Source organism: Triticum urartu, chromosome 2A, assembly GCF_056163025.1.
Source record: "Triticum urartu cultivar PI428250 chromosome 2A, HENAU_Tu73, whole genome shotgun sequence".
Lineage (NCBI taxonomy): Eukaryota > Viridiplantae > Streptophyta > Magnoliopsida > Poales > Poaceae > Triticum > Triticum urartu.
Window position 1 is genome coordinate 67,567,161 of NC_141874.1, and position 61,907 is coordinate 67,629,067.

At 48.0% G+C, this 61,907-nt stretch overlaps 1 protein-coding gene, 1 long non-coding RNA gene, 1 other non-coding gene and 2 pseudogenes across 4 annotated transcripts; 3 read left to right on the forward strand and 2 right to left on the reverse strand.

Moving 5' to 3' along the window:
* The first annotated feature begins 41,645 nt into the window (after nucleotides 1-41,645).
* LOC147983802 (uncharacterized) lies at nucleotides 41,646-42,942 on the forward strand. The gene has a single exon (XM_087539596.1). It carries the CDS (start codon nucleotides 41,853-41,855, stop codon nucleotides 42,675-42,677), a length of 825 nt encoding a protein of 274 aa, XP_087395722.1. The 5' UTR covers nucleotides 41,646-41,852; the 3' UTR covers nucleotides 42,678-42,942.
* A 3,625-nt stretch (nucleotides 42,943-46,567) lies between these two features.
* Nucleotides 46,568-46,727, forward strand: LOC147983803 (U1 spliceosomal RNA). Its single transcript, XR_015617841.1, has one exon. It is a non-coding gene; the product is annotated as a U1 spliceosomal RNA (small nuclear RNA).
* A 1,421-nt stretch (nucleotides 46,728-48,148) lies between these two features.
* Nucleotides 48,149-50,361, reverse strand: LOC147983804 (F-box/FBD/LRR-repeat protein At5g56420-like; annotated as a pseudogene).
* A 2,023-nt stretch (nucleotides 50,362-52,384) lies between these two features.
* On the reverse strand, nucleotides 52,385-60,635 carry LOC125525777 (uncharacterized). 2 transcript variants are annotated; one of them, XR_015615754.1, is made up of 6 exons: nucleotides 60,362-60,634; nucleotides 58,850-58,872; nucleotides 58,597-58,690; nucleotides 58,415-58,516; nucleotides 53,112-53,229; nucleotides 52,385-53,018 (listed from the first exon to the last, which is right to left on the reverse strand). It is a non-coding gene; the product is annotated as an uncharacterized LOC125525777 (long non-coding RNA). The 2 variants fall into 2 exon arrangements; XR_015615753.1 differs by having other exon boundaries at nucleotides 58,597-58,872; nucleotides 60,362-60,635.
* Nucleotides 53,641-54,482, forward strand: LOC147983805 (uncharacterized; annotated as a pseudogene).
* Nucleotides 60,636-61,907: the final 1,272 nt, after the last annotated feature.

A 61,907-nucleotide genomic window follows, 5' to 3' on the forward strand; every position in this document is an offset into this window, starting at 1 on the left:
GAAAGCACCAATGTTGGTGTCAAAACCGGCGGATCTCGGGTAGGGGGTCCCGAACTGTGCGTCTAGGCCGGATGGTAACAGGAGGCAAGGGACACGAAGTTTTACCCAGGTTCGGGCCCTCTTGATGGAGGTAAAACCCTACGTCCTGCTTGATTAATATTGAAGATATGGGTGTTACAAGAGTAGATCTACCACGAGATCAGAGAGGCTAAACCCTAGAAGCTAGCCTATGGTATGATTGTATGTTCTGATCGTTGTCCTACGGACTAAAACCCTTCGGTTTATATAGACACCGAAGAGGGTTAGGGTTACACAAGGTCGGTTACAAAGGAGGAGATATCCATATACGTATTGCCTAGCTTGCCTTCCACGCCAAGTAGAGTCACATCCGGACACGAGACGAAGTCTTCAATCTTGTATCTTCAGTCTAATAGTCTGGCCAATGGAGATAGCCCGGCTGTCCGGAGACCCCCTAATCCAGGACTCCCTCAATAGCCTCCACACAAAATCTAACAGTTACACACAATTTACCAAACTCGGTGGGACCGAATCATGAAACTCGGTCAGACCAATTTAGTTCATAATATGACCGTTAGGATTTTCGGTGGGACCAACATGTCAACTCGGTGAGACCGATTTCGTTAGGGTTAGGGCATAACGTAATCTCGGTGAGACCGATTACAAAAACTCGGTGGGACCGATTTTGGTAATAGACAAACAAAGAGTTGGTCAGGCAAACTCGGTGGGACCAATTCGCTCATCTCGGTTGTACCGAAACGGTACGAAAGGGAAACAGAGAGTTTGCATTGCAATCTCGGTGGGACCGATCACTCATCTTGGTTTGACCGAAACGTTACGAAGGGAAACAGAGAGATTACAATCCCATCTCGGTGAGACCGAGATCCCTATCGGTAAGACCGAAAAGACTAGGGTTTCTGGCAGTGGCTATGTCAACTGAACTCGGTGGCGCCGGATAGACAGATTCGGTGGGGCCGAGTTTGACTTTTGGTTTGGGACATATGTGGATGTGAGAAAGTAGTTGAGGGTTTTTGGAGCATATCACTAAGCACTTTGAGCAAGAAACTCATTAAGTAACACTTCACCCCCTCTTGATAGTATTGGCTTTTCCTATGGACTCAATATGATCTTGGATCACTTAAAATGAAAAAATGTAGAGTCCTGAGCTTTGAGCTTGAGCCAATCCTTTGTCCTTAGCATTTTGAGGGGTCCACATTTCTCATCCATGCCATGCCAATCATTGAGCTTTCCTGAAATGTTTATCTTGAAGTAGCATTAGCTCAATGAGCTATATGTTGTTAGGAATTATCAAAACCACCCAGGGATAGTTGCACTTTCAGTAAACCATCACTTGAAGCTGGCCCAAGTGTCAGAAAAATCATGGTAGCAACTAAGCACTAGTTATAATCTACCTATGGAAATTGATCTAGAAAAAATCTACCTATGGAAATCGAGTTACTGTTAAACATCGACAACAAGTGCGACACTAGAGAAAAGCAAATGTGTGCTTTAGAGCATCTCCAACAGCCGCCCAATGCGCGGCTCCCGAAAAACGGGTTTACAGCGCACAATTAGTTTTTCTTAGGGCGCTAGAAGACGTTTGCTCCAACAAGCGCTGCAAAATATGCTATGCGCACAAGTCCAACGGTCCCAACTCAAGCGGTCCCATCTGCAGCAGCCCAGAGTTTGCAGCGCGCGCGACCGGACGCACTAAATATGCTACGCGCGATGACTTTTTAATGCGGGCTGCATTAATTATAGCGCATGCGCTTTTTGTGCGGCTGCTGGAGACTCCAAATCGGATCCGCGCGTGCTAAAAGCAGTTTTTATACCGCGCATCACTTATATAGCGCTTCTGTTGGAGATTCTCTTAGGCCGCATCGGCTTAGGGTAGTGCGAGTTCTCGGGGTGACCGAAAACCATTGCGGATGGCGCTAAGACATGGCTGGGTAGGGAGACACATAAGAGAGGGGTAACATATGGTAAAATAAACAGGAGCTCATGATTATCATGCTTCAGTAGCTAGGTTTGGTCGAGGGTTCGCTGGATACTGTAGTAGCTTGAACTACTTTGGTTTTGTTAATGAAAATCGAAAGGGGGAGCCCTTCTTTTATAAAAAAATGAGAGCGCATGAAGGAAATCATCCATGACATTTTTATTTTGTGAGAAAAATCCTCCATAACATTTAGGGTGTGGCTAGGTCTCAATCGACTAAGATTTAATCAAGTCTTAGTCATGTGACATAACATGCAAGAGAGAAAGAAAAACTAAAAGAAAATTTTGCACGTATCTTAATATAAGATCTCATGGATTTAGTATCGACTGAGACTTAGCAAGACTATAACATTTAATCAATGCTTATGTTCTATGTGTATTGTTGCATGCATGGCAATCACACGAGCATACGAGCATTTGTATAGTGAATGTCCTTGGGCTTACGAGTCAAGTATCACATCTTAAAATCCTAAAAAAGTATCACAGCTCAAAATCCTAAAAAAGTATCACAACTTAAACGATCTCGTTGCTACCACGAGAAACACCATTTGCGGGAGTCGACGTCATGTTCACGGAGCTCGTCACCGTGGTCCACCGGTTTGCCACCGCCGCCGCTGCCATGAGATGCTGGAACGGGTTCGCCGACGGAGCAATGTCCATCTTGCCCTCAAGCATCTTCACCACCACATGCATCGGTGGCCTCGCCTCCGGCTGCTGCTGCACGCAGCAGAACGCCACTTCACATATCCTATGCGCCTTCTTCTCATCTTGCTCGGCACAGCCCTCCACGACTTCCATTAGCTCGCCGCCACCGGCAGAGCTACGTTAGGGCCAGAGGGGGCCGTTGCCCCCCATGTCACACCCAATATGCGACTCTATCCTAAAGGAACTCGAAGGTCCCACCAAGGATAAAACCGCATATTGACACACTTTTGCAGGGTGGACATCATTACATCGTACCATTACATTATAGTTGGGGATACATACAAAAGGCATACAAATGCCACATGAATACATCAAACTTCATACATCAAACTTCATACATTATCAGAATCGAAGTTTGACCCATTATCAGTGATGATGTTGTGCGGGACACCATATTTGAATGTTAACTCTCTGATGAAGCTGACAGTAGTACTTGCTTCGAGGTTTTTGATAGGCTTGGCTTCAATCCATTTGGTGAGCTTGTCGACTTCTACGAGCACATGGGTGAAGCCACTTCTGCCAGTCCTCAGAGGTCCAACCATATCTAATCCCCAAACAGCAAAGGGCCAGACGAGTGGAATGGTCTTTAGGGCTGATGCAGGCTTGTGAGACATGTTGGAGTAGAACTGAGAATCTTCACATCTGTCGACTATGTCTTTTGCCATTTCATTTACTCGTGGCCAATAAAATCCCGCTCGGTTTGCTTTGTCCACAATGGTCCGAGAGGACGCATGGTGACCACAGGTCCCCTAGTGGATGTCGTTGAGGATCACTCGACCTTCTTCCGGTGTTATGCACTTCTGAGCAACTCCGGTAACACTCTCTCTGTAAAGTTGTCCATCCATTACTGTGAAAGCTTTAGATCAACGGATAATCTGACGGGCCTCTTCTTCATCCTCTGGGAGCTCTTTCCTGAGAATATACGTGATGTACGGCACTGTCCAATCAAGCATGACGACCAAAACTTCCATGACCAAGTCAACCACGGCTGGGATTTCAACTTCAGTCGGATCAGTAGGGCTCTTAGCTTGTGGGGGCTCCTCCGTGAAGGGATCCCCTTGGACGGACGGCGTGTGAATATGCTCCAAGAACACATTACTGGGAATAGGCTCACGCTTGGAGCCTATCTTTATCAAATCATCAGCTGCTTGATTTTTCAGTCGGGGTATATGATTGATACGTCTCAAAACGTATCTATAATTTTTGATTGTTCCATGCTATTATATTATTTGTTTTGGATGTTTATGGGCCTTATTATGCACTTTTATATTATTTTTGGGACTAACCTATTAACCCAGAGCCCAGTGCCAGTTTCTGTTTTTCCCTTGTTTCAGTGTTTCACAGAAAAGGAATATCAAATGGAGTCCAAACGGAATGAAACCTTCGGGAGCGTGATTTTCGGAACGAACATGATCCAGGAGACTTGAAGTTGAAGTCAAGGAAGCTTCGAGGTGCCCATGAGGCAGGGAGGAGCGCCTGCCCCCTGGGCGCGTCCCCACCCTCGTGGGCCATCGTGGCTCCCCTGACTGACTTCTTTCGCCTATATATATCCATATACCCTAAAAACTTCAAAGAACAGAATAGATCAGGAGTTCCACCGCCAGAAGCCTCCGTAGCCACCGAAAACCAATCTAGACCCGTTCCGGCACCCTACCGAAGGGGGGAATCGCTCTCCGGTGGCCATCTTCATCATCCCGGTGCTCTCCATGACGAGGAGGGAGTAGTTCCCCCTTGGGGCTGAGGGTATGTACCAGTAGCTATGTGTTTGATCTCTCTCTGTCTCTTGTGTTCTTGAGGTGGCACGATCTTGATGTATCACGAGCTTTGTTATTATATTTGGATCTTATGATGTTTCTCCCCCTCTACTGTCTTGTGATGAATTGAGTTTTCCCTTTGAAGTTATCTTATCGGATTGAGTCTTTAAGGATTTGAGAACACTTGATGTATGTCTTGCACGTGCTTATCTGTGGTGACAATGGGATATCATGTGATCCACTTGATGTATGTTTTGGTGATCAACTTGTGAGTTTCGTGACCTCGTGAACTTATGCATAGGGGTTGGAACATGTTTTCGTCTTGACTCTCCGGTAGAATCTTTGGGGCACTCTTTGAAGTTCTTTGTGTTGGTTGAATAGATGAATTTGAGATTGCATGATGCATATCGTATAATCATACCCACAGATACTTGAAGTGACATTGGAGTATCTAGGTGACATTAGGGTTTTGGTTGATTTGTGTCTTAAGGTGTTATTCTAGTACGAACTCTATGATAGATTGAACGAAAAGAATAGCTTCGTGTTATTTTACTACGGACTCTTGAATAGATCGATCAGAAAGGATAACTTTGAGGTGGTTTCGTACCCTACCATAATCTCTTCGTTTGTTCTCCGCTATTAGTGACTTTGGTCTTTGTTGCATGTTGAGGGATAGTTATAGGATCCAATTATGTTATTATTGTTGAGAGAACTTGCACTAGTGAAAGTATGAACCCTAGGCCTTGTTTCCTAGCATTGCAATACCATTTGTGCTCACTTTTATCATTAGTTACCTTGCTCTTTTTATATTTTCAGATTAGAAAAACCTTTATCTACCATCCATATTGCACTTGTATCACCATCTCTTCGCCGAACTAGTGCACCTATACAATTTACCATTGTATTGGGTGTGTTGGGGACAGAAGAGGCTCTTTGTTATTTGGTTGCAGGGTTGTTTGAGAGAGACCATCTTCATCCTATGCCTCCCACAGATTGATAAACCTTAGGTCATCCACTTGAGGGAAATTTGCTACTGTCCTACAAACCTCTGCACTTGGAGGCCCAACAACGTCTACAAGAAGAAGGTTGTGTAGTAGACATCAAGCTCTTTTCTGGCGCCGTTGCCGGGGAGGTTAGCGCTTGAAGGTATATCTTTAGATCTTGCAATTGAATCTTTTTGTTTCTTGTTTTATCCTAGTTTAGTTTATTAAAAAATGGAATTGAGTTTGCCTCATACGCTTCATCTTTTTAATATCTTTCGTGAGTATGATGGAAAGGAAAGTTGTGCCAAAGTGTTAGAAGAAGAATGCATTAAAATGTTTGGCACTAAATCTTTGAATGATGAGCATGATTGCAATGTTATTAGTACGAACTCTTTGAATATCCATAGTACTAATGATGATTGCACTAGTCATGATGAAAATATCTCTTATAAGCATGTCGATTTTTGTGGAGTGCATAGAGTTTGCAAGTACACACCAAACAGGGAAGATAGATTTTGCAAGAGGCATAAGTACTTGGAAACTAAATGGTTGCAAGAAAGGCTAGATGTTTGTGCTGAAAATTTAAACTTTCTTAGCTGTACTTGTGAACTTTGCAATGAACATGATCATTTCAGTACCCATTGCAAATTGTTTCATGATTGTATCGTGTCCAAAAATTGTGATGACTTGATTTCCCTTGCACATCATAATGAACTTAGTTTGCTCCTAGGTTATGAAGAAATGAAACGTATATCTAAATTTATTCCAGAATTTGCCCTTGATAGAGTTCTTAATTTTGATCTAGAGGAAATTTATATGTATTGTGCGGTGAATTGCATTAAAAATCCTTATATTGCCAAGTATATAAAGAAAAGAAAACAAATAGAGTATGAAGAGAATACTAATGAAAGGGAAGAGGCTTCCCAATATCCTCCTATTATTTCTTATGATGAATCAGGTAATGAGGAGGAGCCTTGTCGGAGTAAATAGCCATGGGTAGCCTAGCCGGCTTCCCCTGGCCCTTCTGAAAAAATTACGAGCCCGCCCGGCTCTCAAGAATCCAAGACATGGGGCCTCCTTCCCCTTGCTGGCTGCCACCCAGGCCGGCTTTCGGAAGGCGGTCTGACTTTAGCCCTCATGAGAAGGCCGACTCCAAGAAGCCGGCCATGAGGAGGCCGACTCCAAGAAGCCGGCTCCCATAAAGCGGTCGAGACCGTACCCTCAAAGTTTGCACCCACCTAACGGCGGTGCGATGGGGCGTGGCAACAGTGCAGCCTGCCACCCCCGAATCCCAGAGCACGCCTGGCACAGTGTGCCGTATGGAGTAGGCATGACCCGTCCGGCGCAGCACTGTTGCCATGTTGACCTTGGTGTCACCCACGATGGGCCGCCAGCGTGGCCCACAGATGGTGGGCCCCTTTGAGCAGAGAGATGCCCGAAGGCGGCCACGCCTCCAACCAGTCGGCCCAAGACAGAGCCGGCTCCCCGCAGCCGGCTGGCCGCCTCCCTCGAAGGAGACGCCCCATTAAGGAGACAAGACGCGGTGAGGATACAGCGATCGCCAGACGAGCGGCGGCACTGTAGCCGCGCCTACCACGACGAAGCCTACGTCACCAAGATGAAGCCACAGTAACCAGCCGCCGACCAGGCCCTGGACAGTGGGACCTGCCTGTCGACCAAGGGGCCGGCAGCCGGCGGGACCCACCAGTCGGCGGGCCCCAGCAGCCGGCGCGGAAGCCGGCGAGTGCAGTCACCGATGGCTGGGCCCCGCACCCAGTCAGATTACCATTGTACCCCCGGGGGGTAGGCCTATATAAACCCCCCGGGTTACCCATGCAAATGGTTCGACCCCCCTGCTAGTTCTAGACACCACACAAGGAGAAGAAGCAGGCTAGCCGTGCCCTTCTTCCTCCTCCCACCAAACAGCTCAAGGAGCGTTGTGTAGCTACTTGATTCATCTAGTGAACATGCGGAGACCCCGCAGAGCAGCAGTAGGGGTGTTATCTCCACGGAGAGCCCAGAAGCTGGGTAAGATCCGACGGCGTGCATGTCTTCGCCTTATCCCGTTTCCAGGCACCGGCGATGTCTTACTGGCTCCCACAATGATAAGCCACCCGTTGGCATATGTCGCACCCACCACCCGATATTTGGCGCCCACCGTGGGGCCAGGTGCACCGTCGTTCGGAGACCTGTTCTGGACAGGAACCCTCTTTCTCCCCAGCGAGTGTAGCCAGCCCGGCACGCCCGATGGCGCTTGCCACGACGCGCTGCAAGGCGTCACCAGCATCTGCGCAGCGAGCAGCCTCGCCGATCTCCTCGACGGAACTCTCATCTCCGACGAGCTCGCCTCCGATGCGGGCACCGACCACCTCGCCAACCTTCTCGGCCAGCTCCATGTCTCCAGCGAGCCCGCTGCGGACCTGGAGTCGGTTGGCTCCACCGACCCGATGCCTGTCGACTCCGACACGGCCTCCCACGACACCTTCCCCACCAACATCACGATCTACAACGACCTGCTTCCTCGAGCCGACGGCTGCGATGCTGTCACCACCGAAGTGATGGTTGTCGGCCACGGCAGCCCGGCCGACGAGAGCGCCCACGACGCCTCGCACGCGGCGGCCCACGACTTGTCCGCTCCCCTCCCGGCTAATGCCGACGACGAAGCACTGGAGGCACGCCGCCTCGCCCTCCTCGCAGAGGGCCGGAGGCTGGCTTCCGTAAGACGCCTCACTGAGGCCTATCAGCGCGAAGCTGACCGCGCCGCCTTCGGCACGCCGGCCCCGGGCGGGCCAAGCCGGGCCGGCCTTGTCAAGCAACGCAGCGCCGTCATCGCCGACACGCTGGGAGTTGACCGCGCGGTCTATGCCACTCTGCTCGAGAACTTGCGTGCCGCCCAGGCGGCCGTAGACGAGTTGGACGGCTTGGAGGCCGAAGACCTCCCCCACATGACCCGGCGCATCCAGCAACTGATCGACGCAGCCACGCAGCGGCACGAAGCGGACGCCCGCACGGGAAGCCCTCCCCCGCGCCGAGATCACGGCGCGACGTCCCGGACGCCGACTACGAGCAACGCCCGCGTGTGGCGCGAGAAAGAGCCGACTGCCAGCCATAGCCGAACCCGAATCTCCATCGAGCGAGACGCGGACGGCCATCCCCGAGCCATGGAATGGCGGGGCAACCCGCCTCCGCCTCGACCCCGTGGAGAGAGATATCCCACCCCGCCGCCAGTGGCGCACCCGACTCTCAGCGGCCGAATGGGTCGCCGCGAAGGAGTCGGCGAGAACGACGCCCGCCATCGGATCGACCGCCTGGCGCGATGCCTGGCGTTGGAAGAAGAAGATGATGTCGGCCCGCCTTGTTTCGGCCCCCGCATCCACGACGAGCCCTTTCCCAAAGGGTTCTCGCTCCCAAGAGACACGCCCAAGTACAACGGCTCCGTGAAGCCAGAAGATTGGTTGATCGACTACTCCACGGCGGTCAGCATAGCCAACGGCAACCGGCGCGTTGCCGTGAAGTACGTGCCCCTCATGCTGCAAGGCACGGCGCGGACCTGGCTCAACAGCCTCAAGCCTCTCAGCATCAAAAGCTGGCTAGATTTCACCGAAGCTTTCATCCGCAACTTCACCAGCACCTACAAGCGGGCCCCCAAGCCCAGACAGCTCTCTTTGTGCGTACAAGGCCCCGCCGAGTCCACTCGCGACTACCTCACACGTTGGGCAGAGCTCCGCAACTCTTGCGAAGGGGTGCACGAGGTGCAAGCCATAGAATACTTCACAGCCGGATGCCGAGAAGGCACCCTCCTCAAGCACAAGCTCCTCTGCGACGAGCCGACTACCCTCGACGAGCTTCTAGACATAGCGGACAAGTATGCCACCGCCGACTCCTCGATGAAGACCGAGCTTTGGGTAGACGCGCCCGGGAAGGTACTTAACCCGGCGCCCAAGACGCCGGCTGGGGAGTCCGGCCGGCACCCACACTCGAACGACCACAAGCGCAAGGGCCCCGCGCCGCCTCCCGCCAGTCGGCAGGTGGCCACAGTCGAAGACGCGCCGCCTGAAGAACGACCGGTGCCCAAGAAGCCCAAGGGCGGCAGGCCGGCTTGGCAGCCGGCTTTCTCCTACGAGCAGACTCTCGACGCCCCCTGCAAGTTCCACAGCGGCGCGAAGCCGTCCAACCACACAACCCGAAAGTGCCATTGGCTCACCCGAATCTCCAAAGGCGAGGGGCTCGCGCCGCCTCTGCCTGCCGGCCCGCCGCCTCCGCCTCCGCCGCCTCCGGCAGCTCGGCCTGCAGTCGGAGCCGTGCATGACGAGTTCCCTGACGAGCAAGCAAGCTACATCGTCTTTACAAGCCAGCCCAAAGACCGGCGCAGCAAACGCCGAGAGCACCAGGAAGTTAGCGTGGTCACTGTCAACCCCGCCGGACACATGCATTGGTCAGAAAAGCCCATCAGCTGGAGCCGGGCCGACCATCCGGAGGTGATGCCGTCTCCTGGCTCTTATGCTTTGGTCCTGGAAGCCACCCTTGCAACGGACAGACACGCCGCCCGCTTCTCCCGTGTGTTGATAGACGGCGGGAGTAGCATCAACATTCTGTACCGTGACACCCTGGAGAAGCTAAACGTCAAGACGAAGCAGCTCACGCCTACTCGGACAGTGTTTCATGGCATCATACCCGGCTTATCCTGCGCCCCCATTGGCAAGATCAAGATCGATGTACTTTTTGGGGAGAAGGAGCATTTCCGCCGGGAAGCGATCTGGTTTGAAGTGGTGGACCTGGAGAGCCCTTACCATGCATTGCTCGGCCGACCTGCCTTGGCCAAATTCATGGCAGTTCCCCACTATGCATACCTCAAGATGAAGATACCAAGCACCAAAGGCGTCATCACCGTAGCCGGCGATTACAAGAAGTCCTCTGAGTGCGCGGCTGCCAGCAGCCGGCTGGCCGAGTCCCTTGTGATTGCCGAGGAAAAGAAGATGTTGGACCGAGTCGTGGCCATAGCCGGCAAGCAGTCGGCCGTGTCCCCCGACCCCAAGGACCAAGATACTCAAGGATCTTTCCAGCCGGCCAAGGAGACGAAGAAGATACCTCTTGACCCCGAGCACCCAGAGAGGTTTGCCGTCATCGGGGCAAACCTGAACAGCAAATAGGAAGGCGAGCTTGCCGATTTCCTCCGTGAGAATCTGGACATCTTTGCATGGTCCCCCAAGGACATGCCGGGTGTTCCGAGGAAATTCGCCGAGCACAAACTACACGTTCGAGAAGACGCAAAGCCAGTCAAACAACCCCTTCGCCGACTGTCGGAGGAGAAACGCAGAATTGTAGGGGAGGAGATAGCCCGGCTCTTGGCGGCCGGCTTCATCATGGAAGTTTTCTTTCCAGAGTGGCTCGCCAACCCGGTCCTCGTACTGAAGAAGAATAACAAGTGGCGCATGTGTATAGACTACACGAGCCTCAACAAGGCCTGCCCCAAAGATCCCTTTGCCCTGCCAAGGATAGACCAAGTGATAGACTCCACAGCCGGATGCGAGCTGTTGAGTTTCTTGGATGCTTACTCCGGATATCACCAGATAAAGCTGGATCCGGACGACCGCCTGAAGACCGCCTTCATCACGCCATTTGGAGCCTTCTGCTACCTGACTATGACATTCGGCTTGAGAAATGCCGGTGCCACTTTTCAGCGTTGCATGCAGAAGTGCCTCCTCAAGCAACTCAGCAGAAACGCTCACGTTTACGTGGACGACATCGTGGTGAAGACGGAGAAGCGCGGCACCTTGCTGGGAGACCTCAAGGAAACGTTTGAGAACTTACGCCGGTTCCAAATCAAGCTCAACCCCAAGAAATGCGTGTTCGGAGTGCCAGCCGGCCAGCTCCTAGGCTTCCTGGTCTCCGAACGCGGCATCGAATGCAACCCAGTGAAGATCAAGGCCATCGAGAGAATGGCGATCCCCACCAAGCTTCGAGACATTCAGAAGTTCACCGGGTGCTTGGCCTCCTTGAACCGCTTCATCAGCCGGCTCGGAGAGAAAGCTCTCCCCCTCTACCGCCTCATGAAGAAGAGCACTCACTTCGAGTGGAACGACCAGGCCGACCAAGCTTTTCACGAGCTAAAGAAGATGCTGGCCATGCCGCCCGTTCTGGTGGCACCGACTGAGAAAGAGCCCATGCTCCTCTATATCGCCGCAACCAGCCGGGTGGTCAGCACCGTCATCATAGTCCAATGCCCAGAAGAAGGCCGAGCCCAGCCGGTCCAGAGGCCGGTGTATTATTTGAGCGAGGTGCTGTCCGCCTCAAAGCAGAACTACCCGCACTACCAGAAGATGTGTTACGGCGTGTACTTCACCGCCAAGAAGCTGAAGCCCTACTTTCAAGAGCATCCCGTCACGGTCGTATGCACCACCCCGCTGGCCGAGATCATAGGCAGCCGGGACGCATCCGGCCGGGTGGCGAAATGGGCCATCGAGCTGGCCCCCTACACGATCTTCTACCAGCCCCGCACCGCCATCAAGTCCCAAGCACTGGCCGACTTCCTCGTCGACTGGGCCGAGACCCAGTACCTGCCGCCGGCTCCCGACTCCACCCATTGGCGCATGCACTTCGACGGGTCCAAGATGCGCACTGGCTTGGGAGCCGGCGTCGTCCTTACCTCTCCCAAAGGCGACAAGCTCAGATACACGCTACAGATCCACTTTGCCGCCTCCAACAACGTGGCCGAGTACGAGGCGCTCATACACGGGCTCCGGCTTGCCAAAGAACTTGGCATTCGCCGGATCCTATGTTATCGCGACTCGGACCTGGTGGTCCAGCAATCATCCGGCGACTGGGACGCCAAGGACGCAAATATGGCGAGCTACCGCTTCCTGGTCCAACAACTCAGCGGATACTTTGAAGGATGCGAGTTCCTCCACGTACCGCGAGCCGACAACGAGCCAGCCGATGCCCTGGCCCGAATAGGCTCCACTCGGCAAGCAATTCCAACCGGCGTCGCTCTACAATGCCTCCTCAAGCCGTCCATCAAGCCGTCTCCAGAGTCCGACTCCATCTTCGTGCCGCCTGACCCCGATGCGGCCGGGTCCGGCTCGAAGAACCAAGCAGGCGACCCCAAGACTCCCGCAGCCGGCCCGGGGACTTCGGCACCCGGCTCGGGGACTTCGGCAACCGGCTCGGGGACTGCCACACCCGGCTCGGGGACTGCGGTAGCCGGCCCGGGGACTGCACCAGCACAACAGCCGGTGGCCGACTCCAGCATTTCACCACCCAGCCCGCCCACCCTGGTGGCAATAGCCACATTGGCAGTAGAAGAAGTCGCGGCTCCATCATGGGCTCAGTCCATCCTCAACTTCCTAGTAAACCAAGACCTGCCGGCCGACGAAACAGAAGCAAGACAAGTCCAACGTCGAGCCGGAGCATACACAATCGTCAACAGAGAACTGGTCAAGCGCAGTGTCACTGGAATCCCCCAACGATGCGTCGAGCAAGATAAAGGCATTGCAATCCTCAGAGACATTCACCAAGGAGAATGCGGCCACCATGCGGCCTCAAGATCACTTGTCGCCAAAGCCTTCCGCCACGGTTTCTTCTGGCCGACTGCTTTGGATGACGCCAAAGAATTAGTCAAGCATTGCAAGGGATGCCAACTCTTCAGCTCCAAGCAACACATGCCGGCTTCGGCACTCAAGACCATTCCCCTCACTTGGCCCTTCGCCGTTTGGGGACTGGACATGGTGGGCCCATTCAAGACGGCGCGCGGCGGCATGACGCATTTGCTCGTCGCCGTGGACAAATTCACCAAGTGGATTGAGGCAAAGTTGATCAAGAAGCTGAATGGGCCGACTGCTGTGACGTTCATCATAGACATAACAACCCGGTACAGCGTGCCACACAGCATCATCACCGACAATGCCACGAATTTTGCCAAAGGAGCCTTGGCACGCTTCTGCGCAGCCCAAGGTATCCGACTGGACTTAGCATCCATCGCCCACCCGCAGTCAAACGGCCAGGTCGAGCGAGCCAACGGCCTCATCCTCTCCGGCATCAAGCCTCGACTGGTCGTACCTCTAGAGCGCTCAGCCGGCTGTTGGCTCGATGAGCTGCCGGCTGTCCTCTGGAGTCTGCGCACTACACCAAACAAGTCAACCGGCTTCACCCCTTTCTTCCTTGTATATGGTGCCGAGGCGGTCATCCCAACTGACATCGAGTTCGACTCGCCTCGAATAACCATGTACACGGAAGCGGAGGCCAAGGAAGCACGAGAAGACGGCGTCGACCTGCTGGAAGAAAGCCGGCTGTTAGCCCTCAGCCGGTCTGCCATCTACCAGCAGGGTTTGCGCCGCTACCATAGCTGGAAGGTCAGGCCAAGATCTTTCCAAGAGGGCGATCTTGTGGTCCGGCTGATCCAGCGAACAGCCGGCCAGCACAAGCTCTCAGCCCCTTGGGAAGGCCCCTTCGTCATCAGCCGAGCTCTAGGCAACGAATCCTACTACCTGATCGATGCACAGAAGCCGAAGGCACGCAAGAGAGACGACTCCGGCAAGGAGTCGGAACGACCATGGAACGCCAACCTCCTTCGAAGATTTTACAGTTGAAAGGCAGTATGTATCACGCTAACTTTTGTATTAAGTACAAGACAATAGGCCCCCCGAGGAGGGCTCGGGGACTGCCATCCCTTATTTATGAATGAAAAGTATCATGCTTATGACCTTGTCATTTCATTTACTTGTTCCGTCCGGCACCGGGTTCGACTAGTCGGCTCGGGGACTGGCCGACTGGAGTTATATTAGAAGTCCTACCCGCAGCCAGACAAGTAGTGTGCCGGCTCCCAAGCCTTTTTCTTGCCAAAAGTCGCAGTTCGAGGAACCGGCTGTCCGGCTGGCAAGAGTTAAAGGCAGGAACGGGCGCCCACACGAAAAACGGCTAGGGACCAACGGACTAATATAACAAAAGCCGGTTTTTCTCACACCGCCGACTGGCTACCAGAGTAGCCGGCCGGCCGGTTTCCATCCGCTTCACTTCAATCCAAGAAAGCTCAAGTACTTGCCTCCCCAAAGAGGGAAGGCGGCAAAGGAAAAAGCCTAAGGATAAAAAGCATACGCAAATGGAAACCAAACATGCACATAATAATATTTACATAAAAAGACCTCCGAGAGGCCAGCATTCAACATAGTTTGGATACACCCCCAGTGGGTGGAACTGCGAAAACTTAACAAAGATTGTTCAAAAGACAACAAGCAGGAAAGATAAAGACGGCAGGTCAAGCTGGCGGAGCGGCCAACGAGCCGGACTGGTTGGCGGAGACGGTCATGCCGGCTGAAGGAGCGGCCGGCTGGCGAACTTCGGCTTGGTCGCCGCCTCCCGCAGAGGGTGCGCTTCCACGCGCCTCGTTGCTAGAGGCACGGTCGGCCTGAGGTCGGCCGGTTGTTCCACCAGCCGGCTCGACGTCTTCGCCATCCTCCTCTTCGTCATCCTCGCCCTCGTCGCTGGAGGCAATCTCCTCCGCCGAGTCCTCGCCCACCGCCGGGTTCAGCCCAAACCACTCCTCTGGCTGAGCAACGCCGTCATCATCGATTTCGGGTGCGAAAATGCTGATGTCGGTGCACTCGGCGATCGTCGAAGCTCGCTGGGCGATAGCCGGCCTCACCTCCTCCAGCTCCGCGTCGGCCTCCATCCGCCAAGTGCGCAGCTGGTCCAGGCTCAGCCCTGGGTACCAAGCCCGAACGAACTCCAACGCCCGCCCGGCTCCGAGGCGGGCCGCCGACGCCTTCCAAGCCTCAAAGCGACCAACTGCGACCTCCAGCCAGTCGGCAGTTCGGCTTCGGGTGCGGGGGATCATCTCGCCGGGCCACAGGGCGGCCAACACTTGCGCCCCGGCACGTTGGAGACGGCGAAGCATCCGATGAGCCGGCTGCAACCGCACCTGGACAGCCAAGAGCTGCTCCTCAAGCGTCCGGTTCGCATCCGGCGCGATGTTGGCCCCCGCCTGACGACACGCCTCGCGATGGGCCTCAATGCTTTGGGCGGCGAAGGCGGAGTAGCCGGGGAAATAGTCTGCAAAAAACAACAAGCAGCAGCTCAAGTTAAGCCAATAACCCAGGCGACAAGGGGTAGGAAAGGGGCGAAGAAGGCGGCTTACCGTTGATCAAGTCCTTGATCCGGCCGAAGCCTTCATCCAGGGCTCGTCGGGTCTCAGCCCAGCTCGCCACCTCGGTCTAATACTCCGCCTTCAAGGCGGCTTCGCTATTCTGCGCCGCCTGCAGAGCCGCCTTGTGGCTCTTCTCTTGGTCGGCCAGCTTCTTGGCTACGCGATCCCGTTCCTGGACCAGGGCGGCGTACTCGGCCTCCTTGGTATGAAGGGCGGCCTTCGCTTCGCCGAGCTCCTTCCTCAAGTCAGCGTTGGCCCCTGAAGACAGAGAAAAAGAAAAACCAATAAGGAAAGAGTTGTCAAGGAAGATCCGACCCGACTGCTCAGCAGTCGGCCCGAATCTCGGGGACTACACCCAGTGGGTGCGCTGACGCGCCCCCACAGGAGACAGACAAGATCGAGCACTTACTACGGCTGTCGGCCAGGTCGTCGGTCCTCCGGCTCAACTCCCGAGCCTTGGAGTTGAAGGCGGCAGCACGAAGGTTGTGATATTCCTGAAAGTTCAGAAAAAAGCAAAGTAAGGTAGCCGTCGAGAAAGATCCGACCCGACTGCACAGCAGTCGGCCCGAATCTCGGGGACTACACCCAGTGGGTGCGCTGACGCGCCCCCATGGAAGAAATTAAGAAAGCAAAGCAGCCAAGAACGAAGGACTCACCCGGATGGTGGCTCGCATCGACAAGAACTCCTGGGTGAACTGTTGCAGCAGGGCGGCCTGAGCTTGCAGCCGGCTCCGGACCCCTTGAGCCGCCACATTCAGCTCGCCAGTCCCCCCGCTAGGAGTCCACTCGGACGTGGCAGTGCTGGCCGCCTCCAGATCTTCCGCCGACTGGCCTGCGCCCGTGACTCGGCGCAACTCCGGCGGAGCGGCGCCCCCCCTGCGCGCCGGCTCGTCGCCAGCTGCACCTCGAGGCCGGCTCTGTTCTCCGGCTCACCTCCGGTCGGCCCCTCTGGCGCCGCTGACGATTGGCCGCCTTGGCCCGCTCCGGTTGGCGCTGCTGGCGGCGCTCACCTCACGAAGGCCACGGGGTCCTCCCCCCTCTCCATCAGCGGCGGGTCTTGGACGATCTCCACCGCCAAGGGCAATGGGGTGTCGGGGGCTACGGCTCGGAGAGGAATGGCGAGCAGCGGAGGCTGGTTGCGCGAGCTTTCTGCCTCCGTCTCCGCGGTAGCCGCCTCCGTCTGGGCCTTGGCTGCCGCGTCGTCCTGCTCCCTCACCGCCTGGGCGGCCGCCTTCTCCGCCGCCTCGCGCTCCTCCCGCGCTTCGCGGGTGTTCCGTTCTGTGGCCTCCCTGAGATCAGCGCGGGGGTCCACGCGGCGGGAGCTCGAAGACCCTCCAGCCGGCCCCACGACGGAGCCGCCCGGACCCCGCCCAAGGGAAAGCGGCGCCCTGTCCAGCAAGCGAGAAAAAGTTAAGAAGAATATTCGAAGAGAAAGAGAATGATGAAGGGCATGCGACCAGGCAATCGGCGACTTACGCTGAAACCGCCTGAGGCTGCTTCACCGCCTTGCGGAAGCGGGCCGCCTTCGCGGCCGCCTCGTCTCGTTTTCTCGCCGCGGTGGAGGGCTTGGACTTCTTCGGCCGACTGCCGAAGAGGCCTGAAGCGGCCCGGCGCTTCTGCGCGCCATCGGCAGCCGGTGCGATGGACGAGCCCGTGCCCTGATAGTCGGCCGCCGGCTAGCGACGCGGGCGACTTCGGCTTCAGCATCGTCCGGCCAGTCCTCGAAGCTCGCGGTAAACCTTGAGCCTCCGGGCTCGGCGTTGTCCCCCACGACGGCGTCTTCCATGGCGGCCGCCCCCAAGTCCGGGTTGTCAACGTCGTCCACCGTACGGTCGGGGGCATACTGGCGTTCAATCCCTGCCGCCCCAGCCGGCGGCGGAAGAAGAGGGTTCTGCTCAAAAGAACCGACTGGTCAGAAGCCGGCCGTCACGAAGCCGGCTGACGACAAAAAGAAGATAGAGAGAGAAGCTTACCACGGGCGGAGGATTGGCGCGAGAATACGGCGCCTTGCCGTATTGCCAGTCCCCGTCGAGCTTGCAGTTGGCGATGTAATTAACCATGAGCGCCACCTCCGCGTGGGGCATTTCCCCTGTGCTCAGCCGGCTTGGGTCGAAGCGGCCGCTCATCTGACACATCATATGGGGCCGGCTTTGGAGAGGAAGAATCCGGCGCTCCACGAAGGCGGCCACCAAGTCGACCCCGCGCAGGCCTTCCGACTGGATCATCACCCGAAGCCAGGAGACGGCGGCGTTCCCGGCCGGAGACAGTGACCGGGACCGGAAAACCCACGAGGGCTGCCTCCCAGCCGGCGGGCCGGCTACGTAAGCCGGCAGGTTGATGTAGTCTCCTTGCTCGGCGACGTTCCTCACGTAGAAGTACGATTTTTGCCAGACCTTCACCGACTGGATTAGGGGGATGGACGGGAACGGATTGTTCTCGCTCGCCCTCCTCATGGCGATGAAGGCCCCGCAGGGTGCGGGCACGCTGGCGACGACGGTGCCGAGTTTGCTCTGGAAGAACTCTCCCCAGAGCTCCAGCATGGGGAGAAGCCCCAAGAAGCCTTCGCAGAGGGAGACGAAGGCCGACAGCAGCATCACCGCATTGGGCGTGAGGTGATGCGGCTGGAGGTTGTAGAACTCGAGGAAGGAGCGCAGAAATCCGCTCGCCGGAAGGCTGAAGCCGTGCAGGCAGTGCGAGCGGAAGACGACCCGCTCGCCCTCCTCCGGCGCCGGCGAGATCTCCGTCTCCGGCGCCAGGCGGACCTGCACGAGGTTGGCGCCGGGCAGGCGCCGAGTCTGGCGGAGGAACTCCACATGGTCTTCATGGACATTGGAGCCGTCCCACGAGCTTGACAACGCCATGGGAGCGAGGCGATGTGGAGACGCGGCGGCGCTGAGACGGGAGGCTACGGCGGCAACAAGAGGAAGAAACGAGGATTAGGAGGGGCGGAGCGAGAGAGAGCGTGCGAACCTCTGTCACTCTCCCTCCTCCCCCCACTTATAGGCTCGCGTGGCGGAGCCGAGGAGGCGCGGCGTGGGGAAGCGGGGGGGGCGATCGTGCCCACTCCCCACGTCCCACGATTATTGAGCCTTGACGGCGAAACAAAACTGCCTCGGGAAGGCGAGCGGCCCCTGTGGGCCACGGAAGATCCGCGCCCGGACCAAGGCTCGCGAGTGGCGGGCCCGGGCCTGCGGCGACGTCCCGTCGCGCGCGTGCGCTCGCAGGATCCCGCTGCCACGTGGCCGCGGGAGGGCCCGTGGTCAGCACGCAGGTCCCCCCTCCTCCCGCCTACAAGACGTGGGGCTCTCTGAAGTCGGCATACGCCCGCAAAGCCGGCTCTTCAGGATGGGAAGCTGACCAAGCTTCTCGTCCCCCTGCTCGCCTTGGAGCTCGATCAGCTTCGGGGACTACTGTCGGAGTAAATAGCCATGGGTAGCCTAGCCGGCTTCCCCTGGCCCTTCTGAAAAATTACGAGCCCGCCCGGCTCTCAAGAATCCAAGACATGGGGCCGCCTTCCCCTTGCTGGCTGCCACCCAGGCCGGCTTTCGGAAGGCGGTCTGACTTTAGCCCTCATGAGAAGGCCGACTCCAAGAAGCCGGCCATGAGGAGGCCGACTCCAAGAAGCCGGCTCCCATAAAGCGGTCGAGACCGTACCCTCAAAGTTTGCACCCACCTAACGGTGGTGCGATGGGGCGTGGCTACAGTGAAGCCTGCCACCCTCGAATCCCGGAGCACGCCTGGCACAGTGCGCCGTACGGAGTAGGCATGACCCGTCCGGCGCAGCACTGTTGCCATGTTGACCTTGGTGTCACCCACGACGGGCCGCCAGCGTGGCCCATAGATGGTGGGCCCCTTTCAGCAGAGAGATGCCCGAAGGCGGCCACGCCTCCAACCAGTCGGCCCAAGACAGAGCCGGCTCCCCGCAGCCGGCTGTCCGCCTCCCTCGAAGGAGACGCCCCATTAAGGAGACAAGACGCGGTGAGGCTACAGCGATCGCCAGACGAGCGGCGGCACTGTAGCCGCGCCTACCACGACGAAGCCTACGTCACCAAGATGAAGCCACAGTAACCAGCCGCCGACCAGGCCTTGGACAGTGGGACCTGCCTGTCGACCAAGGGGCCGGCAGTCGGCGGGCCCCAGCAGCCGGCGCGAAAGCCGGCGAGTGCAGTCACCGACGGCTGGGCCCCGCACCCAGTCGGATTACCATTGTACCCCCGGGGGGTAGGCCTATATAAACCCCCCGGGGCACCCATGCAAATGGTTCGACCCCCCCTGCTAGTTCTAGACACCACACAAGGAGAAGAAGCAGGCTAGCCGTGCCCTTCTTCCTCCTCCCACCAAACAGCTCAAGGAGCGTTGTGTAGCTACTTGATTCATCTAGTGAACATGCGGAGACCCCGCAGAGCAGCAGTAGGGGTGTTATCTCCACGGAGAGCCCCGAAGCTGGGTAAGATCCGCCGGCGTGCATCTCTTCGCCTTATCCCGTTTCCAGGCACCGGCGATGTCTTACTGGCTCCCACAATGATAAGCCACCCGTTGGCATATGTCGCACCCACCACCCGACAAGCCTTCTATTCAACCAATCTCATTAATAAGGAGCTCAAAAAAGAGGGTTAAAACCACACACGATGTGAATAAGAAAAAGAAAAGACGGAGAAGCAAAGGTAGAAAGGTATCCCTCCCAAATGATGTTGCTCCTATTACTCATTGTGATGATGATAATTGCTATACTATCGGTGCTATCCATACTATTAATGATGAGAGTGATTATGCTTATGATATGAAAAGGCCCAAGCTTGGGGATGCTATGTTTGAGAATATATTTGCTGCAATTAATGTTTGTCCCAAGCTTAGGGATTCTATGTTTAATGAAGATGATATTTCTAGCCTCCCAAGTTTTGATATGCAAATTTGTTATGATGATAGCATGCCTCCTACTTATGATGATTATATAGATGAAAGTGGGTTTGGAAGAGTGTAAACTTTAGGAAGTAATGATCCCACTATTTTGGAGGATGTTGAATCTTATTGTGATAATTATGAAAGTGGATTTGGATAGGTCATGACTTTATTTAGTAATGATTCCACTATCTTGGAAGAGGTTTCAATCGATTATGATGAGAACAAAGTTGCTACCTATGATGATTATTGTGATGACACTTATGCTCTAAAAAGCAGTGATGATTATATTTATAAAACTTGTCATGATTATGATTACCCTTTTTCTGAACATTACTCCTTTAATGTGGAAACAATTTATAGTATTCAAGTTTGTTATGATACTCCCCCTATTCCGAACGAGAAGAATTTTGCTTATGTGGAGAGTAATAAAATTTATATGCTTGTAGATCATGAAAAGAATGCTTTATGTGATAGTTATATTGTTTAATTCATTCATGATTCTACTGAAAATTATTATGAGGGAAGAACATATGCTTGTAGGGATTGCAATAATATCAAGTTTCCTCTCTATGTGCTTAAAGTTTTAAAGTTATGCTTGTTTTGCCTTCCTATGCCAGTTGATTATTGTTTCCATAAGTTGTTTGCTCACAAAATCCCTATGCATAGGAAGTGGGTTAGTCTTAAATGTGCTAGTCATTATTCGTGATGCTCTCTTTATGTTTCAATTCTTATCTTTTATGTGAGCATCATTGAAATCATCATGCCTAGCTAGGGGCGTTAAAGGATAGCGCTTGTTGGGAGGCCACCCAATTTTATTTTTGTTCTTTGCTTTTTGCTCCTGTTTAGTACTAAATAATTCATCTAGCCTCTGTTTATATGTGGTTTTATGATTTAATTAGTGTTTTTCCCAAGTAGAACCTTTGGGAAGACTTGGGGAAAGTCTTTGCGATCATGCTGTAAAAAGCAGAAACTTTAGCGCTCACGAGATTTGCTGCCATTTCTTATTGGAGAGTGCTATTTAGTTAATTATTTTTTAATATGATTAATAGATAAACTCTTAACGTCTAGAAATTTATTTTAGAATTTTATTAGTTCCAGAAGTATACGTTTGATACAAATTACTACAGACTATTCTGTTTTTGACAGATTCTGTTTTCTATGTGTTGTTTGCTTATTTTGATGAATCTATGAGTAGTATCGGAGGGTATGAACCATAGAGAAGTTGTAATACAGTAGATATTACACCAATATAAATAAAGAATGAGTTCACAACAGTACCTAAGTGGTGATTTATTTTCTTATACTAACGGAGCTTACGAGTTTTCTGTTAAGTTTTGTGTTGTGAAGTTTTCAAGTTTTGGGTAAAGATTCGATGGACTATGGAATAAGGAGTGGCAAGAGCCTAAGCTTGGGGATGCCCAAGGCACCCCAAGGTAATATTCAAGGACAACCAAGAGCCTATGGGGATGCCCCGGATAGCATCCCCTCTTTCGTCTTCGTTCATCGGTAACTTTACTTGGAGCTATATTTTTATTCGCCACATGATATGTGTTTTGCTTGGAGCATCATTTTATTTTATTATGTTTTGCTTGCTCTTTGAATAAAATACCAAGATTTTAAATTATTAAATGTTAGAGAGTCTTCACATAGTTTCATAATTATTCGACTACTCATTGATCTTCACTTATATCTTTCGGAGTAGTTTGTCATTTGCTCTAGTGCTTCACTTATATCTTTTTAGAGCACAACGGTGGTTTTAGTTTATAGAAATTGTTGAACTCTCATGCTTCACTTATATTATTTTGAGAGTCTTTTAGAACAGCATGGTAATTTGCTTTTGATATAATAAAAACTTTCATATAAGTGCATTGAATGCTAAGAGAAGTTTGATGCTTGATAATTGTTTTGAGATATGAAGATAGTGATATTAGAGTTGTGCTAGTTGAGTAATTGTGAATTTGAGAAATACTCCTATTGAAGTTTGCAAGTCCCGTAGCATGCACGTATGGTGACCGTTGTGTACCAAATTTGAAACATGAGGTGTTATTTGATTGTCTTCCTTATGAGTGGCGGTCGGGGACGAGCGATGGTCTTTTCCTACCAATCTATCCCCCTAGGAGCATGCGCGTAATGCTTGGTTTTTGATGACTTGTAGATTTTTGCAATAAGTATGTGAGTTCTTTATGACTAATGTTGATTCCATGGATTATACGCACTCTCACCCTTCCATCATTGCTAGCCTCTTCGGTACCGTGCATTGCCCTTTCTCACCTTGAGAGTTGGTGCAAACTTCGCCGGTGCATCCAAATCCCGTGATACGGTACGCTCTATCACACATAAACCTCCTTATATCTTCCTCAAAACAGCCACCATACCTACCTATTATGGCATTTCCATAGCCATTCTGAGATATATTGCCGTGCAACTTTCCGCCGCTCCGTTTATTATGACACACTTCATCATTGTCATATTGCCTTGCATGATAATGTAGTTGACATCGTATTTGTGTCAAAACCACCATTCATAATTTTTTCATACATGTCACTGATGAGTCATTGCACATCCCGGTACACCGCCGGAGGCATTCATATAGAGTCATATCTTGTTCTAGTATCGAGTTGTAATCAATGAATTGTAAATAAATAGAAGTGTGATGATCATCATTAATAGAGCATTGTCCCAAAAAAAGAAAAAAAGAAAAAAGAGAAAGGCCCAAAAAAAGAGAATAAAAAGGGGCAATGCTACTATCCTTTCTCCACACTTGTGCTTCAAAGTAGCACCATGATCTTTATGATAGAGAGTCTCTTGTTTTGTCATTTTCATATACTAGTGGGAACTTTTCATTATAGAACTTGGCTTGTATATTCCAACAATGGGCCTCCTCAAGTGCCCTAGGTCTTCGTGAGCAAGCAAGTTGGATGCACACCCACTTAGTTTCTTTTGTTGAGCTTTCATACATTTATAGCTCTAGTGCATCCGTTGCATGACAATCCCTACTCCTTGCATTGACATCAATTGATGGGCATCTCCCTAGCCCATTGATTAGCCGCGTCGACGTGAGACTTTCTCCTTTTTTGTCTTCTCCACATAACCCCCTTCATTATATTCTATTCCACCCATAATGCTATATCCATGGCTCACGCTCATGTATTGCGTGAAAGTTGGAAAATAGTTTGAGATTACTAAAGTGTGAAACAATTGCTTGGCTTGTCATCGTGGTTGCGCATGATGAGAGCATTCTTGTGTGACGAAAATGGAGCATGACCAAACTATATGATTTTGTAGGGATGAACTTTCTTTGGCCATGTTATTTTGAGAAGACATGATTGCTTGGTTAGTATGCTTGAAGTATTATTATTTTTATGTCAATATTAAACTTTTGTCTGGAGTGTTATGGATATGAACATTCATTCCACAATAAAGAGAATTACTTAGAAAAATATGTTAGGTAGCATTCCACATCAAAAATTCTGTTTTTATCATTTACCTACTCGAGGACGAGCAAAATTTAAGCTTGGGGATGCTGATACGTCTCCAACATATATATAATTTTTGATTGTTCCATGCTATTATATTATCTGTTTTGGATGTTTATGGGCTTTATTATGCACTTTTATATTATTTTTGGGACTAACCTATTAACCCAGACCCTAGTGCCAGTTTCAGTTTTTCCCTTGTTTCAGTGTTTCACAGAAAAGGGATATCAAACGGAGTCCAAACGGAATGAAACCTTCGGGAGCGTGATTTTTGGAACGAACGTGATCCAGGAGACTTGAAGTTGAAGTCAAGGAAGCTTCGAGGTGGCCACGAGGCAGGGAGGCGCGCCTGCCCCCTAGGCGCGCACCCCACCCTCGTGGGCTCCTCGTGGCTCCCCTGACCGACTTCTTTCGCCTATATATATATATCCATATACCCTAAAAACTTCGAAGAACAAAATAGATCGGGAGTTCCGCCGCCAGAAGCCTCCGTAGCCACCGAAAACCAATCTAGACCCGTTCCGGCACCCTACCGGAATCCCTCTCTGGTGGCCATCTTCATCATCCCGGCGCTCTCCATGACGAGGAGGGAGTAGTTCCCCCTCGGGGCTGAGGGTATGTACCAGTAGCTATGTGTTTGATCTCTCTCTCTCTCGTGTTCTTGAGGTGGCACGATCTTGATGTATCGCAAGCTTTGCTATTATATTTGGATCTTATGATGTTTCTCCCCCTCTACTCTCTTGTGATGAATTGAGTTTTCCCTTTGAAGTTATCTTATCGGATTGAGTCTTTAAGGATTTGAGAACACTTGATGTATGTCTTGCACGTGCTTATCTGTGGTGACAATGGGATATCATGTAATCCACTTGATGTATGTTTTAGTGATCAGCTTGCGAGTTCCGTGACCTCGTGAACTTATGCATAGAGGTTGGCACATGTTTTCGTCTTGACTCTCCGGTAGAATATTTGGGGCACTCTTTGAAGTTCTTTGTGTTGGTTGAATAGATGAATCTAAGATTGTGTGATGCATATCGTATAATCATACCCACGGATACTTGAGGTGACATTGGAGTATCTAGGTGACATTAGGGTTTTGGTTGATTTGTGTCTTAAGGTGTTATTCTAGTACGAACTCTATGATAGGTTGAATGGAAAGAATAGCTTCGTGTTATTTTACTACGGACTCTTGAATAGATCGATCAGAAAGGATAACTTTGAGGTGGTTTCGTACCCTACCATAACCTCTTCGTTTGTTCTCCGCTATTAGTGACTTTGGAGTGACTCTTTGTTGCATGTTGAGGGATAGTTATATGATCCAATTATGTTATTATTGTTGAGAGAACTTGCACTAGTGAAAGTATGAACCCTAGGCCTTCCTAGCATTGCAATACCGTTTGTGCTCACTTTTATCATTAGTTACCTTGCTGTTTTTATATTTTTCAGATTACAAAAACCTTTATCTACCATCCATATTGCACTTGTATCACCATTTCTTTGCTGAACTAGTGCACCTATACAATTTACCATTGTATTGGGTATGTTGGGGACAGAAGAGACTCTTTGTTATTTGGTTGCAGGGTTGTTTGAGAGAGACCACCTTCATCCTACGCCTCCCATGGATTGATAAACCTTATGTCATCCACTTGAGGGAAATTTGCTACTGTCATACAAACCTCTGCACTTGGAGGCCCAAGAACGTCTACAAGAAGAAGGTTGTGTAGTAGACATTAGTGATGGTGCTCTAACCCCTCAAACTTCTTCTCTAACTTTCTCACTGCATTACAATAGTCAGTCATAGCCGGGCTTCTGACGTCCCACTCCTTCATTACTTGATTAACCACTAAATCTGAGTCGCCGTAAACCATTAGGCGACAGACGCCGAGTGAAATGGCCATACGCAACCCGTACAGAAGTGCTTCATATCCAGCTTCGTTGTTGGAGGAATCAAAATGGATCTGAAGAACATAGCTGGGTCTGTCTCCTCGAGGGGATACCAATACCACCCCAACACTAGAACCGTTCAGCATCTTGGATCCATCAAAGAACATGGTCCAATGCTCCGAGTGAATCTGAGTCGGTTGTTGCTGCTCGATCCACTCGGCGAGGAAATCTGCTATTGCCTGGGACTTGATAGCTTTCTTTGCCTCAAACTTGATATCCAAGGGAAGGAGTTCAATCGCCCACTTTGCCACTCGACCAGTTGCATCTCTGTTGTTCAGAATTTCTGACAATGGTGCATCGCTGACGACTGCAATGGAGTGATCAGAGAAATAATGTGCAACCTTCTTCGTGGTCATGTAAATTCCATAAACAAGATTCTGATAATGTGGATATCTTTGCTTGGATGGAGTCAAGACTTCAGAAATATAGTACACTGGGCGCTGAACTTTATAGGTTTTTCCTTCTTCTTCCCGCTCGACCGTAAGTATTGTACTGACAACTTGTCTAGTGGCTGCAATATAAAGCAGTAAAGGTTCTTTGCTGATTGGGGAAGCAAGCACCGGCTGGGTGGAAAGCAGGGTTTTGAGCTCTGCAAACGCTGCATCAGCTTCAAGAGTCCACTCGAACTTATCAGATTTCTTCATCAGTCGGTAAAGAGGCAATGCCTTTTAATCGAGGCGAGAGACGAATCGACTCAAGGCAGCCAAACAACCAGTAAGCTTCTGAACGTCATGCACACGCACAGGGCATTTCATCCGGAGTATGGCCCCAACTTTCTCTGGGTTGGCATCGATCCCTCGTTCGAAAATGAGGAAACCGAGTAACTTTCCTCCTGGAACTCCAAATATGCATTTCAACGGATTAAGCTTGATATCATACCTTCTTAGGTTGGCAAAGGTTTCAGCGAGGTCAGTCAGCAGGTCGGAACCTTTACGTGACTTGACCACAATGTCATCCATATATGCTTCCACATTCCGACTGATTTGAGTGAGCAGGCACTTCTGAATCATCCTCATAAATGTGGCACCAGCGTTCTTGAGACCGAATGGCATGGTGACATAGCAAAAGCACCCGGATGGAGTGATGAAAGTTGTTTTTATCTCATCGGGTTCATACAGTCGGATATGATGATACCCGGAATAGGCGTCTAGAAAAGACAAACGCTCACACCCCGCAGTCGAGTCGACGATTTGATCGATACGGGGGAGAGGGAAATGATCTTTCGGACAGACTCGATTGATATGCTTGAAGTCAATGCACATATGAAGTGAATCGTCCTTCTTGGGGACCATGACAACACTGGCAAGCCACTCGGAGTGGTAAATCTCTCGGATGAACTCAGCTGCTAGGAGCCGAGCCACTTCCTCGCCAATTGCCTTTCTCTTCTGTACGACAGACCGTCTAAGATGTTCCTTGACTGGCTTCACTTTCGGGTCGACTCACAAACGGTGCTCGGCCAGTCCCCTGGGTACACCTGGCATGTCAGAAAGTTTCCATGCAAAGATGTCCCAGTTCTCACGGAGGAACTGGATGAGTGCTTCGATCTATTTGCTGTCGAGTGACGTTGAGATATGAGTAGGAGCGGCATTAGGATCGGTCAGGTGAATATGAATCGGCTTTGTTTCTCCGGACGACTGAAATGCAGAATCTTTGGCAGGCTTCTTGGCTCGCAACAAATCACTCGGATCTGCATTTTTCTGATACTCTTGCATTTCAACTGCTGCCATTTGTGCATCGGCAATTTTGGAACCCTTCTGGAAGCATTCCTCTGCCTTCTGTCGATTGCCAGTGACCGCGATCACTCCTCTGGGACCAGGCATTTTCAACTTGAGATACACGTAACATGGTCGAGCCATAAAACGCGCGTATGCAGGCCTCCCCAAAATAGCACGATAAGCACTCTGGAAATCCACTGCTTCAAATGTCAACTTTTCCTTACGATAATTCTTTGAATCACCAAAAACCACGTCCAGGGTTATCTGGCCGAGTGATTCAGCCTTCTTGCCAGGGATGACGCCATGAAAGCTTATGTTGCTCTCACTAAGTTTAGACATCGGAATGCCCATCCCTTTCAAGGTTTCAGCATAAAGAATATTCAAACCACTACCACCATCCATCAACACTTTGGTCAATCGAGTACCTCCAACAACTGGGTCGACCACCAACGCTTGCCTCCCTGGAGTGGCTATGCGAGCAGGGTGATCAGACTGGTCGAATGTGATAGTTATTTGTGACCACTTCAAGTATGTTGTCGTTGCCGGAGCAACCATATTCACTTCTCTGTTGATCACTTTTAGTCGACTTTTGCTCTCAACACCAGCAAAAATCACTAGGGTGGAATTGACATTGGGAAAACCATCATCTTCCTCTTTGTCCTCATCCTTGTATGATTCCTTTTCCTTCTCATTAGGTTGTTTCTCTCAGAATTGCTCGATCAGAACCCGACACTGTCGAGTGGTATGCTTAGGATAAATCAGATTGCCTTCTTCATCCTTCTTGGTGTGAATGTGACATGGCAAATCCAACACATCATTTCCAGCTTGATCTTTCCTTTCTTGGGGGTCCAGGGCCCCTTAGGTCTCCCTTTAAACTTTTCGTGAATCACTGTCGCAGTTTCACCAGGGCCTGCAGGCTCAGCTTTACGCTTCTGTTTCCGATTGGAATTGCCTCCACCGGTGTCCTGCCCGACTGGTTTGCTCTTTCCACTACGGAGTCGATCATCTTCTTCTCTGTTAGCATACCGAGTGGCTATTTCCATCATCCGAGTCAGAGACATATCTCCTGTCCGACCGAATTTCAGGACTAGTTCTCGATATTTAACGCCTTCCTTGAAGGCACAAACTACTTGATGCTGGGATACATTTTCCACTATGTGATGCAAAGTGGTCCACCTCTGAATGTAATCTCTCAGATTCTCATTCGGTTTTTGCATGCAATGTTGCAATTATGTTAACCCTGCTGGCCGCTTGCAAGTACCCTCAAAAGTTCTACTCCCTCCTTTCCGGTTTATAGGGCTTATCTCAAAATTTAAGTTTTTCCATTTTATAAGGCTCAATTTGGTTGTTCCCCATCACATGTTCAGACTTTAAGGTGCATTAAATCATTGAATGCAAGTAATAAGAGAAAACTGACCAATGCATGCACTTTATGCATGCATGCATTGCAATTAATGCATTCGTAAACATAATTTTTTGAGGAAAACAAGAGCATTAATTGGGTGCTTTTGCAAACTACAAAAAATATTCCACCACCCATCATCTACCTTGGTTGGTGAGATTTTTGAATTGAGCCTTATAAACCAGAAAGGAGGGAGTAACAAACACTCGGGCAAGTTCTTCCCAACTGAATATACTGCCTGGTGCTAACTGAGACAACCATGCTCTGGCTGAACCTTCCAACATCAGAGGAAGATGCTTCATGGCCACTTCATCATTGCCGCCACCAATCTGCACAGCCACTCGGTAATCCTCAAGCCAAGTGTCAGGCTTGGACTCACCAGTGAACTTGCTGACTCTAGTCGCCAACCTGAAGTTGGGAGGAATCACCGCGGCTCTAATGGCTCTGCTGAAACACTCTGGACCTGAAACATGAACTTTGCTGCCAGTCGGGTGATCTCTATCAAGGCCTCCCTATGTGCTCTATTCCTGTCAACTAGACCTTGAACGAGAATTGATCTCGCATCAAAGCCTGGCTCCCTTGGGTCGACCGGTATTCTTCGCTCGCCACTGTGAGGGTGTTTGTTATCATATTGCTGAGGCACATATGATCCACTCCTCGGAGGAGGTGTGGGCACTCAATGACGGTCATCACGGCTGAGTCGGTGATCATACTGCTCGTGGTTTCTATACTGATCTTGACGGTGCCCACGTCCCTCACGCCGCGGGGGCGATCTTGGGCTGTGGGCCGACTAAACTGTATCTGTCATCACAGATCTGCTATGAATCCTATTCCGTGACTGAGACACTGCTGTGTTCTGCTCTCATGCTGCCCGGAGTAAGGCCCGGATCTGCATCAAACCTCTGCCAGCCTCCGACTGGGAAGGCTGAATTGACTCTGCTATACGGGCTGCAGCTGTGAGATTTTGAATCGGAGTGCGGTATTGTTGGGGAACGTAGCAATAATTCAAAATTTTCTACGTATCACCAAGATCAATCTATGGAGTCATCTAGCAACGAGGGAGGAGTGGATCTACATACCCTTTTAGATCGCGCGCGGAAGCGTTCAAGAGAACGGGGTTGATGGAGTCGTACTCGTCGTGATCCAAATCACCGATGATCCTAGCGCCGAACGGACGACACCTCCGCGTTCAACACACGTACGGAGCAGCGACGTCTCCTCCTTCTTGATCCAGCAAGGGGGGAGGAGAGGTTGATGGAAGATGGATTCAGCAGCAGCACGACGGCGTGGTGGTGGTGAAGCTGCAGTACTCCGGCAGGGCTTCGCTAAGCACTATGGAGGAGGAGGAGGTGTTGGAGAGGGAGAGGGAGGCACCAAAGGCCAAGGTAAGAAGTCCTCCATCTCCCCCACTATATATAGGGGGGCCTAGGAGGGGCGCCAGCCCTAGGAGATCCAATCTCCTAGGGGGGCAGCGGCCAAGGGAGGAATCCCTCCTCCCCAAGGCACCTAGGAGGTGCCTTCCCCTCTTAGGACTCTTCCTTAGGGTTTCCCCCACCCTTAGGCGCATGGGCCCTAGGGGGAAGTGGCGCCCCAGCCCACTTTGGGCTGGATCCCTTCCCACATCAGCCCATGGGGCCCTCCGGGATAGGTGGCCCCACCCGGTGGACCCCCGGGACCCTTCCGGTGGTCCCGGTACAATACCGGTGACCCCGAAACTTGTCCCGATGGCCGAAACAGCACTTCCTATATATAATTCTTTACCTCCGGACCATTCCGGAACTCCTCGTGACGTCTGGGATCTCATCCGGGACTCCGAACAACATTAGGGTTACTGCATATACATATCCCTACAACCCTAGCGTCACCGAACCTTAAGTGTGTAGACCCTACGGGTTCGGGAGACATGCAGACATGACCGAGACGTTCTCCGGTCAATAACCAACAGCGGGATCTGGATACCCATGTTGGCTCCCACATGTTCCACGATGATCTCATCGGATGAACCACGATGTCGAGGATTCAATCAATCCCCTATACAATTCCCTTTGTCTATCGGTATGTTACTTGCCTGAGATTCGACCATCGGTATCCTGATACCTTTGTTCAATCTCGTTACTGGCAAGTCTCTTTACTCGTTCCGTAACACATCATCCCGTGATCAACTCCTTGATCACATTGTGCACATTATGATGATGTCCTACCGAGTGGGCCCAGAGATACCTCTCCGTTTACACGGAGTGACAAATCCCAGTCTCGATTCGTGCCAACCCAACAGACACTTTCGGAGATACCTGTAGTGTACCTTTATAGCCACCCAGTTACGTTGTGACGTTTGGCACACCCAAAGCACTCCTACGGTATCCGAGAGTTGCACAATCTCATGGTCTAAGGAAATGATACTTGACACTAGAAAAGCTTTAGCATACGAACTACATGATCTTGTGCTAGGCTTAGGATTGGGTCTTTGTCCATCACATCATTCTCCTAATGATGTGATCCCGTTATCAATGGCATCCAATGTCCATGGTCAGGAAACCGTAACCATCTATTGATCAACGAGCTAGTCAACTAGAGGCTTACTAGGGACATGGTGTTGTCTATGTATCCACACATGTATCTGAGTTTCCTATCAATACAATTCTAGCATGGATAATAAACGATTATCATGAACAAGGAAATATAACAATAACTAATTTATTATTGCCTCTAGGGCATATTTCCAACAGTCTCCCACTTGCACTAGAGTCAATAATCCAGTTCACATCAATATGTGATTAACACTCAAGGTCACATCCCCATGTGACTAACACCCAAAGAGTTTACTAGAGTCAATAATCTAGTTCACATTATCATGTGATTAACACTCGATGAGTTCTGGGTTTGAACATGTTTATGCTTGTGAGAGATGTTATAGTCAACGGGTCTGAATCTTTCAGATCCGTATGTACTTCGCAAATCTCTATGTCATCTTGCAGATGCAGCTACTACGCTATATTTGGAGCTATTCCAAATAACTGTTCTACTATACGAATCCAGTTTACTACTCAGAATAATATGGATTAGTGTAAAAGTTTGGATCGGCGTAACCCTTTACGACGAACTCTTTTACCACCTCCATAATCGAGAAAATTCCTTAGTCCACTAGTTTCTAAGGATAACTTTGACCGCTGTCTTGTGATCCATTCTTGGATCACTCTTGTACCCCCTTGACTGACTCATGGCAAGGCACATTTCAGGTGCGGTACACAGCATAGCATACTGTAGGGCCTATGTCTTAAGCATAGGGGACGACCTTCGTCCTTTCTCTCTATTCTGCCGTGGTCGAGCTTTAAGTCTTAACTTCATACCTTACAACTCAGGCAAGAACTCCTTCTTTGACTGATCCATCTTGAACACCTTCAAGATCATGTCAAGGTATGTGCTCATTTGAAAGTACCATTAAGCGTTTTGATCTATCCTTATAGATCTTGATGCTCAATGTTCAAGTAGCTTAATCCAGGCTTTCCATTGAAAAACACTTTCCTAATAACCCTATATGCTTTCCAGAAATTCTACGTCATTTCTGATCAACAATATGTCGACAACATATATTCATCAAAAATTCTATAGTGCTCCCACTCACTTCTTTGGAAATACAAGTTTCTCATAAACTTTGTATAAACCCAAAATTTTGATCATCATCAAAGCATACATTCCAACTCTGAGATGCTTACTCCAGTCCCTAGAAGGATTGCTGGAGCTTTGCATACTTATTAGCATCTTTCAGGATTGACAAAACCTTCCGGTTTGTATCACATACAACCTTTCCTCAAAAAAAATGTCGAGGAAACAATGTTTTGACATCCTATCTGCAAGATTTCATAAATAATGCAGTAATCGCTAATATAATTCCAACAGACTCTGGCATCGCTACGAGTGAGAAAGTCTCATCGTAGTCAACTCCTTGAACTTGTTGGAAAACATCTTAACGACAAGTCGAGCTTTCTTAATGGTGATACTTACCATCATTGTCTGTCTTCCTTTTAAAATCCATCTGTACTCAACAGCCTTACGACCATCGAGCCGTTCTGCCAAAGTCTACACTTTGTTTTCATACATGGATCCTCTCTCGGATTTTATGGCCTCGAGCCATTTATCGGAATACGGGCCCACCATCGCTTCTCCATAGCTCGTAGGTTCATTGTTGTCTAGCAACATTACTTCCAAGACAGGATTACGTACCACTCTGAAGTAGTACGCATCCTTGTCATCCCACGAGATTTGGTAGTGACTTGATCTGAAGTTTCATGATCACTATCATAAGCTTCCACTTCAATTGGTGTAGGTGCCACAGGAACAACTCCTGTGCCCTGCCACACACTAGTTGAAGAGACGGTTCAATAACCTCATCAAGTCTCCACCATCCTCCCACTCAATTCTTTCGAGAGAAACTTTTCCTCGAGAAAGGACCCGATTCTAGAAACAATCCCTTATTGCTTTTGGATCTGAGACAGGAGGTATACCCAACTGTTTTTGGGTGTCCTATGAAGATGCATTTATCCGCTTTGGGTTCGAGCTTATCAGCCTGAAACTTTTTCACATAAGCGTCGCAGCCCCAAACTTTCAAGAAATGACAGCTTAGGTTTCTCTAAACCATAGTTCATACGGTGTCATCTCATCGGAATTACGTGGTTCCCTATTTGAAGTGAATGCGGTTGTCTCTAATGCCTAACCCATAAACTATCGTGGTAATTCGATAAGAGACATCATGGTATGCATCATATCCAATAGGGTGCAGTTATGATGTTCGGACACACCATCACACTATGGTGTTCCAGGCTGTATTAGTTGGGAAACAATTTCCACAATGTCTTAATTCTGTGCCAAACTCGTAATTCAGATATTCATCTCTATGATCACATCATAGATCTTTTATCCTCTTGTCATGACGATCTTTCAACTTCACCCTGAAATTACTTGAACCTTTCAATAATTCAGACTCGTGATTCATCAAGTAAATATACTCAACATCTACTCAAATCATCTGTGAATAAGAACATAACGATATCCACTACATGCCTCAGCACTCATTGGACTGCACACATCAAAATGTATTACTTCCAACAAGTTGCTTTCTAGTTCCATTTCACTGAAAACGAGGCTTTCAGTCATCTTGCCCATATGGTATGATTTGCATGTCTCAAGTGATTCAAAATCAAGTGAGTCCAAACGGTCCATTTGCATGGAGTTTCTTCATGCATATACACCAATAGACATGGTTCACATGTCTCAAACCTTTCAAAAACGAGTGAGCCCAAAGATCCATCAACATGGAGCTTCTTCATGCGTTTTATACCGATATGACTTACGTGGCAGTGCCACAAGTAGGTGGTACTATCATTACTATCTTATATCTTTTGGCATGAACATGTGTATCACTACGATCGAGATTCAATAAACCATTCATTTTAGGTGCAAGACCATTAAAGGTATTATTCAAATAAACAGAGTAACCATTATTCTCCTTAAATGAATAACCGTATTGCGATAGACATAATCCAATCATATCTATGCTCAACGCAAACACCAATCTCGATGGTAGAGGGAGCGTACGATATTTGATCAACCTTGGAAATACTTCCAACACATATCGTCATCTCACCTTTAGCTAGTCTCCGTTTATTCCGTAGCTTTTATTTCGAGTTACAAACCCTTAGCAACCGAACCGGTATCTAATACCCTGGTGCTACTAGGAGTACTAGTAAAGTACACATTAACATAATACATCCAATATACTTCTATCGACCGTCTTCTCATCTACCAAGTATCTAGGGTAATTCTGCTCCAGTGGCTGTTCCCCTTTATTATAGAAGCACTTAGTTTCGGGTTTGGGTTCAACTTTGGGTTTCTTCACTTGAGCAGCAACTGACTTGTCGTTTCATGAAGTATCCCTTTCTTGCCCTTGCCCTTCTTGAAACTAGTGGTTTCTCCAACCATCAACAATTGATGCTCCTTCTTGATTTCTACTTTTGTGGTGTCAAACATCGCGAATATCTCAAGGATCATCATATATGTCCCTGATATATTATAGTTCATCACGAAGCTCTAGCAGCTTGTGTTGGAAATATGCCCTAGAGGCAATAATAAATTGATTATTATTATATTTCCTTGTTCATGATAATCGTTTATTATCCATGCTATAATTGTATTGATAGGAAACTCAGATACATGTGTGGATAAATAGACAACACCATGTCCCTAGTGAGCCTCTAGTTGACTAGCTCGTTGATTAATAGATGGTTATGGTTTCCTAACCATGGACATTGGATGTCGTTGATAACGGGATCACATCATTAGGAGAATGATGTGATGGACAAGACCCAATCCTAAGCATAGCACTAGATCGTGTAGTTCGTATGCTAAAGCTTTTCTAATGTCAAGTATCATTTCCTTAGACCATGAGATTGTGCAACTCCTGGATACCGTAGGAGTGCTTTGGGTGTACCAAACATCACAACGTAACTGGGTGACTATAAAGGTGCACTACGGGTATCTCCGAAAGTGTCTGTTGGGTTGGCACGAATCAAGACTGGGATTTGTCACTCCGTGTAAGCGGAGAGGTATCTCTGGGCCCACTCGGTAGGACATCATCATAATGTGCACAATGTGATCAAGGAGTTGATCACGGGATGATGTGTTACGGAACGAGTAAAGAGACTTGCCGGTAACGAGATTGAACAAGGTATCGGGATACCGACGATCGAATCTCGGGCAAGTATCGTACCGATAGACAAAGGGAATTGAATACGGGATTGATTAAGTCCTTGACATCGTGGTTCATCCGATGAGATCATCGTGGAACATGTGGGAGCCAACATGGGTATCCAGATCCCGCTGTTGGTTATTGACCGGAGAACGTCTCGGTCATGTCTGCATGTCTCCCGAACCCGTAGGGTCTGCACACTTAAGGTTCGATGACGCTAGGGTTGTAAAGGAAGTTTTGTATGTGGTTACCGAATGTTGTTCGGAGTCCCGGATGAGATCCCGGACGTCACGAGGAGTTCCGGAATGGTCCGGAGGTAAAGATTTATATATGGGAAGTCCTGTTTTGGTCACCGGAAGAGTTTCGGGGTTTATCGGTAACGTACCGGGACCACCGGGAGGGTCCCGGGGGTCCACCAAGTGGGGCCACAAGCCCCGGGGGGGCCACATGGGCTGTAGGGAGTGTTCCTTGGCCTACATGGGCCAAGGGCACCAGCCCCACTAAGGCCCATGCGCCTAAGAGATGGAGAGGGGGCAAACCCTAATGGGATATGGGCCTTAGGGCCCATATTGGTGCGCCTCCCTCTCCCATCCCCTCTTGGCCGCCTCCCTTGCTCCCCATCTAGGGCTGCCGCCCCCCCTAGGGGTGGGAACCCTAGAGGGGGCGCAGCCCCTCCCCTTCCCCTATATATATGAGGCCTAGGGCTGCCCATAACACGGGCGATTCAATCTCTCGTTGGTGCAGCCCTGCATATCTCTCTCTCCCTCCTCTTCTGTGGTGCTTGGCGAAGCCCTGCAGGATTGCCACGCTCCTCCATCACCACCACGCCGTTGTGCTGCTGCTGGATGGAGTCTTCCTCAACCTCTCCCTCTCTCCTTGCTGGATCAAGGCGTGGGAGACGTCACCGGGCTGCACGTGTGTTGAACACGGAGGTGTCGTGCGTTCGGCACTTGATCATCGGTGATTTGAATCACGACGAGTACGACTCCATCAACCCCGTTCACTTGAACGCTTCCGCTTGGCAATCTACAAGGGTATGTAGATGCAACTCTCCTTCTCCTCGTTGCTGGTCTCTCCATAGATAGATCTTGGTGACACGTAGGAAAATTTTGAATTTCTGCTACGTTCCCCAACAGCTTGGTGGTAATGACTTCGGAGAAACATCACTATCTCATCTGGAAGATCAACTCCCACTCGATTCAAATGATTGTTGTACTCAGACAATCTGAGCACAAGCTCAACAATTGAGCTTTTCTCCCTTAGCTTGCAGGCTAAGAAAATCGTCGAAGGTCTTATACCTCTTGACGTGGGCACGAGCCTGAAATCCCAATTTCAGCCCTCGAAACATCTCATATGTTTCGCGACGTTTCAAAACGTCTTCGGTGCCTCAACTCTAAACCGTTTAACTGAACTATCACATAGTTATCAAAATGTGTATGTCAGATGTTCGCAACATCCACAGACGACGTTCGAGGTTCAGCACACTGAGCGGTGCATTAAGGACATAAGCCTTCTATGAAGCAATGAGGACAATCCTCAGTTTACGGACCTAGTCCGCATAATTGCTACTATCAACTTTCAACTAAATTTTCTCTAGGAACATAACTAAACAGTAGAACTGAAGCGCGAGCTATGACATAATTTGCGAAGACCTTTTGACTATGTTTAGGATAATTAAGTTCATCTTATGAACTCCCACTCAGATAGACATCCCTCTAGTCATCTAAGTGATTACATGATCCGAGTCAACTAGGCCGTGTCCGATCATCACGTGAGACGGACTAGTCAACATCGGTGAACATCTTCATGTTGATCGTATCTTCTATACGACTCATGCTCGACCTTTCGGTCTCTTGTGTTCCGAGGCCATGTTTGTACATGCTAGGCTCGTCAAGTTAACCTAAGTGTTTCGCATGTGTTCCGAGGCCATGTCTGTACATGCTAGGCTCGTCAACACCCGTTTTATTCGAACGTAAGAATCTATCACACCCGATCATCACGTGGTGCTTCGAAATGACGAACTTTCGCAACGGTGCACAGTTAGGGGAAACACCTTCTTGAAATTTTAGTGAGGGATCATCTTATTTACTACCGTCGTTCTAAGCAAATAAGATGTATAAACATGATAAACATCACATGCAATCAAATAGTGACATGATATGGCCAATATCATATTGCTCCTTTTGATCTTCATCTTCGGGGCTCCATGATCATCATCGTCACCGGCATGACACCATGATCTCCATCATCATGATCTCTATCGTCGTGTCTTCATGAAGTTGTCTCGTCAACTATTACTTCTACTACTACAGCTAACGGTTAGCAATAAAGTAAAGTAATTACATGACGTTTATGTTGACACGCATGTCATAAATAAATTAAGACAACTCCTATGGCTCCTGCCGGTTGTCATACTCATCGACATGCAAGTCGTGATTCCTATTACAAGAACATGATCAATCTCATACATCACATATATCATTCATCACATCCTTTTGGCCATATCACATCACATAGCATACCCTGCAAAAACAAGTTAGACGTCCTCTAATTGTTGTTTGCATGTTTTACGTGGCTGCTATGGGTTTCTAGCAAGAACGTTTCTTACCTACGCAAAAACCACAACGTGATATGCCAATTGCTATTTACCCTTCATAAGGACCCTTTTCATCGAATCCGATCCGACTAAAGTGGGAGAGACAGACACCCGCTAGCCACCTTATGCAACTAGTGCATGTCAGTCGGTGGAACCAGTCTCACGTAAGAGTACGTGTAAGGTCGGTCCTGGCCGCTTCATCCCACAATGCCACCGAATCAAGATTGGACTAGTAACGGTAAGCATATTGAACAAAATCAACGCCCATAACTACTTTGTGTTCTACTCGTGCATAGAAACTACGCATAGACCTAGCTCTGATACCACTGTTGGGGAACGTAGCAATAATTCAAAATTTTCTATGTATCACCAAGATCAATCTATGGAGTCATCTAGCAACGAGGGAGGAGTGGATCTACATACCCTTGTAGATCACGCGCGGAAGCGTTCAAGAGAACGGGGTTGGTGGAGTCGTACTCGTCGTGATCCAAATCACCGATGATCCTAGCGCCGAACGGACGGCACCTCCGCGTTCAACACACGTACGGAGCAGCGACGTGTCCTCCTTCTTGATCCAGCAAGGGGGGAGGAGAGGTTGATGGAAGATGGCTTCAGCAGCAGCACGACGGCGTGGTGGTGGTGAAGCTGCAGTACTCCGGCAGGGCTTCGCTAAGCACTATGGAGGAGGAGGAGGTGTTGGAGAGGGAGAGGGAGGCACCAAAGGCCAAGGTAAGAAGTCCTCCATCTCCCCCACTATATATAGGGGGGCCTAGGGGGGCGCTGGCCCTAGGAGATCCAATCTCCTAGGGGGGGCGGCGGCCAAGGGAGGAATCCCTCCTCCCCAAGGCACCTAGGAGGTGCCTTCCCCTCTTAGGACTCTTCCTTAGGGTTTCCCCCACCCTTTGGCGCATGGGCCCTAGGGGGAAGTGGCGCCCCAGCCCACTTTGGGCTGGATCCCTTCCCACTTCAGCCCATGGGGCCCTCCGGGATAGGTGGCCCCACCCGGTGGACCCCCGGGACCCTTCCGGTGGTCCCGGTACAATACCGGTGACCCCGAAACTTGTCCCGATGGCCGAAACAGCACTTTCTATATATAATTCTTTACCTCCAGACCATTTCGGAACTCCTCGTGACGTCCGGGATCTCATCTGGGACTCCGAACAACATTTGGGTTACTGCATATACATATCCCTACAACCCTAGCGTCACCGAACCTTAAGTGTGTAGACCCTACGGGTTTGGGAACCATGTAGACATGACCGAGATGACTCTCCGGTCAATAACCATCAGCGGGATCTGGATACCCATGTTGGCTCCCACATGTTCCACGATGATCTCATCAGATGAACCACGATGTCGAGGATTCAATCAATCCCGCATACAATTCCCTTTGTCTATCGGTATGTTACTTGCCTGAGATTCGACCGTCGGTATCCCGATACCTTTGTTCAATCTCGTTACCGGCAAGTCTCTTTACTCGTTCCGTAACACATCATCCCGTGATCAACTCCTTGATCACATTGTGCACATTATGATGATGTCCTACCGAGTGGGCCCAGAGATACCTCTCTGTTTACATGGAGTGACAAATCCCAGTCTCGATTCGTGCCAACCCAACAGACACTTTCGGAGATACCTGTAGTGTACCTTTATAGCCACCCAGTTACGTTGTGACGTTTGGCACACCCGAAGCACTCCTACGGTATCCGGGAGTTGCACAATCTCATGGTCTAAGGAAATGATACTTGACATTAGAAAAGCTTTAGCATACGAACTACATGATCTTGTGCTAGGCTTAGCATTGGGTCTTTGTCCATCACATCATTCTCCTAATGATGTGATCCCGTTATCAATGACATCCAATGTCCATGGTCAGGAAACCGTAACCATCTATTGATCAACGAGCTAGTCAACTAGAGGCTTACTAGGGACATGGTGTTGTCTATGTATCCACACATGTATCTGAGTTTCCTATCAATACAATTCTAGCATGGATAATAAACGATTATCATGAACAAGGAAATATAATAATAACTAATTTATTATTGCCTCTAGGGCATATTTTCAACAGGTATACCTGAGGTTGAGGCGGAAAAAGTTGTCGTCGACTGGACTCAGGAACCCGCTGTCGAGCACGCTCGTCGAGTGCACGCCGAAGGTTCTCCAGTCGAGTGCGCTCAGCCAAGTTGGCCAGACACGCCTCCTCCAAGGCCCGGGCCTCGGTGGTTTCCCCAATGATGGGCGTGTTGAGCGCATCCATATTGCGGCGGCGAAGCTCTCCTCTCTGCTGTGAATAAAGGGGTTCGGGGCGGTACTCCTCGTGAACGCTTCTGAGTGGAATGCTTTTGTCGAGTGGATGATGGTATCCCTTGAACGCTTCTGACTTTAAGGTGATGTTCTAGGGGAGGGTGTCTAGGTCATGCTTATGACCCTACCCTAGGTACATAGCTTCATCAACCTTTGGAAGGGGTACGGCTTAATTAGTGATTCTGGGTTTTCTTCTCTTTTTTCTACTTTGTGGTTTTCTTCCATGTGTGTTTATATTATTTGTTTCGTTTCTTTTCATTTCTAGTTTTTTTACCTGTATAACATTTTCTTTTTGAGAAACACACAATAAAAATTTCTTTTATGAAAAACAATGTCCAAATTCTCTTTCCTCCCACTTTTATAAAAACTTAGATTATTGGGCCGCTCATTTGAACAGCCCAACAAGCATTTCTGTATTGAACACGATTCAAAGATTTGTTTTACTTTTGAAAGACCTTGTGCCACTCTTGAAAAAAAAAGACCTTGCACCATGCCCCCTATGCTTTCAAACTAATTTGCCCCTATAGGAACAAAGAAAAACATTTTTTAGCAACAAAGAAAACCATTTTGTCCTAAAGAAAAGACAAAGAAGAACACATCAAAGGAATTCTCAGGCGAGATCGTCGCTCTGGGGAAGAAAAAATTTCAACTGTTATACAAAGAACGTTGATGCTTTGCACGTACCAATGGACGCCTCCTCCTAGCATCACGATTACTCTAGCCCCGTCTGCAAGGGCTGCATCTAGCTAGCGACCAACTGTTACATCATTTCTTAATCAGCTCATTTTTCTGATTATCGTCAAGTAAGTCATCATATTAAACCCCGCTGAAGATCGCGAATCCAAATATTTCCGCATTTTCTGCACGTAACCCGTCTACTCTCCGTAGCTTTCGCCACCTGTAATTCCAGACTTTGAGGCTTTGAGCCGACCATGTCCTCCCACTTTGCTCACCTCGATGCGTACGTGAACACCACGTCCAAAGTCTCCCGCCATCACCACCCATAAGAGTCCCACATTTCAATCATCCTTCAACACCCGGATCGGTCCTGGATCCCCCAAGACCTTCGCGACCAACAACCGCGACATGCAATCATCGTAGCCGGCGACTCTAATCTACTCCGGCGACCAAGAAGAGGCGGCGGGAAGGTCAGGAACCCGATCGCCGACCGATCGACCATGCCGAGGGAGTGCAACCCGTGCAGCGGCATGCTGGCGCTCTTCAAGGGGCGCCCCAGGGCGCAGCAGCTGTCGCAGCCGCCGAAGCCGACGCTGCTCCGCCGCGCGTTCGGCAGGATGAAGAGCAACCGCCGGCGCCGGCGCCACCGCTCCAGCAGCTTCAGCTCCGTGCGCGCGGTCTTCTGGCCGCTCATGTCCATGGGCTCCGATGTGGACCGCAGCTTCGTCGCCGACCGGCCGCCCAGGAGCTCCTCCGACGACAGCGGCGGCACCGCCGTGCGCGCGCCGTCGCCGTCCCTCGACACGCCCGGCGCGGGGTCGACCACGGCCGCGCGGCTGCTCGCGATCCAGGCTCAGATCAGCGAGGCCGCCGCGTCGGCGTCTCCTGCCCAGCAGACCGGCACGGCATCTGGCGCCGTGCGCGCCCCGTCGCCGTCGCTGGACGAGCAAGCCGCGTTGTCGACGACGGCCGCGCGGGTGCTCGCGCTGCAGGCCCGGCTAGGCTCGGCCGCGGTATTCGCGTCGCCGACGAAGCCGATCACCACCGCGGTGCATCGTCTCAGCGACGTGGCCGCCGCCTGCGGAGACGGCGACGTGGAGGAGGCGTGCAAAGGCTTCGAGCGGCACCTGATGGAGATGCTGGTGGAGGAGGCCAAGGTGGGGGACCTCATGGACGTCGAGGAGCTGCTGGGATGCTGGGAGAAGCTCAGGTCGCCGGTGTTCGTCCGGCTCGTCGGCCGCTTCTACGGCGACCTCTGCATGGACCTCTTCTCCGACCTCGATGACGATGTGTCATCCGAGTCGTCCGATGACTCGACTGTTTGACCGCGCCCGGCGCTTCCTGCTGGGGTTTTCAGTTTGTCCCAATGACGGGTGGACCCGGATGTGATTATTTTATCATTTTATTATATCATTTCTCCAGATTGAGGGAGAAAACTGTTTCATGCTCTTGTCCAAGTCGTTGTATGTACACCTCTTTTTCCTGCTTTTTTTTTGCGCTGGTATCTCTTTTTCCTGTCTGAAGCATTGCTGAGAGAGGCTTGTTCTGCACCTAAAGAAAATGGAAATGATACATAGATAATACTTTTGGAATCCCAATAAATGAAGTAAGTACCACCTCCGTCTGAAAATATAAGACATTTTTGTAGACCAATGGTAGTAGCTTCGACCCCCCCCCCCCCCTTGCGCGCTTGAAGCTCTACATGCTCTGCCTTTGTTTCACTCTCTCCTCGGTGGTCGGTTGACGTATTTCTTCTCCCTCTCAATCTTGTTCTCCATTTCTAGATCTGGTTGGATGCAATTTTTGGCTAGAATCCCATCTCCTTGTCCCAGTCTTAGGTAGTTAGGTTGTTTTCCATGCATATGACTTTGAATCCACCCCCAACGTGTTTGTGCTTGTGTTAGTGTAGCGCATGGATTCATTTCCTGTAGGAGTTGGGTCTTTGCGTGGAATTATGCATGGGATTTTTGTAGGTGTTTTTTTGTCTGCAATGTCGCCCCAACGAAGTAGGGATGGATTTAGGCTAGTTAGATGGTATGTTATATGGTTATATGTCTTTTTTTTCATCTTCTAAAATTTGCCACTGATGGTCTTCTAGTTAGAATGATGATTTGGTTGTTAGTTTGTGCATTATCTGTTTATCACTTAGATGTAATCTAGCCTTTGTCATAATCTGATTTGATTTTCTGTTCTAACATATGGTTAGCATTTATAGCTAAGAGATATACTAGTTTGTAGCAGTTGTCATACATTTGAGAAAAGACTTTGCCTTGAAGGATCTAAGTGATCTACACTATTTTTGGGTGTTGAAGTAAAAAGGTGAAAGATGGCATTCTCTTGACCCAAGAGAAGTATGCCTCATTATACTGGAACGTGCATTTATGATGAACTGTAAAGTTTCGAACATGCCCACTCTACTTCAGAAAACTATCCAAGGAAGAAGGATAACTCTTGGGGGCGGGGGGGGGGGGGGGGGGGGGGGGGAGGGGGCGAAGAGTCAACAAGATAGAGAAGTATGGTAGGTGCATTGCAGTATTTTATACTAACAAGACCTGACATATATTTTCATGTTCATAAAGTATGCTAGTATTTGCATTCCCCTACTTCTCAACACTTGAGGCTTGACAAACATAAAAGAGAATATTGAGGTATCTCAGAGGTACCATGAGTACCTATCTAAAGTTTGCCGAATCAACCTTAACCTTACTAAGTGCTTTCTCATATGCTAATTGGGCAGGTTGTCCTGATGACAGGAGATTGACTAAGGATTTACTGTTTTCTTTGGTCCAAATAATATCTTGGATCAACACAGAGGTTGAATATAAATCTTGAGCTAATGCTACTGCTAAATTAATGTGGGTACAAACCTTACTAGATGGACTTGGTGTTATTCATTCTCCAGTTGTTTGCCTATGGTGTGTCAATATCGGTGCCACATATTCCTGAACAAATCTAGTTTTTCATTCAAGAACTAGGCACATTAAGATTGGTTATCATTTTGTGCGTGAAAGCGTAGCCAAGAGACTACTCGACATTTCGTTTTACCTTCACAGGTGACCAAGTTGTAGATGGTTTTATCAAGAGGGAAGTGCATATTTCAAGCCCACACTCTTGCCCTAATCTAATCTACAACCCTAGTATCATCTCCAACCCTCAACTATGATACCGTCTAAGAATCAACCCCAAACTCTAAAAACCGGACAGGATTCAACCCTACCCTCCCTATTGACCGATTTTGATCCAATTGACATGTTTTGACCCGTTGACCATCTAGTCATAAAGCCACGTCAGCAATTTTTTTAACAAAATATTCTGTAAAATAAAAAAACTATAAAACAGTTGATTTTTTGTAAAATAAAAAACAATTATGTAAAGTAATAATAAAAAATCTAGAAACTGAAACTGAAGAAATTTACATTAATTGAAGAATTTTTGAAACTTTCCTAGAATGTTCAGTACTATTTTCTTAAATTTACAGAATTTTCCCCTTTTTTGTACAAATATTTAATTTGGGAAAAATTGGGTAGAAAATGTAATTTGAAAATAATTTCATTGTTTTAAACAAAAAATTGGAAATTTTCCAGTATGCTTAGTATTGTTTTCTTGATTTTATAGATTGTTTTCAAAATTTCATAAAAAAATAGTTTTCCTGACCGTGGGGCAAAAATGGGGTAGAAAATTGCACAAGACTATTTTTTTGGTTTACAGAATTTTTTTGTTGATTCAACATATTTTTTTACTTTCGTCAATTTTAGATAATTTTATTAGTATTATTTTACTTTTTTATATTATAGATTTTTTATTTTACAGAATTTGTATTGGAAAATCTGATTTTTTTGCTGACGTGGCTTGCTGACTGGATGGTCAATGGATCAAAACCGGTCAACGGGGAGGGGAGGTTCAATCCTGGTCAGGTTTAGAATTTTGGGGTTGATTAAGACGGTATCATAGTTGAGGGTTGTACATTAGACTAGAAAAAAAAGTTGGGGATTAGAATGTGCACTTCTCTCTTTTACCAAGGGCTTATCATGACGAAAATTAGAAGACCTCAAGGGCAATTTCAACTTTGTGAACTTGTGATTGAGGGGGCACGTTAGAAAATATTATACACATATATGGCATATATCCCCTACAAGTGTAAGCGTGGCTACCTAGGCCAACACTTAGACCATCTCCAGATTTGTAGCGGCTGCTCAATCTCCCGAAGGTGCTCATAGGGATAGAATATACATGCGTGCAGGGATGAGTGTATATGTGTATGTATAAGCGTCTGTATTTGTACTGTGTTGAAAAGAAAAGACTTGCAGTGGCTGACAAGCGGGCCTGTAGTGTCGCTGACGCAGTGGCCAACATGGATTTTATAGGGGTACCAACGTGGATATTGTAGGGGCAATCCATCTCCTGTGAATAGGAGGACCTCCTGAATACACCAGTGCTCCTATTATGCGCTGAAATACATGCTTAATTTTTTCCAAATGCATTTTTGGAACATTTCTTAAATGCAAAGTATAACATTGTTTTGAATGGTACATAACATTATCTTTGACTTACAGGACATTTTCTTTTTGCATTGTATAAACATTTTTGAAGTACCTTGTACATTTGTTTGAAACACGTGAACTTTTTTTAAATGTCACAAAGAATTTTTTTGTTTGAAAGCTATCGACATTTTTCAGAAATTAAGCTAACAAAAATTATGCATAAACATTTTCCTTTATTTACCCAAAACAACAGGGTATTACAAACGCAAACAAAAGGTAAAAAAAAACAGACTGAGAGAGAATGCAGTACGTGTTACACCGAAAATTTTCATTTGTCGTTTTTTTTTCAGAACCGTTTGCCCCTTCTTTTTCAGTATTGGTTTTTTTTAGGGTCTTTTCCCGTATTGGTACAACAGTATCACGTGGTAGAAGTTGCTGGGCCTGCCCGTGCTTCATCAGGGTGATCGTACAACTCGCAGCATGTGAAGTATAGCCGGGCCCGTCATAGCTTGCCTGAAGGCCTCTGTACCGCATTCTAGGCTTGCTTACGGCCACGTTTTGGCCCAAATAATGCTAACACGCGAGCCCATGGTCTGCGGACTTCGTCCAAGAAGCCCACAGGGAGCAGCACATTAAACACAGATCATTACCCTTGTTTAGTACCACATCGCTTGTTGAGAACGTTGGAGCGGGAGAGCGAGCTATATAAGCAAGGCGGGGTGCAACCTTGGAACATACTTACCTGGATGGGGTCGACGACAGATCAAGAAGAGCTGTGGCTTAGGCTAGTGGTCCACATTGCACTTGGTGGATGAGCTGGCTTACCATCTCCCCAAGTGAAAGAGCGGACGTCATAATTTATGTTAGAGGGGGTTTGCGTTCGCGTGGCCCCTGCTAAATTTAATCAAAATTTTGAATTTGAATTATTTTAGATTTTTTAAATATAAAATTTGAAGAGTCGTGGGCTACACTATCCTTTTGGTAATATTTTTTTACCTTTGATTTGAATTATTCTCAATTTTAGTATTTGAATGGTAGTCTAATGTGCTCCCTTGAAATGTTGACACTGCATGCTTGATTATCTGCATGCAGTTCAGATTTCCTTGCTTACCATTTATCCTTGATGTATTGCAGTTAAGTTTATAGCTGACAAAATGATAAACTACAATATCACCAGTACATGTAAGATTCAATGGGAGACAGCGCCATAAGCCCATAACTAACATGTGAATTATTGCATCAAAGTGTTGCCTTCCATGATAGATTATGTAAATAATCTCCTTGTGCAGTTGGGCCTTTTTCACTGGAACCTGAAAAAGGGGTCATCAGTACAAACAGAGTTCAGCTGCGCTCCTCCTTCGCCAGTAGAGATATAGGAACATCCGTGGAATACTCTGTTATAACTTGCAAAGTAAACACAAATGTTCACAGTTCACGCCATCTTTTATCTTGCAGCCACAAGATCGTAGCTCTGCATCACATCGTAGTGATTGTCCTTATAGTATTGTTTGCCCTGCTGCAATCGTGGTTGCGTAGTTGACACCTTTTTTTTTTAGGAGGCGTAGCTGACAACTGATCCTGTTAAATATGCATCGTTCATTTTCTTCAGGTACTTTCCCAGGAAATCCAGTTCTATGTTTTTTGTTTGGCATGAATGAATGAAGTGATTACCTTGTACGGTTGTACCGGAGTATGATCGCAGCAGCTCAGTAGTGAGCATGCACCCTGCAGCAACAATTAGCTAGTTACTTTAACAAGCCCAGTCTATATTTCATAAAAATTTCAACTGTTATCGGCTGAGTTTTACTCGCATTCAGAAATTGGTCTTTCTTCACTTTCCTACATGCAGCAGCATATCAGTGTTGTATGCTTGGTCTCTTTGATTCACCGCATATTGTAATAGTACTGCAAATCATAATTTATGCAATACAATTGTTCATATACTTTCCACTGACTTGAAATGTACTTGTCTTACAGTATTTAGGACTTTTTTTTTTGTAATTTAGGCTCAAATTCGGTGTCGTCCTTTTCGCACAGATTTGGCTTTGGTGTCGGTCAAATTTAACTGTTGTTACGCTAATGTTTTCTTGAGTTACTAGTAGTAGTAGTTTTTGCAGTGAAATGTAAGCTCTTTTTACAGTGCAAATATTGAAGATTTACATATTGTAGTACAGTAGTAGTCTTTCTTGTCCAAATCGTAATGCTTCTCTGTACTTGTTGATCTTTTCAGTCTGAACTTATTCACTCGGCTCAGGATTTTTGTTTTGTAACATCATGGATGATGCATTTCTTTATATTTGACTGTAAGCTCTTTTTAAAAGTGTTGGCATACATGAACTGCAGTGTCCAAGCAATTGTATTTTTGGTGCTGAGAGGTTGTCGATCGGGCTTAACACATGTACACTAATCGTATTCGTAACCGTAACCGTAACACGATTCTTCAGCAGGATCTTTCACAGGTTTATCCATCGGCAGCTGGCACACCCGAAAGCCGGCGGCCGTGGCCGGCAGGTTCTTCCTCCGGAACGACTCGGCTCTCCACACCCCAACCTTGTGGCAGAGGTGGTCCGGCCAGAACTGGCTGCCGTCGTCGACGTGCATCTCCTCGAGCACCATTGCGTTCTCCGCGAGGAACTTGGCGAGCTGCGTCGGGAAGCAGTTCACCTCCTTGGCCTTGAACCGCAGCGTCACCTTCCGGAGGCTCGTCTGCAGACAGCGGAACGTCAGAGGGTCCGGGAGCTCCGACACCCAGCCAAGCTCCACGGCCGACGACCTGCACGCGAGCCTCTCGAACCTCTCCATGGACTCGTCGAAGGGGTCCTTGTACTCGTCTTGGTCCCAATGGTCGCGTTGCTTGCCCAACCTGAGCCGGAGCTCGGACATCACCGGGCAGGAGCGGAGAAGCCTCGCCGTTGCCACGTCTGCCTTGCTGTTCTTGTGCCACCAGTACTCTCCGTCTAGTTCGAGGAGCTTGAGGTTTGGGAACGTTGGCAGGATGGCCCCGCCGTCCTTATCCTCGTCGTCGGCGACGATGTCTTCGATGCTCCGGAGGTGCACCTTGAGGCCCTCGTGCTGGAGAAGTTTGCGATTATGCGCGATGGCGGCTCGTAACTGAAGGCCCAGCTATGGCTACTGTGATGGCGGCGAGCCACATCGAGATCGACTCGCGCGAGCCCCGGTGCCGGCGATGTGAGCGACAGCTTGACGGGGTATCCCTGGAACCGGAAGAAGCGGAGGCTGGGCATGTCGAGCTCGATGCCGCTGCCGCCAGCGGCGGACGCCTTGACCTCCTTCTTGTCGACAAAGGTCACGAGCACCAAGGCGGTGAGCGTCGGGCATCGGAGGCGAAGTGGCAGCATGAAGTAGTCCCAGTCGTTCAATCTCTCGCCAGAACCAGCCGCCTTATGTCTGACGTTCGCCAGAGCCAGGCTGGTGAGTGCCGGCGCGGCGTCGAGCATGTCTTGGAGATACCCCTCCAAGAAAAAGCAGTTACGCAGCGTCAGATCTGTCAGGCACGGGAAAGCCAGGCCCGAGGACGGCGCCGTCGACGGCGGCTCGAGGTTGCAGTTCGTGAGCTCCAGCACCCGGAGCGTGGCGGCGCACGGCAGGGATGCCAGTGGCGGGAAGTAACGGTCCTCTCTTGAGTGGCCCTTCTCGCAGCCGATGCTGAGCTCTTCCAGCCGCGACACAGCAGGGTCGGCCAGGAGTTCGGCGACCCTGTGGTGCGGTTCGGCATCGTCCCGCACCCTACGCCAGCTCTTTCTGTTGTAGTAGGCTCCTTCCTCCAGGAAGAGCTTGAGTGTCTTGAGGCCCGCACCATGGCGGCGCCGGCGGGAGCCGCGGCGCGGCCGACGGAGCGATGCGAGGATGTCGTGGGCGTCTTGGAAGAAAGGCTCAAGCCTCCGAGTAGAGTAGGGCCTGGTGTCGAGGTTGAGGAAGCTGGTCCGGCGCCACACGGATCGCCACCGGCGTGAGAGGAGGGCAGTGGCCGCGGCCTCGTGCGTTGGCGCGAAAGACAGGATGCGCGTGAGCACGTCGTTTGGGAGGGCTGAGAGACGGTCGGCGGCAGCCATTGTGGATGCCAACGTACGTCGCGGGTTGGAGTCTTGGAGACTTGGAGCTCCATATTTATTTATGGATGTGCACGTCGACGATTCAGTCCGTTTGGGTTTTGGAACGGATACGTACGCCGCGCGCCGACCTGCATTGCCGTTCATAATCCAGGTCGAGTCAGTTTGTGGTACTATTATTCACGGAAAGAAAATTATACTATTACTATTACAACTTATGGTTCCTTCCACAAGAAGAAGTACATCACGAGCTTAGCACCTTCTCTTGTTCAGAATTTCAGTGAAGGCTGGTTGAGCAGAGATAAATATCTGGAAACAATTAGGACTGGTGTCTTGTGATGTTTTTGACTAAGTAATTTACGGACAAGATGATCGTGTCACTAAGCATATTTGAAATTGCCTCCAAAAGACAGATTGTGCAGCCCAAAAATCATGAGAAAAATTACACAAAAATCATGGGTTATTATGTCAGATAAGAAATTAGTTGACACCCTAATTGATATAAACTCAATACTGATCAATCTGATTTTCCAAAAAATAAGAAAAAGCAACTTTGAATTCCTTAAAAATAACAATGAAATTCTTGATTGCTTGAGACAAATTGAACCAAGGGTAACCTTGTGACTTTTTGCCAATAATGTCTATTTTTGACATGCAAATATCCACTTAATAATTCATCAAGCGCAATGCATCTTCCGGGAAGAGATAGAGGTAGGTGGCAAAGATCACAACTTAGTAGACGACATCGACGACAATAGCTCCTTTCTCTTCGTCAATTTTCCCCATTGCTTCTTGAAGGATTGGGAAAACCATAATTGACAACTCCTAAACAATCACAGTTGTCGGGGCTTTTCGGTGTAAGTTATTTGGCTTGGACATGACATGCTATTCCCGCATCCAGGGGGAGTACGTTCTATGGGATGATTTCTTAGATGTATTACCCTATCCCCAGTGTTTTAGTGGAGCATTCAAATCGGATTCTATCTAACGCGAACAGGGGCGGTGGCTCATGGATCCCATTGAAACAGCACGAAGTTCAAGCCCTCGGACTGGCGGGTCATGAATCCTGACGATGTAGGGGGGAAGAAGGATCTTGATGGGGGACGCCAAGCAAGGCAAGCCTCATGAAGGAGGGAAAATATGAAGGAGAACCTAGGTACCGGCGCACCCTATATGCAAAAAAAAAGTAATTCAAAAAAAGTTCAAAAAATTCCAAATCTTTTCTGGTATCAAACATGATCAAGTATTATAGTCGTATAAAAAGATTCGTCAGAAAATGACTTTCGTTGTATCCTGGGTCGAAGATTTGACAAAAAAAGCTATATTCAAATATTATTCATGCTATATTGTCGTCATAAACTTGTCTTTTTCGCCCTGAAGTCAATAAGAATCATTTCTTATCCAAATTTTTTATACAAGTACAATACCTGATCATGTTTGATTCTAAAAAAGATTTCAAAATTTTTAAACTTTTTCTGAATTACTATTTTTTTTTGCATATATAGGGTGCGCGGATACCAGAGAGCACCAAGTTCCCGTCCCATGAAGGAGCCACTAATTCTGCTGCTGATTTATGAGGACGCACGAGGAAGAAGCTGGATACTATATGTTTTTTTATTAACTCCTGGATACGATATGTGTGAAGGAGAAGTCCGACACTTTCCTATTTGTTTTTGTGGGCTGCGACGCTTTCAACATTGGATAAGATAATCAAGCCCGGGCCCAAGTCACGTGCACGTGAACGACGTAGGAGAACACAGCACATATGCCCGTGCGTTGCAACGGGAGAAAAAAAAATTCTCACACACTTCAAGTGACTCATCCATGTTACCACTCTCTTCGCGACCATGGTCACATTGTCCACCTCACAACGAACATGAAAATCTCAAGGGCAACGAGCTTGGTCATCACACTCTAGCACGCTGCTTCCGAAAGACCTTATGGTGCGTCACAATGGAAAAAGTTATCCGCATATGTAGCCTCCGTCCTAAAGAACAGAATACATCTAAACTGATAAATATGTACCTAATTTTTTGTCACAGCGAACAACACAAATTATGTTACCTATGGTTGAATAGAAATTTAATAATACAATTATTCTTAAAGCTAGCAAAAGTTTGATTAGCTGTTACCCTTGTGATAGAAATTTCAGAATTGAAGCACGTATTTTTTATGATATTTTTCTACAAAAAAATGTATTATTCAGTACATCAAAATATCCAGAATGGCAGTGGAAAGAAGCAAAAAAATATAAAATTATTCTTTATAAGAAAACTACATAAAATTTCATATGGCCCTAACCCAATAATAACACATAAAATCATGTGAAACATCTGATTAATTCTCTTCTAAAAATGAAGGATGTAAATAAAGAAAAAAGACAGATTAGTGAGAAAAATAACATATACCATGTATTTAATCAAACACTTTTTTCATGCATGTCTTCCTCACACCGCAAATGTTATAGTTAAACATATTCAATGATTCAAATACACATTAGTGCACTTTATTTGAAAGAGTCAAGTAACGATCAGAATAATGAATATATATACATAGATCTACCTAAGAAAGTAACAGTTTGTACCCGATAAATAATAAAGAAAATAAAAAATATGGCAGCTATAAATTTTGAAGACTTTTTTTTGCCATCACATGGCTGGGCGCCTGGGCCGAAGTGTTTTCTATTCCTCATTCCTTGTTATCCTTGCTTACTAATTCCCGAGACAGTTCCTTAACACCCAGGAACTTCAAAGAGATATATAAATTGGAAGGGTTGAATATAAGAAACACAAGGTGGGACTATTTAATAATTTGAGGCCAGATAATCAATTAAGAGGACGCGTCTAGGGAGCGGCCGGCTGCTCCCTAGCGTTCCCCAGCGGCCGCTATAAAAGGAAAGATTATGTCCCCCATCCCAGAAAAGGAAAACCCTCCCCCGATAGCAACAAAGACGTGTGAACCCAACAAAGCACGCATTGGACATGGTCCCCAGGCCATCACGTGCCCTTCCCTCCCCTTCTGAAGCTCTCACACCTCTCTGGCCACCAACTTCTTTTTCCTCACGCCCCACTTGACCCCACCTTGGGTTCCCAGGTCTGGATCTCCAATGCCAGAGCTGCCATGGCAGACGAATCAAAGTTAAATAACAGCTGATCTGGAACAATTTGGTGCAAAACAAGAGGAGAGAGGGTGATAGATCAGAACGTACCAGGCAGTAGGCACTAGCAAGGGTGAAAAAAAAGAGGTGATCCTTTTCTCCTCTTGTTCAGGTCCTTCCTCCTTGCCTTTCCCTTTCTCCCTCACAAAATTTCTCTTTGCAAAAATAGCTTCTCCATAGTTGTTGAAGATAACATAAACAGAGATCAAAACAGGGAGATCTGGTACTTGTGCTTTTTTATATGATTTTCATGCAACTACATCATGGGACAAGCCAACTTTTACAGCATGTGTGCAACAAAATGCGAAAATGTGCAAACATATAGGAGAGAGCACATAGAGTCGTATTCATACATAATGCAGAAGAATAGATGTCCATGTAGCAAAAAAAGTGTTGTAGCTACTATGAATAACTACCTACTAGACAAGAATCTGGTTTGCAAGTGTTTTTTTTCTTTGATCTTTCCACACAGTAGTATATGTAACTTCATAGCTGAGAATTGTGTGCACAAATCTACAACAGCTCCTCCATCCCTATAACCAGTAAAACACACATTATGCAAAAATGAAGCCTTAGAAAAATGAACCAGCTCTGGGTTGCATCTGTGCAACTTAACCAACACGAGTGTGCAACTAACAACACTGCCATATCCATCTACTTGTGGGGTTGAATTTCAGTAGTTGGCATCTTCAACTCATAAAAAGTTTCCCTTAATATATAATTTGATATTACTTTCGATTTTTATATTTTTATTCCTTTGTCATTTTATATTCTGCCTAATACCAATTTTCAATCTTTTTAGTTCGTGCTTCGTCGGCTCCTCCTTTCTGATCACTCTCCCGCCGAAGATTCAAGACCCCAGGCTCTAGCTCATTTAGCAGGGCTAAACTTCTATCTGAGTCTTTACGAGCAGGATCCGGGATGGGTTACGTTCATTCAGAACGAGCTTAATCACAATACCCCCCTGGAAGACATACCTGGGCGGCGTAAGCTCTTCCTAATGGAAGAAAAGCTCTCTTCTATGCGACAAGATGTCATTCAGGAATTTGTGGCGCTTTATCAAAGAGTAGGGCCTTATCTACCGATCGAGCCCTACTTGGTCGATGAAGCGCTTCGTTCCTATCTGGACCATATTCACGCAACTGATTCTTTCACTGTTCTCCAAGCGTCTTATCAAGATCCGCGGGAGAATGAGGGAGGATCCGTTTTCTTTCGAAATGCTGTTTCCCACAACCGGGATCTCCTTGAGGCGGAAAGCTCCGCAAGGAGGTGCCTGGAAGTGGAACAGAGGATCCGGTGGGAAGAAATCCCCAAGAGCAAGGCAAGTCTCGAAAGAGCTGAGCACGAGCATGCTCTCGACTTGTTTAAGTCGGAGGATCTTAGAAGGGAATTAGAAAAAAAAAGAGCGGGGTAGCTCAGTAATTCTGATTCTTTTCTCTTCCAGCCCCCCGGCCCCTCTTTGATAAGGAAAGTTTTCATTTCTCAAATCAAAAATGACAAATATGGTTCGATGGCTCTTCTCTACTAACCACAAGGATATTGGGACTCTCTATTTCATCTTCGGTGCCATTGCAGGAGTGATGGGCACATGCTTCTCCGTATTGATTCGTATGGAATTAGCCCGACCCGGCGATCAAATTCTTGGTGGGAATCATCAACTTTATAATGTTTTAATAACGGCTCATGCTTTTTTAATGATCTTTTTTATGGTTATGCCGGCGATGATAGGTGGATTTGGTAATTGGTTTGTTCCGATTCTGATAGGTGCACCTGACATGGCATTTCCACGATTAAATAATATATCATTCTGGTTGTTGCCACCAAGTCTCTTGCTCCTATTAAGTTCAGCCTTAGTAGAAGTGGGCAGCGGCACTGGGTGGACAGTCTATCCGCCCTTAAGTGGTATTACCAGCCATTCTGGAGGAGCAGTTGATTTAGCAATTTTTAGTCTTCATCTATCAGGTATTTCATCAATTTTAGGTTCTATCAATTTTATAACAACTATCTTCAACATGCGTGGACCTGGAATGACTATGCATAGATTACCACTTTTTGTGTGGTCCGTTCTAGTGGACAGCATTCCTACTTTTATTATCACTTCCGGTACTGGCAGGGGCAATTACAATGTTATTAACCGATCGAAACTTTAATACAACCTTTTTTGATCCTGCAGGAGGGGGAGACCCAATATTATACCAGCATCTCTTTTGGTTCTTCGGTCATCCAGAGGTTATATTCTCATTCTGCCTAGATTTGGTATTATTAGTCATATCGTATCGACCTTTTCAAGAAAACCGGTCTTCGGGTATCTAGGCATGGTTTATGCCATGATAAGTATAGGTGTTCTTCGATTTCTAGTTTGGGCTCATCATATGTTTACTGTGGGCTTAGACGTTGATACGCGTGCCTACTTCACCGCAGCTACCATGATCATAGCTGTGCCCACAGGAATCAAAATCTTTAGTTGGATCGCTACCATGTGGGGAGGTTCGATACAATACAGAACACCCATGTTATTTGCTGTAGGGTTCATCTTTTTGTTCACCATAGGAGGGCTCACTGGAATAGTTCTAGCAAACTCTGGGCTAGACATTGCTCTACATGATACTTATTATGTGGTTGCACATTTCCATTATGTACTTTCTATGGGAGCCGTTTTTGCTTTATTTGCTGGATTTTACTATTGGGTGGGTAAAATCTTTGGTCGGACATATCCTGAAACTTTAGGCCAAATCCATTTTTGGATCACTTTTTTCGGGGTTAATCTGACCTTCTTTCCCATGCATTTCTTAGGGCTTTCGGGTATGCCACGTCGCATTCCAGATTATCCAGATGCTTACGCCGGATGGAATGCTCTGAGCAGTTTCGGTTCTTATATATCCGTAGTTGGGATTCGTCGTTTCTTCGTAGTTGTCGCAATCACTTCAAGCAGTGGAAAGAACCAAAAATGTGCGGAAAGTCCTTGGGCTGTTGAACAGAATCCAACCACACTAGAATGGTTGGTACAAAGCCCTCCGGCCTTTCATACTTTTGGAGAACTTCCTGCGGTAAAAGAGACAAAAAGCTAAAAAAAAAACCTCTCCTAACTATGAAGGAAGTTTCATAGAGATAGGTGTGGGGAAATAAGTTCTTCATTTGAAGAGTTAGTTGGCTGGCCTACCGGCCCGCAGATTAGGTTGGCTTTTATCGCCAACTGAACTGCGTAACCAAAGCGATTCCTTCTTGGTGGAGATAGGTGGGTCCTGGTCCAACCTAAGTCAGTTCGAACCTGACGGGTCGTTCGTTCGTGTGGAGAATCTCTCTCCTTACTCAGGATTTCTTTATCTTCGAGGCGAGGCATATTCATATGTCGAAGAAGGGGGAAGTGTCTCCATTTACGCTCATAGAACCCGGAAAAAAGAATATACCGTCGTTTAAGGACCAAGGATGCGATGTGAGAAGCGTAGGTCGGAGTAGCAGGAGTATGCGACAAGCAGTTGCATGTTTGATGTGGGTCTGTAACGAGATGAATTAGAACACTTGGAATCCTCGCGGATATAGCTGCCACGAGGGCTCTTTCCCACTTAATAGATTCATTCCTTCGTTACGGCGGTTGAGGGTACCTGCCGTTCAGAGATGCTATCAGAGTAGGAAAGTTAGCCAAGTTATCCTGCCTAGTTTAGATAAAGCACCCCGATCATACCAGACGCAACCCGATCATTGTATACATAACATAGTGGAATTTGAGTAAATTCTCTCTGCCTTTCCCATTTCCAATTCAAAAACCACTAGGCATAGAAGGAAATCTTTCCCGGTAGAAGGTTCTCAGTAATCAGCAGTGGGAATAAGCCCTTCCAGTCTTTTTCGCCTAAGAAGGTTTTGGAGGAGGAACCTATGGGAACGGCAGTCCTGCATCGAGATTATTAGTTGCTTACCGCTGCACATTTTATCAAGATCAACCTGTGGGAATAGCCGTCCCTTCCTTACCAAAGAAAGAAAAAAGGAATGACGCGGTCTGGTTTACAAGTAAGAAAGAAATAGGATAAGGGTAAAGGTGACGTTTTAGCTCTTCGTTCCGCTCTTGGTTTACAGGCTTTGTTAACCGGACCGGAAAAGGGGGCATTTTCTGGGTAGGTTTCCCTATTAAGTCAGCACCGGATCAAGATTGGAGACCCACCACAAGCAGAGAACAAAAAGCCTAAGAGTGGTGACCAACCATCTGCAAAAGGAGTAACAGAGCAAAGCGGAGAAGAGAAGGAAGCTCTCAGGTTTAGTGATTCATACCTGTCCTGTCTTTTGTTTCCAGGGTTTCGATTTCCGGTCCAGAGCTAGTCTACTTATTTATTTTATACGGAAACGTAATTTTGCATATTATAAGGAATTTGTCATACCAGGTTTTCCTAGAGTTGAGGAATTCTATCCATTCCAGGAAAAGCACTGGTTTGAGAAACTACACTACAGGAAAGTACTAAGGAATAGGAAGCTGCTACTTATACTTATTATTCTTGTCCAAAGATGCCAGGCTGAGACAGAAACCCAACTAGTGAAATAGAACGGACCTCTCTAATAAACTGGGGTTCTTCGCTTCGGGTTGCAAGTTGAAGATGCCAACTCATATAATTTCAGATTCATTTTGGTTTGGCTAAAATTTTGTATGCAAAATAAAAAAAAACTTATAGTGGCTTGTGCAACTACATCATCTATTTTGTGCGACTGCAAGTACTCCTACATGCAATTCATATTGCATTTTTGTTCGACTATGTAATGAATTTTGAACTGATGAACATGATGAATTTAGCACGTCCGAGCACAAGAAATTGACAAAATAGTGAATTCTAAAAGATTACAATCTTCCAAATAAGTAGTGCAACTACATTCAAGTGCATCCACAAACCTAACAAATCAGTTACATGTGAATACATGAGGATGCTAACTACTAAATGATTCTTGTGCAAGTAAAGAAGTTGAAGATGTCTCCCTCAAAAAAAAGTTGAAGATGCCAACTCATGTGGCATTGTTGTGCAACTATTAAGAAAAGTTGGGGATGCCAACTCCTGATGGTTCATGTGTAACTAAAATAGTTGAGGATGCCAACTCGGTGATATTATTGTTGGACTATTTAAAAAGCTGAGACTGCCAACTCCCAAATGGTTCTGGTGCAACTACGAAAGTTGAGGATTCTAACTCGTATGATACTGTTGTGCAACAATTCGAAAAGTTGAGGATACCAATTCTTAATTAATTCTTGTGCAACTATAAAAGTTCGGGATGCCAACATCTAGCTGGTTCTTGTGGAACTGCGTAAAAAATCACATCCCAGGCTTCTTTGTGTAGAAAAAAAGAAAAGAACAATGCATAATGCCATTTCATGTTACCTCAACAGCTGCTGCAAATGATGTGCCATCTCCATATACAACTCCCACCTGCGCCGTCGCCTTCCATTTCCACCGTTTCACAATGCGAAATTGGTCACCAACCTAAAGGATGAATGGAAAAAGTTACTTGTGTGTGTATGCAGGAAAGGGGAATGCACCCACACTGCTTGCTCGATACTTGCCTCATCATCCTATGCCTCCCCATCGATATCAGCACGACAAGACTGCCAACCGGCGGGCTGTTTTGAATTCTACCGAGAAGAACGGTTTGTAGACCTTTGCATGGAACAAACAGAATATAGAACATGGTCGGAAAACCCAAACAAATAGTTATTATAATTGAAAACAAAACTACTACCCACAAAAAAACTGCTACAATGATAAATGAAAAACAACGAAAAAGCGAACAAGCCTCTCCTTCACTAGGAGCCGCACCTCCTTGTACAACCATTTTTGGTCTGTTAAAAGGAAAGCGAACAAACAAATTAGTCGCAGCAACCAAATGTATAAAATTAAAAAATGAGCATGAACAATTGATATCAAAAAAAGTGCGATGAGGTAAGCAACTCATGCTGATTTTTCTAAGCACACCTACAAAACAAAACAAAAATGTGTGCAACTTGATGCACTGTATGGCCAACTGAGCAGACATTAGTGTGCAACCAAAAAAATTAGCATACACACTGCCTGAAGATGATGTAGGCACTGGAGCCAAAACTAAACTAGCCACCAACGGTGCAACTAGATAGTCCTTCCCTGTGAAACTGCATAAGTGTGGCAAAGCCAACTAGGATATGAACTGCTTAGATATGCACGCATACTCTTGGAAACAGGGCACACATGAGTGTGCAACCAAAAAACCACACACACACAAACTGCTTGAACATGGTTTCCACAGTGTATCCATCTGAATATCATCGACTGTGCAACTGGTTAGCCCTCATTGTGCAAATCATAAGTTTGGCTGGCCAACTAAGATACATATATGTGTGATCCAACTACATTTGCATTCCTATGCAACTGTTACAATAAACTAGCCAACTAATTACTTATATGCACGCAACTTAAGAGAAAACAAAGAAACCACACGGATGCATTTTCAGAGGGTTGAGCAAAAGCATCGAAACTATCCTCTTAGTACTCTTATTCTTATGTACTTCCTTCTATTCCAACTCAAATTGTTGCAAAAAGAAATCAATAAATCGCCACGCTGGGATCAGACGGTTTGGCCAGGGGCGCGGGGCACTTCGCCAGAATCCTTGCGTAATACGGAGGTGACTTGCCATGAAATTCGTATCCCACTAGAACACGCACCCTCGAATCCCCCTGACCAAACTGGAACTCCCTTAAAAAATGAACAAAATGTCGTGCCAACTAAATGATCTAGAGCCTGCAGGATGCAGCCAATTGATGTATGAGCGTGTGCAACTGGAAAATGAAATTGAAAAACACACTCCTAATCGTCCTTCGTGTAATAATCCAACTATGTTTGCATACCTGTGCAACTTTTACAACTAGCTAGCCAACTATTCCTTGCTCCGTTTGCAACTTATACTAGAAAAAACCAATAAAAAACACGGGGAACCAGGACGCAAAAGAGATGTACGAACCTACGCTATCCCATTATCTACTCGCTCTGGTTGAAATTGAACTCAAATCTCACTGAATCCCCACGCCTCCCTAGTTCGAAAGCAGCACGAGAGCTTTGCTCATGACGCCAACGCCACCATGGCCGTAACTGTGTGAAGAGGATGCGGTTAACCACCGCTATGGGCTGCCCGGCAAACTCATCCCCCTCCGTCGCGACCTCTCCGCGTTGAGTATCGCCTCCCTCGTCCGACGAATACGAGCAATACGAGCCGCCCCCAGGCAGGATCTATGCTAGGGAAGAGATAGGAGATACACATATAAGGGAGGACATAAGCAAATCCATGGGTAGGACCTTACCTGCGCTGGCGACGAGCAACGAATCTCCGCACGCGCCAACGCCTTCGGCTTCCTCCGACTGACTTCGGTTATGGTGGCAGATGATCCACTTCCCAATGTTCGCCGCCCGTCTTCGGCTTCGGTTGCGGCGCCGGTTCCTTTGCCTCCTCCGGTGGTTACCTCTGGATCTCGCCTGATTTGGGAGGAGGAAAATGGGGAACGAGAGGACTGGGGAGGAGGGCCATGGAGAGGATCGAACTTCGAAGCCGCCGTTCACTAACTCTTTGTCGTTTCACCCAGGCGTGTTCTACCTCCGTCAGTGACAAGTGGACCCAGCCTGTGGGTACACGACGCGACGCGCGTGGACCAGGTGAGCGACGATGCGATGTGCCCAGCCACGTGCGCGAAGCGGCCTCACTCCCGCGCCTGGAAATTGTGGCCGCGCGATCTTGGTTGATCGAGCGGTGCTCGTTCGGCCGCTCGTTTCCACCGTATAGTGCGCGTGCACTTTGGGGAATTTGGAATCAATTAATTACGGTTGTGTTGTTAGCTGTCGATTAGTTGGGCTGGCCTAAATAAAAAAACATTAAAAAAAGTTAAAAAAAAACACTGCCCGCACAACTTCATACCTTATTTCCGCATGCCCAATACTATATCAAAAGGAGTCAGGCGCTTCATTTTGATGCATTCCGGCGCCCAATGTGTTGGTTGGCGCTGCAAGTATCAACCTTATATTCTAAGGATCAAATCCTGTTGTTGGCATTTTGTTTTTTTGGTTCAGTTTTTTTCTTTTTTTCCTTAAAAACGGACTATAGGAACCAAAGACGGACGAAAAAAACTTATGGTCCCACCATGGACAATAAAAAGTGAAGAAACAATCATTACTTTAATATTAGGGAAAGATACGAAGGAGAAGGAGTGGAAATCGTTGTGGAAGACGGCGGTCCACGGAAAAGTAAGAATGTTCCTATGACGTTTATCACATCACTCGATACCTACCAATGATGTAAGAGCACACAAGCACATGTCGGACTCCAGTGCATGCGGAATTTGTGGTGCGCTTGACTCATGGAAGCACTCTCTAGTAGTTGGATCAAATCCTGTTGTTGGCATTTTGTTTTTTTCGGTTCAGTTTTTTTCTTTTTTTCCTTAAAAACGGACTATAGGAACCAAAGACGGACGAAAAAACTTATGGTCCCACCATGGACGATAAAAAGTGGAGAAACAATCCTCACTTTAATATTAGGGAAAGATAGGAAGGAGAAGGAGTGGAAATCGTTATAGAAGACGGCGGTCCACGGAAAAGTAAGAATGTTCCTATGACGTTTATCACATCACTCGATACCTACCAATGATGTAAGAGCATACAGGCACATGTCGGACTCCAGTGCATGCGGAATTTGTGGTGCGCTTGACTCATGGAAGCACTCTCTAGTAGACTGCACCATGTCGAGGTATACGTGGGCACTAGTTGATGAAGAGCTCGGACAGCAAATCGCAGCCACCTCTGAACCCAATGCGAAACAACGGTTATTTACACATATGCAGTCATTATCTCATGAGTTGT

Bases quoted from the DNA above. Each gene is read 5' to 3' on its own strand.
- LOC147983802 (XM_087539596.1), top strand. From the start codon at position 41,853: ATGCCGAGGGAGTGCAACCCGTGCAGCGGCATGCTGGCGCTCTTCAAG.